This window comes from Acomys russatus, chromosome X, assembly GCF_903995435.1.
Source record: "Acomys russatus chromosome X, mAcoRus1.1, whole genome shotgun sequence".
In the NCBI taxonomy this organism is placed as follows: domain Eukaryota; kingdom Metazoa; phylum Chordata; class Mammalia; order Rodentia; family Muridae; genus Acomys; species Acomys russatus.
In genome coordinates this window covers 24,062,537-24,134,625 of record NC_067169.1, presented here as the reverse complement: position 1 = coordinate 24,134,625, position 72,089 = coordinate 24,062,537, and the positions used below count along the sequence as shown (strand labels likewise).

Genomic DNA, 72,089 nt, shown 5'->3' with positions numbered 1-72,089 from the left:
TTATGAACATTAATTCAAAATTACTCAATAAAATACTTGTAAATTGAATCCAGGAACACATCGAGAATATCATCTACCGTGATCAAATAGACTTCACCCTAGTGCTGCAAGGATGGTTCATCATGAAAATCTATCAAGCTAATCCACCATATAAACAAATCAAAAGAAAAAAAACACATGATCATCTCATTAGATGCTGAAAAAGCTTTTGACAAAACCCAACACCTCATGGTGTTTAAAGTCTTAGAGAGATCAGGGATGCAAGATGCATAACTAAACGCAATAAGTCAATATACATCAAGCCAATAACAAACATCAAATTAAATGGAGAGAAACTTAAATCAATTCTACTAAAATCAGGGAGAAGACAAGGCTGCCCACTCTTTCTGTATCTCTTAAATGCAGTGCTTGATGTCCTAGCTAGAGCAATAAGACAACTAAAGAAGATCAAGGAACTACAAATTGGAAAGGAAAAAGTCAGCGTATCTCTATTTGCAGATGATATGATTCTATACATCAATGGCCCCAAAATTTCTACTGGGGAACTCTTACAGCTTATAAACACCTTCAGCCAAGAGGCTAGATACAAAATTAACTTTAAAAATCCAGTAATCTTCCTGCATACAAGTGACAAAAGGGCTGAGAAAAAATTGGGAAAACAACACTCTTCATAATAGCCAAGAATAATATAAAGTATCTTGTTGTAACGCTAACCAAGCAAGTGAAAGACTTGTATAACAAGAACCTCAAGTCTCTGAAAAAGAAATTGAAGAAGCTATCAGAAGATGGAACAATCTCCCATGCTCATGGATTCATAGGATTAACATAGTAAAAATGGCCATCTTACCAAAAGCAATCCTTAGATTTAATGCAATTCCAATCAAAATTCCAATACAATTATTTGCAGTCCTTCCCCTGCTATCCTTCCTCTGAGTGCCATTGGGGATCCCCATCAAGGGGATATGGTCAAATATGGGACACCAGAGTTCTTGTGAAAGTCAGTCCCCACTCTCCATTTACCTGTGGAGAATGTCCTGCCTCTTGGCTAGATCTGGGTAGGGGTTTGATGCTCACTGCGCTTATTGTCCTTGGTTGGTGCCATAGTTTGAGCAGAACCCCTGGGCCCTGATCCGCCCATCATAGTGTTATTCTTGTAGGTTTCTAGGACCCTCAGGGTCCTTCTATTTCCCCATTCTCCCATTCTTCTCTCACCTAGAGTCCCAATAGGATGTCCTCACCTCTATCCCACCTTCCTGTTAAGTGAAGACTTTCATGGGACATGCCCCTTGGGCTAGTGTCCAGATATAAGTGAGTATATACCATTTGAGTCTTTCTGCTTCTGGGTTAACTCACTCATTATGATCATTTCTAGTTCATTCCATTTGTCCACAAATTTCGGGAATTCCTTGTTTTTAGTAGCTGAGTAGTATTCCATAGTGTAAATATACCACAGTTTCTTTATCCACTCTTCTACTAAGGGACACTTAGGCTGTTTCCATGTTCTGGCTACTATGAATAAGGCTGCTATGAACACGGTTGAGCATATGTCCTTGTTGTGCGGAGGAGCATCTTCTGGGTATATTCCAAGGAGTGGAATAGCTGGGTCTTGAGGAAGCCCTATTCCCATTTTTCTGAGAAAGTGCCAGATAGATTTCCAAAGTGATTATACCAGTTTGCATTCCCACCAGCAATAAAGAAGTGTTTCTCTTTCTCCACATCCTCACCAGCATGTGGTGTCACTTGAATTTTTTATCTTAGCCATTCTGATGTGTGTAAGATGGAATCTCAGAGTCGTTTTGATTTGCATTTCTCTGATGACTCATGGCATTGAGCATTTCTTTAAGTGTTTCTCAGCCATTCGATATTCCTCTGTTGAGAATTCTGTTTAGTTCTTAGCCCCATTTCTCAATTGGGTTATTTGGTTTGGTAGTGTTTAGTTTCTTGAGTTCTTTATATATTTTGGATATTAGACCTTGTCGGATATAGGCTTGGTGAAGATCATTTCCCAGTCTGTAGGCTGTCGTTTTGTTCTGTTAACAGTGTCTCCTGCCTTACAGAAGCTTCTCAGCCTCATGAGGTCCCATTTATTAATTGTTGACCTTAAAGCCTGGGCTGTTGGTGTTCTGTTCAGGAAGTTGTAAAACAGGTTAGCTTTCAACTCACAGAAATTCACCTACCTCTGCCTCCCAAGTGCTTGGATTATAGCAATCTACCACTGATCTACATCCGCAACTGAAAACTGCATTGGTCATTGGACAGTGACTTCAGCTGATGAAGTGTGAGAGTCATGGAAAATGCCCTTTCTCTGAAAAACAGGCACGTACGCGCTGAGAAATAATGTGTCTGTGATGAGATTGTGAGCTAACAAGGCTCAAGATGAAAAGTCAAAGATGAGAATGGAAAAGAAGACAGACAGGTGAGTCCTGAAGATGGATGTTGACATCATTATGGGGCTTTCTTCCAGCAGAAAGCAGCATTAAGGATTGAATTTCTACCTTGTTGTTTAATTCCCTCATCCTTCCCTTAGCTACCTTTGATCCCTATTTTACTTAGAAAGCACCAGAAGTGAGACAAGTTGTCCAAAGTCACCAAGGTGGTAAAGTTGAGAGTCAGGCCCAGCAAGTTCTGATTCTTTTCCAGAGATTTATGACACTGCCTCCACAAGGATCTGTAAGTTGAAAATTTAAAGAAATTCACCTTCTCACTCCACCATCTTAAAGCCTCACAGTCTACTTCTCAGATTCTGATGTGGGTTGCAAATGGTTGAATTTGATGCCTCATTAACTACAACTTTTTTCAAGGGAGTGTCCACATGAGTGTGCATGATTGTGTGTTAGACAGAACAATTGGGAAGTGTGCATATGCATTCTTATAACATATTTCAAAGCCTTGCTCAACCCTTACCTAATATTTCATTTTGCCTGTCACAGTGAAATGAGTTGGGCAGGGGTTTGGGTGGGGGCACTTGAAGTGTGTATGTGTGTTGTGATTAAATGCTGTGGAGTCACTAGACTGTCAAATCAAGTCATAAGGTTTGACTAATACACATGCTTATCTATTTATGATCTTTGTTCATGAAGAATGAATCCAGAAACTTGAGTGCTTCACAGGCACTCAAGTGGCCTTGAGCAGGAAATAGGAAACCCACAGGAACCTTAATTCTTGGCTTGTGGTATGTGGCTAATGTGAGAGCAGAAAGCACCCTTTTCTTCAGCCCTTGGTACACTTTGCAGAAGCATTGTTGAAAGCACAGGCTGAAAAGGAAAACAGTCTATCTCAGGACTGGGAGTTACTGATATACAACATATACATAAATTGCTTCTTAGTTCACAGCCTCAGTACCTACCTGTAATGGACCTAAGCATATGAAATGCCAAAGTGTTTCTATTGTTTTGTTTTTCTTTCCTTGCTCTTCTATTGGGCTCCTATCCAGAGAAAAGAAACTAGTTAACTAAAGGGTCTCACCCTGGATGCACTTCTGTGGTCTATCTCAGGAGCTGGACTTTTTTTCCTTAAATGGGACAGATGAAGCCAGATGTGGTGGCACACATCTTTAATCCCAGCACTCAGAAGGCAAAGGCAGGCAAATCTCTGTAAGTTCTAAACCAGCCTGGACTACACTGCAAGGGGATGATACAGATTGTAGTCTTTCTAGGTCACACAGTCTCTGCTGCAACTGTCCCAATTCTACAATCAATAGAGACCAGCCTGGGCTACATGAAACCCTGTCCAAAAAATTAAAAACCCAAACTTTTATTAAAGACAACCTCTTACTCTTTTCAGGGGATGTAAACTTGGGGTCAGACTTAAGAATTTGTGGCGCAATTCTATGAAAGCCAAAAACAGGGACTGAATAGAAAGAAACAAGAAGATACCATCCCTTAAATTTGCTGGTACCACATGAGAGAAATTGTAAGGGGGTGGGAAGGCTCTCAACTGAATAGGTCTGGAATCCTTTCCACTGAGACTGAGGACCACCCACTGCTCTAACTAGAGAGCTAGCTCTAAGCACAAATACTGCCGCTCCTCACACCTATTCCTCCTGGACTCTCCAGCGGCATCCCTGCAGTCTAGGACTTGGCAGGAGTAAGAATCCAACGTCACATGAGTCTGTGGAAAGTTAGTTCCCAAAGGTTTCACTGGTCCCCTGGAGCACCCCGCCCGCTCCCTGCCTTTGCTGATGGTCTACAGAGCACCCAAAAAGCTGTCCTTGAAATAGCAAAATCCCAGAGGGCACACAAATGTACAACTGCCTGGTCCCCAGTCACCATCCTCGCCTCCACCTGAGCACCCCGGCCCTCCTCACCCCCAAAGAATTACCACATCCCGCCCCCTTGGTTTGGCGGCCTTTTTCAAGCAGCTAAGCGAATTTAGTGGTGGGCATCTTTGCAACGGTTTGGGCCTTTTCAGGCACCTAACCCCACAGGCTACCTGAAGTAAAGAAAGGTAGCACCCCCTGGGGCTTCACCCTGAAGGCTACAAGCCTGGCGTTCTTTATGGCCAAGGTAAGAGACCTTGGGGTCTGCCCAGGTGACCCTGACCCTGAAGACTTGTTATCTGCTTGAGCCACTTGTAGGGATGTGGGTCCTGGACAGGCATAAATGTGGAGATGCGATGCCACTCTGACTCCCAGAAACTCTAATAGTTTAAATGGCTCCTATAAGGAAGGGTATCAACTCAGGACCCCCAAGACCTAGTTCTCAGCACAAGGAGCTTTATTTGCCCCCAAGAGACAAAGGGCAAGAAATAAGAGACAAAAACAGGAGACAGAGCACTTGGGAAAAGGGCACTGGAACAGGGAAAGGGTACAGGTGTATTTGTCCCTGAGAGATAAAGGACTGCTTTTGGATAGAGGAGACAGACATGACACACAGGAAAATGGCAGTTTATAAAAGTATAAGGGGAACCACTGTGTTAGTATGAGGTCTTAACTTTAATTGAGTGTGTTAATTAGGTGAATCAAAGGGGGCTTTTGATTGCTGGACTTCAACACTTTGATATCTGGACCTTGGTAGTCAGCCTCAGGAAGAGGAAGTGGCCAAATAAGGGAATAGACCTTAGTACCTAAACTTTAGGAATGTAATCTAATGGGGTTTTTGTTTGGTTTGGTTTGGTTTGGTTTTTGGCAAGACAGAGGGAATGGAAGAGAAGAGTAAGGCCTACCATAGCCATGCTCAAGCTGGGCAAAGCCCCTTCAGTTCCTTTTCTGAGGTCCCCTTAGTCTCCTGCTCCAGAAAACGGATTGGTCTCTAGAGCAGCGGTTCTTAACCCTTCAATCCTGCAATCCTTTACTGTAGTTCCTCATGTTGTGGTGACACCAAAAACATAAAACTAGTTAGTTGCTACTGCATAACTGTAATTTTTATTACTGTTATGAATCATAATATAAATATCTGATATGCAGAATATCTGATATGAGACCCCTGTGAGAGAGTCATTAGACCATTCAAAGGGGTCACGACCCTCAGGTTGAAAACTGCTGTTCTAGAGTCATTCTTGCTTACTTCATCCAGAGACCTACACCAATGGGGCTGCCTGCAGTGAGGGGAACAACCCAGGAACCAGAGATTGACCCAGCTGTGCCCCCATTTGTATGGTTATCTAGGGTCCCTGTTTGTGCAAGTGTTGACCTGTACTTGTTTTCATTCAAATCTAAAGTTAGCAGCCCAGCTTTTCTATTTGGGGGTAATGGGACTGGTGGACACAAAACAAAAATAAAACAACAAAATTAAAAAAAAAACCAGGAACTGAAGCAGAAGCATAGTAAATTCGAAAGAAGCCTGGCTGTGTAGGGAAACCTTGTTTTATATATGTGTGTGTGTGTGTGTGTGTGTGTGTGTGTGTGTGTGTGTGTGTATAAAACACCTTAGTGGTAGATTGCTTGTCAAGCACATGTGGGACCCTTGTCTTAATTCCCCCAAGATCACAAAAAAAAATAATAATAATAATAAATTTAAAATTAAATAATGAAACATCATGTAGGGGGACCTCAAAGCAAAGATATTATGTATGTCAAAGCAAATGTATCATTACTTTTGCTTTCACTAGTATTACCTAGTATGGCCCCGTTGTCCAAGCTTTGTTAGTGTAACAGTGACTCACACTTATTAATCACTTTCTAAATTCTGGGCATGATTTTAAGTCCTTGACAAATAAAGCTAATTCTTGTCAAGTAGAAATCACTCCATCTCCCATTAATAGGTCAAATCCAAAATATTAAGATCTGATGTGTGAGAGTCATGTTGCCAGGAGGTCATAGAGCTAGGATTCAGAACAGGCATTCTGCCTCCAGGATATTCTCCACTTACACTATTTTTTATTTTACTTATGTGTCTATGTGTGAGTGTGCCCATGTGCATGCCTATACCCAAGAAGACTAAGAAAGACTGTCAGACCCCTGAGGCTAGAGTTACAGGACACTGTGAGCTGCCCAACATTAAGTACTGGGATCCAAACTTGGGTCCTCTGTAAGAGCAGCAAGTGCTATTAACTGATGGGCCATCTCTCTAGCTCTTCGTTTTCATTTGTTTTATTTCATTTAGAAACAGCCTCACTGTGGCCTAAGATAGGCTCAAATTTGCAGTCCTCTTGCTTCTATACCCTCCACCCACCAAGTAAACTTTATACATATTATGATGGTTTGAAGGAGAATGTCCCCATAGGCTCATATGTTTGGATACTTCAACCCCAGTTGGTAGTGCTATTTGTATATTTAGCCTTGCTGGAGGAAGTATGACACTAGTGATGTGATTTGAGGTTTCAAAGCATCATTCTCAATTCACTCTCTGTACTTCCTGCTTAAGGTATGAGCTCTCAGCTGTTCCTGTCACCTTGTCTATCTGCTACCATACTTTCCCTCCATGATGGTAATGAACTCTTATTCTATTGGAACTATAAATCCAAATAAACCCTTCCTTCTATAAGTTACATTGGTCTTGGTGCTTTATCGCAGCAGTAGAAGAATATAATATCTATGTTGTTGGCATACAATATGATATTTTAAAATATGTACATATTGTAGAGTGGCTTATTGGAGCTAGTTAACATATATATATTACCTCACAAACTTACTACTTTGTGTGAAATGATCACTTAAATCTTTTCATCTAGATATATAATCATTCCAAACTCAGATGACTAGATGCCAGCTTAAAAACAATAATCAATAACATCCAGGAGAATATGTCTCCACTATAGCCCAGCTATCCAATTACAGCAGGTCCAGAATATTCCAACACAGCTGAAGCACAAGAAAAAGACCTTAAAACAAACTATATGAAGATGTCCTTAAAGAGAAAATGAAAAAATCCCTTAAAGAAATCCAGGAAAGCCTGGCATGGTGATCTCTCCCTGTAATCCAGCACTTGGAGAAGCAGAGGCAGGTGGATCTCTGTGAGTTTGAGGCTAGCCTGGTCTACAGAGTGAGTCCAGGACAGGCAATGCTACACAGAAAAACCCTGTCTTGAAAAAAATTCCAACACAATTTTTGACAGATGTGGAAAGAGCAATACTCAACTTCATATGGAAAAACAAAAAACCCAGGATAGCTAAAATAATCCTGAATGATAAAAGAACTGCTGATCTCACCATCCCTGATTTCAAATTGTACTATAGAGCTGTAGTAATAAAAACCACATGACATTTGCATAAATATAGACATGTTGATCAATGGAATCTAACTGAAGACCCAGACATAAATTCACATACCTATGGGCACCTGATTTTTTACAAAGAAGCCAAAATTATACAATGAAAAAAAGTCATCTTCAACAAATGGTGCTGGTCAAACTGGGTGTCTGCCTGTAGAAGAATGCAAATAGATCCATATTTACCACCCTGAATAAAACTCAAGTCCAAGTGGATCAAAGACCACTGGATGAAACCAGATACACTGAACCTGATAGAAAAGAAAGTGAGGAATAGCCTTCAACTCATTGGCACAAAAAATGAATTTCTGAACAGAACACCATTAATGCATTACTACAGACACTGACATCAACAACTAATAAATGGGACCAACATGAAACCAAATAGCTTCTGTAAGGCAAAGGATGTCATCATTCAGAAAAAGAAGCAGCATACAGAATGGGAAATTATTTTTACCAACTCCATATCTGATAGAGGACTAATATTCAAAATATATAAAGAACTCAAAAAACTAGACATCAAAAACCAAACAATTAAATTAAAACTGGGGTGCAAATCGAAACAGGGAATTCTCAATGGAAAAATCTCAAATGGCTGAGAAATACATAAACATATGTTCAGGGAAATGCAAATCAAAACTACTTTGAGATTCCATCTTAGATATGTCAGAATGGCTTAGATCAGTGACATAAATGATAGCTTATTCTGGTGAGGATGTAGAGCAAAGAGAACACTCTTCTTTGATGGTGGGAGTGCAAATTTTTAGAGCCACTACAGAAATCAATATGGTGGTTCCTTTAAAAACTAGAAATAAATCTACTTCAAGATGTAAAGGACATATACCAAAAGGAGGGTCCATCCTATTACAAGAACACTTGCTCAACTGTTTTCATTGTGGCTTTATTTATAATAGCCATAAACTGAAAACAGCCTATGTGATCCTCAACAGAAGAGTAGATAAAGAAAATGTGGTACATTTACACAATGGATTATTACTTAGCTGTTAAAAAACAAAAACAAAAAATCATGAAATTTACTGGCAAATGGATGGAACTAGAAAAAAATCATCCTCAGTGAGGTACCTCACAGTCAGACAAATATGGTGTTTGTTTGCTTATAAGTAGATATTAGCTGTTAAATAAATGTAGCCAGGCAAGACTTCCAGTGTCAGGACTGGGTTGCATTTAGTTGAGTTGTTGTCCAAGGGGGTCCCATGAAAATCCTCAAACAACCCAGACTGATACTAAGACAAAGGATTGCTCTCTGCACATTGGCAATCAACAAAGCCCCATTGCTGAAGACAATACCCACACAACTCATTGAACATGGATAGGTCAAGCTGTTACCTACATAGAATCTTCATACACACACATACATACACACACACACACACACACACACACACACACACACACACACATCTTCTAGTGTGTTTGGCATGGAAAAGTACTCTTCATGCTACCAACTCAACCACAAAACTTTGATCTACAATCTGTCCTGCCCACAAAATATGCTAGAGCAATGGTGACATAAAGCTTGTGGAAGTAACCGACCAATGTCCTATTTCACTGAAGGCCCACTCCCTCAAACCAGCTCTCTTCCGAGAGAAGATAAAGTCTTGGTGGTTCCAAGATAGGGAGAATTGAGCAGGCAGATAACCAATCCCTCACACTATTAATGTTACTCTGCAATGCTTGCAGACAGAAGCCTAGCATAACTGTCTTCTGAGAGGCTTCCCCCAACTGCTGACGGAAACAGATGCAGAGACCCACACCCAAACAATAGGCTGAGCTCCTGGCGTCCTGTGAAAGAGTGTGGAATGACTGAGGGAGCTGGTGGGGTCTAACCTGGGCCCATGAGGGCTCACAGATACTAAACCACCAACCAAAAAGTATGTATTGACTGGTCCTAGGCCCCCTGAACATATGTGCAGTTTGGTCATCTTCATGTGAATCCTCCAACAACTGGAGAGGAGGCCTTTCTGACTCTGATTCATCATCTCATTGGATCCCCTTCCCCTAACTGGGATGTCTTGCCTGGCCTCAATGGGACAGGCTGTGCCTAGTTCTGCAGTGTCTTAATGTGCCATTGGGGGGGCCTCCTCTGAGGAGGAGGAGGAGAAGGAGAGGGAAGTTTGGGGGAGGGGCATGTGGGGGAGGGAACTGAGAAGAGAGGAAGGGGACTGCAATCAGGATATAAAGTAAATAAATTTAAGCTTTTGTTTTCATTTCTTTGTTTTTTGTTTGTTTATTAGGGGTTGCACAAGTCATAGCATGCATATGAAGGTCAGAGAAAAACTTGGGTTTGATGCTCTCTTTTCACAAAATGTATCTCTAGACTTGAGCTCAGACCGTCAGCTTCATGGCAAATGCCTTTACCTGCTGAGCTAGGCCCCATGTTAAAGTGTGTGTGTATGTGTGCGTGTGTGTGTGTGTGTGTGTGTGTGTGTGTGTGTTACTATTATTGCCAGCCTCCAATTGTACATTCACAACACTGTTCTCAATATCCAGTTATTAGCCAAAGTTTCAAGGAATTGAATCTATAGTGTTCTAGTGTGAAAAATGAAACACTCATCTCTCACCCCTAGGCTGAGAAGCAGAGGCTGAGGATTATGCCCACTTTGCCTATGCCAACTTCTCTGTGAGTGCTCCAATCAAAGTAGTGTCCTCCTCCCACCTACCAACCCAAAAAGGCCCCTGTGTGCAGTCTCCTCATGCTAAGCTCACCACTATCCTGGAAAGAAGTTGCACCCTTAAGTTATAGCCTAGGTGATGGATGTTCCCCAGGTCTAAAGTGTTATGAGTCTTGGCTGGGGTGTTGGAGCTCTATCATCAGAACCTATGTGAATCACGGCCAGACACTTTAAGTGAAACCCTATTTTAACAGGATCCTTGTGGTATTTCTTTGGGCTGCTATCCAAGGCAAGTCCATGTTTCACTATACTCCATGTTATGACAGAGCAGGTCACCTGTATCCAGTCTGTACCCCATAAATACTGTCTTTGAACTTCATTTCTATATCAGTTAAGAGAATTGGGGTGGGAGTTGAGGACTGAGCTGTGAGGATTTTTTATATGTCCATATTGAAATGGAAAGCTGTTGTAACCATGTTCCATGATTTATACTACAGAAGAAAAAAATCTCAGCATATTTTTGTACTCTTTTTTTAACTTGTGATAAAACAAGTTTATGTATTGTAAAAATTAAGTCTTGGGCACAAAAATCAATCCTCTTGAGAGATTAAATAAAAGTTGGCCAACAGTGAGGGATCCCCCAACAAGGATTGCTGCCCCTCTCATGTCTTGACTTCAACTCCATGAGAGCTTGTGTGTGTGTGTGTGTGTGTGTGTGTGTGTGTGTGTGTGTGTTCTCTTTAACTTACTTGACACTTCTACTTGATCACTCTTTCTCTCTCTAGTCTACTTTTATCAGCACACTTCCAGTTCCACCACTTTACCTCCCCTCTGCTCCTGAGAGAAGAGACCTTTATAACACAGGAAACACCAATGGGGAAAACTGAAACAATTTTGTTATGACACTGAATGTTCCAAAAATGTCAGTGCTTGCAGAAATAAAACAAAAGAAGTTGTTGCACCCCTTTCAGCCTCTTAAATTGGGTGAATGTGTGAAGCAAAGGTGGTTATGCATCCATTTGTCACAAGGGCAGACCAGCAGACCAAGCAGCTTACCTATCTTGAAAAATAAATGTTACCCAAAGCTTTACTTTATTTTTTGTCCACTGTGGACATTCTCTGTTTTGTTACTGACTTTACAACTGTCTTTGTAAAATGAAGTTCCAGCTCCCCATCTCTGATCTCTGCCCTATATGAGATGAATGGTCTTTGTTTCTTTACTTGTTTGTTTTTTGTTTAGTTTGGTTTGGTTTTTATAAGAGTTTTGAACCCACATGGTAAAGTATGTATAAATCATCTCAGTGTCATGACCCTCTTTGTGTCACCACTCACTCAACACCATATATTAACAGCCCTTGGTTTGACTTAGATATGGAAGTAATTTTTGTTTTGTTATTTTTTTTCTCACTCTGTAATTCTGACTGTCATGGAACTCACTATGTAGACCAGGCTGGCTTGAACTCACAAGGATCTACGTGCCTCTGCCTCCTGAGTACTGGGATTAAATGCTTGTGCCACAACATCTGGGTTGAGGGTAATTTTTTTTCTTCTGTTAACTTATTTATTTATTCACTTTACATCCTGATTGCAGCCTCCTCCCTCCTCTCCTCCCAGGCCTACCCTCATACCACCCATGCTCCCCTCTGCTTCTCCTCAGAGAAGCTACCCACCAGACCTGGCACATCAAGTCACAGCAGAACTAAGCACATCCTCTCCACTGAGGCCAGACAAGGCATCCCCTCTAGATTCTTCTATCCTTCCCCTCCACTACTTGTAGGCAGAAAATATTTTGATTGAAGGTTTTCAAGGTGGAATGGTGTCTCCCTCTCTCCACTGGGAGGCCTGCCTAGCTACAGGGTGACCACTTCAAGCTCCATATCTCTTGCTGCTAGGAGTCTCAGCTACAGTCTCCCCCATAGACTCCTAGGAGACCCTCCCTGTTCCAGATCTCCAGTTCATCCCAGGAATGCCCCCTATTGATTTCTGTCCTCTCTCCAAGACCCCTCCCCACTGCTCTCCCCATATATGATCCCCACCCCATCTCCATTCCCCTCTCCACTCCCTCTCCCACTCAGTTCCCTTCATCTATCTATCTATCCATCCACTTCCAGTGTCCATTTTATTTCCACTTCTGAGTGAGATTCAAGCATCCTCCCTTGGGTCCTCTTTGTTACTTAGCTTCTTTGTATCTGTGGAGGGGGTGATATTTTTAATCAATATATAACTTTAGTATTGAAGGAAACCTTGTACATGGGTCATGAGAATTATCTAGAGAAATTAATGATGGCAAACCCAGGCTTCAGAAACCATCAACATACAAAATCTGTACCAAACACTTAACACTACTGCATCTGCTTTCACTTGTTCCCTGTCTTTCTCACTCTAGTACTGAGACAAGAACTCACTCTCTGACCTAAAACTTAGATGAGTTTAAAAAGATTGTACTTCATTGTATTGGCACACACCTTTAATCCCAGAAGGCAGAGGCAAGGGTATCTCTGTGAGTTCCAGGTCAGTCTGGTCTACATAGCAACTTACAGGCCAGCAAAGAATACATAATGAGACTTTGTGTTACGGTTTGGAAAAAAATGGTCCCCATAGGCTTATATATTTGAATGTTTGGTCAACTGTTTCAGAAGGATTAGAGGGTATGGCCTCCTTGAAGGAGGTGTATCAATGAAGGAAAGCTTTGTTTCAAAAGCCCAAGGTCACCATTTTAGTGACCTCTGCCTCTGATTCCTATTTGTGGATTGAGATGTAAGTTCCTAAATACTGCTCTAGCACCATGCTTACCTGCCTATTGTCCTGGACCCCAACAAAATTGCCATGGACTCTAACTCTCGAAACTGTAAACCTCCAATTAAATGCTTCTTCTTTTGCTTCTTCTTCTTCTTCTTCTTCTTCTTCTTCTTCTTCTTCTTCTTCTTCTTCTTTTGACAAAGTTCCTCTGTGTAACATTGGCTATCCTGGAACTTACTATGTAGACCAGGTTGGCTTCAAACTCACAGAGATCTGCCTGGCTGTTCCTCCCCAAGTGCTAGGATTACAAGGATGTGCCCCACTGGCCAGGAGTTTTTTTTAATAACTTATTTATTTTTATTTCATGTGCATTGTATTTTGCCTGCATGTATGTCTGTGTGAGGATGTGCATTACAGATAGTTTTGAGCTCCATGTAAGTGCTGGGAATTAAACCTGGATCCTCTGGAAGGGCAACCAATGCTCTTAGCTCCTGAGCCATCTTTGCAGGAAATGGTTCTTTTTGTAAGTTGTCATGGCTGTGGTGTTTTGTCACAACAATAAAAAATTAATTGACACCTTGTCTCAAAGGGAAAAAAGAGAAGAGAAGAGAAGAAAAAGAAAAGAGGAGAGGAGAGGACAGAGGAGAAATGTGATCTGTGTTGGATTATTGTCTCCAACTATAGACTAACATAGGCATTCTCTGTTTCTTTGATGGAGGGCAGGTTAAGCTGTGGTGGTGGTCAGGTTAGGCGTTATTAGATTTTTCAGTTGATAAAGTATCTGAGATAAATGGGAAGAACAATTTATTTTTGCTAATGGTTTCAAAGGTTTCAGTTGAGGGTCTGCTGGCTCTATTGCTGTGAACCTGTGGTGACGGAAAACATGGTAATAGCAGAATGTAACACAGAACGCTGCTTACCTCATGGAAGCCAGGAAGCAAAGGGGTAATAGATTTAGAAACGACCTGCACCCACCAAAGGCCTATGCTCCCACTTGGCTATTTCCTTCAACTAGATCCTACCCTCCAATAGGTCCACTAAGCTATAGACTCATGAACAGATTCGTGCACTGGAGAGGTTAGTATCCTAATGATCTAATTATCTCTCAATAACACCACCAAATGGGGAATAGGATCTAAAATAGAAGCTTATAGGGGACATTTATTTATTTTATTTTGTTTTGTGTTTTTGAGACAAGGTCTCTTTGTATAGCCCTGGCTATCCTGGAACTCACAGTGTAGACCAGACTGGATCATTGAATGTGTGTGCCACTACAGCTGGCTTTGTAGGGGACATTTTCACATAGACCACACCATGAGTATTAAATATATTTTCTACTTACAATATTTTCAACTTGCAATGGGTTTATCAGGATGTGACCTCTTCAATTATTTGAAGCACATCCGTAAGGATAAACAGGCTTTGAACGAAGGCTGTTTTGATTCTCATACCAGTACCAGTCTTCCTTGCTTCTGTGTGTCTTTTGTTGTTCAAGCCCTCTGTACCCTAAACCAGAAGCTGAGCTTCTATTCTTCAGCTTACCCTAGGCCCATCGACACCCCACAACTCCTTCATATCCCACACCTCCTTCACTACTCAGCTTTCACCCACTTTTGCTGCCCTCTTCCTGCAAGTTTTTCCAACTTTGCCTTCCTTTGCATAAGCCTGGAAAAAAGTGTATGCGTTCAGGCCACAAGTCAAAGTCTGGCATACATTTCTCTAAGGCACCTGAGAAAAAGTGGAAGTGATGGACAGGTAAATAGCAACCACAAGCTTTGAGTGCCCCCTGGTGTGAGTTTGCAGAATCGCAGGATGTTAGTTGATGAAAATTATCCTTTCGGCTTCCAAAATACAGACTATAAGCCAGCTGTGTGCATGGGAGAACAAATTAGCTTTCTGATTTCCCAAAGCAAGTTGACTAAAGAAGAAGCCTGCTGCATGTTCATGTAGAATATGTATTTTGTGTGAAACTGACAGGGACTATAACCAGAGGGAGATTCAGGACAAAGAGAAGAAGCCTTGTGTAGCAGAAGGCATGAAGCAAAGATTTTTATAATTAAACTAATTGTAGAGTGAACAGGAACAAAGATGGAACAATAACTAGGTCAAACTCACACAAGTTATCTTGTATCATTTACCAACTTTTAGATGGAGGCACGATGAGGCCTTGTGCCAGGTCTGAGACTTGGTTATTTGGGTTCTAAGTAGCTCTTCTGGCTTCCTCTGAAGTACCCTCACAGTATTCTCCAAATCATTCTCTGGGTTCTCTGGGGTTCCCAAAATCTCACTGCTTTCCCCTGAGACAGACAGTGTTGTTAATTTTACACATCCCATGCCCTTCCTCCTCCAAATTCCTCATACCATGAGACAGGCCCACACTTTTCCCTGCTCTTGGTCAAGATCCCATACATATCTCTGTTTTCTAAAATTGGTCCTATCCTTATAAACTTTTCTAATTATACTATTTCATGCTGGTTTTTCAATAACATTTAAAAAGGGGAAATTATTTTAAGAAAATACAAGTAATTTTCAGCTCCTCTGTCTCATCTGCTGGCTAATCATACCTTCATGATGTTTCCTAGTATGTCTCAAATTCTTGTATGTCTAGGGGTAAATAAGAGATTATCTCATTTGTAATAAGTTTCCAGGCATTAAAAAAGAAAAGATAATTTGAGCGGGACCCCTGAGCCCAAATCTGCCTATCATAATATTCTACTTGTAAGTTTCTAGAACCCTCTGGATCCTTCTACTTTGCTATTCTCCCATGCTTCTCTCATCTAGAGTCCCAATAGGATGTCCTCACCTCTGTCCCAGTTTCCTGGTAAGTGAAGGCTTTCGTGGGACATGCCCTTGGGCTAGTATGCAGATATAAGTGAGTATATACCCTTTGAATCTTTCTGCTTCTGGGTTAACTCACTCATACTAGCCAAGGACAATACAGGCAGTAAACTTTAAACCCCTCCCCAGATCTAGCCAATGGGCAGAACATTCTCCACAGTTGAGTGGAGAGTGGGGTGTGACTTTCACACGAACTCTGGTGCCTCATATTTGACCATGTCCCCTGGAGGGGGAGACCTGGTGGCACTCAGAGGAAGGATAGCAGGTTACCAAGAAGAGACTTGATACCCTATGAGCATATACATGGGGAGGAAATCCCCCTCAGGAACAGTCATAGGGGAGGGGAATAAGGGGAAAATGGGAGGGAGGGAAGAATGGGAAGATACAAGGGATGAGATAACCATTGAGATGTAACAAGAATAAATTAATTTTAAAAATTAAAAAAAAGAAAAGAGATAATGTCCTTTGAAAATTTTAGGGCCGGAGAGATGGCTCAGAGGTTAAGAACACTGTCTGCTCTTCCAAAGGTCCTGAGTTCAATTCCCAGCAACCACATGGTGGCTCACCACCATCTATAATGAGTTCTGGTGCCTTCTTCTGGCCTAAAGGCCTACATGTAGGCAGAGTACTGTATATATAATAAATACATCTTTAAGCCAGGCGGTGGTGGTGCACACCTTTAATCCCAGCACTTGGGAGGCAGAGGCAGGTGGATCGCTGTGAGTTTGAGGCCAGCCTGGTCTACAAAATGAGTCCAGGACAGCCAAGACTACACAGAGAAACCCTGTATCAAAACAAACAAACAAAAAAAGGCAAAAAAAAATTTTAAGGAGGTGTTTTTTGTAGGCAGTGACCATATTTTGTGACACAAACGCCCTTTTGAGATAGACTCATGAAAGTAAGGTAACATGAAAGGATTAAGATTGATCAGCCTTAGTCATTCCAGAACCAGGGTGGCTAGAGGACGACATTGTATTTCTGTATATTGTTTTTCTTATTTCTTACCTTGTATTATTAAAACAATCATCTAGGGTAACATGTTGTTTAGTATTCAGGTGAAACTTGTGTCTTTAGATTCTTCCTCCTTTCTAGGGTAATTCAAGTTCAGAGTGTGTGAAAAGGTCTTTGTTCATCTAGCAGACACAACCCACATGTATACATGATTGAAATATTTGGATTACTTCCTGGGGGGAAAACCCTTAAGAACTTCCTCTTGTGCATTAAAATATATGTGGAAATATCATGGTAGGTGGAAACAAAATAAAAGGATAATCAAGAAAATTATGAAGCTAGGTATAGTGGCACACACCTTTAATCCCAGTACTTAGGAGACAGAAGCAGTGAGATCTCTGTGAGTTCCAGGTCAGTCTGGTCTACATGGTGAGTTCTAGACCAGCTAGAGCTGTATGATGAGACCCTGTCTCAAAAGCAAATATCTATGTATGATGTATGTATGTATACATTGTATGTATATACATACATATGTGTGTGTGTGAAGCAGAATAGAGTGATCGAGTTACCTCTTACATCTCTTTATTTCATCTCTATGCTTAGCCCAGGGAGCCATTACAGAGCACACCCAGTGCTTGTTTTTTGTTGTTGTTGTTGTTGTTTTGTTTTGTTTTGTTTTAGCATTATCTTCCTTCCCCCCACGCCCCTCGAGACAGGGTTTCTCTCTGTAGCCTTGGCTGGACTGGGCTCACTCTAGACCAAGCTGGCCTCAAACTCACATAGATCTGCCTGCCTCTCCCTCCCTGAGTGCTGGAATTACAGCCATGCACCACCACACCCTGCTTAGTGCTTGTTTTCTTACGTCTGGAAGACATGAACATAATACAGTATTGGATTTACACTCCCAAGGAGTTACCCAACCATTATTAATGGTTGTCATTTGCAGAGATGCCACTCTGATGGTAGCATGCAGGAAAAGTGGTTCTCAGTTTCAGCACTCCACCTTTAGGGTTGAGTAATGAATGATCTGGCAAGATAGCCAGTGCACCCAAGAATGTTGAGCTGTCTGTACTGTAGATGGCAGTCTTACCTCACCCTCTCATTGTACCTGAAACTGGATCCCCACAGTGAGAACTGCCCTTCAATAATCCCATCCTTCTGGTTGGGATGGTTGTTGATAGTTATTGGTAGTTGTTACTGCGTCAGTATGGTAGATTTTGTCATAGGATAAAGAAGACATATTCAGATGCCCTTTATACCTAAATTCAGTTTGACTTTTATAAAGTGTTAGGTCTTCACTAAGAAAAATATTCATCTGTCCCTTCTCACTACAAAAATATGTTACACCTCTCTTCCATTTGGTACCAGCTTACCCCTTGGTTCATGCTCCATGTGAGCTGCTGCTAATTGCTGTCCTTTGACTTTCTTTCTTAGGATACCATAATGTTTAATGGCCTCTCCATGGAGCCCTTGTCCCTGATAGATGTTGTGATGTCCATGGCAGTAGACCTTCTGAAAGAAGCTCTCACAGCAAAACCCCAGTGTAACAGCAGCCACAATAACCCTGGCGGTCAATTTTGTTTCTCTGGAACCACTCCAGTACCACAATATGTGTCAGTCACGGTTCTCTAAAGGAACAAAACTGATAGAATGGAGTGTCTGTGTGCATGTAAATGTGTATGGGGATTTCTTAGGGTGATTTACAGGCTGTGGTCCAGGTAGTCCTGCCGTGGCTACCTCCTGATGAAAAGGCCAAGGATTCAGTAGTTGTTCAGTCTTGAGACTGGATATCTTAGCAGCCTCAATCTGATGATGGAGTCTTAGGAAGTCCTAGAAAGCTGCTGGTCTTCAGTCTTCAGTCTTCAGTCTTCGGTCTTCAGTCTTCAGTCTATTTTGGAATCCCAAAGAAGTGGGTTCTAATACCAGCTAAGGAATGCCTCTACAACAAGATGCATGAAACTGCAGATGAGATCGAGGGCAAGCCCACAGAAAGCCAAAACTTCCTTCTTTCATGTCTTTTATGTGGGCTACGCCTAGAAGGTATGGCCCAGATTTGAAGTGAGTCTTTTCACCTCAAAATGATCTAATCAAGAAAATATATCACAGTTGTACAGCTACTTGGGTTTTTAGTTGGTTCCAGATGTACTCAAGTTGACAACCAAGATTACCCATCACAGTTACCAAGGGACAGGAGATAGGACTCTATGATTAAGAGCACTAACTGTTCTTCCAGAGAACCCAGGTTCATGAAAGCCATTCCTATTCAAACCACCACATTCTTCTCCCTGGCTCTCATAGACTTATAACCATATCATAATGCAAAATGCAACATCTAAACATTAAAAGTCACTGGGCATGGTGACACACACCTTTAATCCCAGCACTTGAGAGGCAAAGTCAGGTGGATCTCTGACTTCAAAGCCAGCCTGCCCTACAAAGCAAGTCCAGGATATGCAGAGTTATACAGAGAAATTCTGTCTCATAAAAACAAACAAATAGCAAAAGTCTAAAGTTCAAAGTCTCTTCTGGGGTTCAAGGCAATCTCTTAACTGTAACCCCTGTAAAATCAAAAATCCAAAATCAGATTACATACTTCTAATATAAAATGGCACAGAATATACCTTACTGTAGAGGAATTTTAATTCAGAATATGGCTGCTCTGGCAAAAGATCATACCCAAAGACCTTCTAGGTCTGTGTGATCCAGCTGGAATACAAACATACCTTTAATCCACAAAGCAGAAGCAAGCAGATCTGAGTTCAAAGCCAGCCTGGTATAGAGCAAGTTTCAGGAAAAGAAACACTTAGGTAGGTCCAGGCATGGTGGTACATGCCTTTAATCTCAAACAATGAAAGCAAAGTTAGTGTGTAAAAGGAAGCACCTATGTTTTAAAGCAATGTGTAATTGACTGGCAGAAAAAGTCACAAATCAGAGAAAGATTTGACAGAATAGGGTACACCCAACTCTCACAAGAACAGAGAAAAAAGGGGCAATGCAGAGAGAGAGAGAGAGAGGAGGGAGTTTTACCAGGACAGTAATGAGAGACAGGTTGCAGAAAAAGAACACAGATGAAGAAGGTATGAGCCAGAGAATGAGAAGGAGCCAGAAGATTAGAGAAGATTGCTGGAGTTAGTTTGAGGGCAAGCAGAGCAATTCAGAGGCCGAGAGAGAAGCCAGATTGAATAAGTTACCTGGGAACTTGAGCCAGAACAGCTGAGTTGAACCAGCCATCCCAGAGGTCAGTAGGAACAAAAAAGGGTGAGCTTATTAAGAAGTAAGTTTCAGAAGCAGAAAACATTCTAGGCCTATGTTAGATTGTCTGGAAGCTAGAAGCTTCCAGGACTAGGCCTAGGTTAGCAAGAGGCACTAATCCTCTGAGATAACAATTGGAACAGATGAATAAAAGTTCCTTTTACACTTTACAATTCAAATAAAGAGGAAAGGGAGCATAGTAAGGAAATACTGGGCCAAAGCAAGACTGAAACCCAGCTTCTACATCTACATCTTCATGTCTGACGTCAAAGTGCTCTTCAGATCTCCAATTCCTTTCAGCTTCAGTGTGACTTCAACACACTTCCTTCTTGTAGGCTGGTTCCACTGCCTGTTAGCAGCTCTTTTCTGCAGGTGTCCCTTGGCTCTGACATCTCCAACAACTGGGGGTCTCCAACACAATCCAACTTTCACTTTCACAGCTTCACACAGAGACCATTCTGGACCTCAATGCAGGGACACCCCAACACATGCCTGGCTTCCACAGCTTTTTTAGCCACTGTACTGGTTTGAATAGGAATAGCCCCTATAGGTGCATAGATATGCATACTTGGTCACCAGAGAATGGCACAACTTGAAGACAAGAAATGAGGATCAATTCTGAAGATGAATTATGACCAAGGTAGAATGCAACTAATCTTTTATAATTTCTCTCCTTATCATTTATCTCACAGAACACTAAAGCAAATAGTTTTTTAATAATATTTTTATCATTTCTTAAATAACAAGGCTTTGTGTATATCAAGGTTTCCATCACTGAGTCAGATGACCTTTGTCTGCACTGTGTCATAACTTGGTGCTGACTTTTATTTTTTAATGAACAGTAAAAGAACAGACCAGAAGGTCAAGTCTCTTCTCTTGATTTTTCTGTGAGCACAGGAAGACCTAGGACATTAACCATATCTGTGAGGCTGTGAATGGGTTGGTAATGTGTAAGTCTCAGTCCACGATTGAGTGAGGTGTTGCTCACTTGATTCTACCTGCAGAATCTAGTGCTTTGCTATTGTGTTAAGTGATGTGTGTGGCCTCTGGAACCTAACACTTAGCAGAGTAAGTTGTATAGAATCTCCAGTGCTACTTCGATGACAGCAATTTTCCCTGAATAGGTGAATATCAAATTCCCTGCCCCTAAGAATGCATTAAGTTTGGAATTAAGTCCTGAATGGATCCAGATAAACCCCATCTTTGTGCCCCAAATAAAAATCTGTTCGCTTTACACAAGATCTTTTGTCATGAGTTTGCCTCCTATTAGGGTGTGGCTTACATTTGACAAGATCCACATGTGAAAGGTGGTTGCAGCTTGATTCATTAGACAGTCTCTGGGTGTCCAGGATCAGGCTGAATGTTTGGCTGCACTCCCAGATAAGTCTAAGCCAAATCAGAACTATTATGTTGAATTCAATGGCTGAAAGGCCTGAACCAAAAAAGTTCAATATGCACAGGAGAAAGCCTAAGGAAGATCATACACTTCCTTGGCCTCCCAGATAGCTGAGGACAGGAACTTTGTGCTGGCCACAAGGAATCTATGCAGGAGAATGCAGCCCTCACCTATTAAGCCCATCTACACAAAAACAACCCGTCCACAAGTGTTTCTGGAGCAGCCAGCATTTGCATACCATCATTTACTCTGGTGCCACACAGCAGGTGCTTCATCTTTATGATCAAGGAGTGGCTCATGTGTAATGCTGTTGCCCAACCTTGTTTACCGTAGCAGCCCTTGTGCTGTCTCTAGTTTTTGGGGGGTTTTTTTGTTGTTGTTGTTGTTGTTTTGTTTTGTTTTGTTTTGTTTTACAGTGCTTATGATTCCCAAAAGAAGTCATGGTGTCATTTCTCTCTTATCCTAGCTTGTTCCCATAATGGAACAGAATCAGTGGCAAAGGGCCCTCTTTGCCCCTCTTGGTTATCCAGAGTATGTGAGGTTTTCACCTATGACTCAAGCTCCCAGAGAGGCCAAATCCTAAATAGACATGTGTCTGTCACTTAAGGACAGAGGTAGGTTCTGAGAAATGTGTCATTTATGGATTGTATGTTCACATGAATACCCATGTGTATGCACAGAACTATTATGTCTATGCTGCCACCTAGACAAATGTTAGAAAAAAAACTGATGGATCAATTCCTTGACAGACACAAATAACCCAAATAGTAGATATGAGTGACTGCTTGGTTACGTGATGAGGTAAATGCACATAATCCAAGTGGTTGAATGATATATGATTGATTGATTGGTGTAGTAGACAATATTTGTGAGATAGACATATTTGCATAAACACACATTGTCTAGTCTACTGCATACCCTTGACAAAAGTACAAATGTAGCTCTTGATTCATGACATATATTATAACAGGATAGGTGATCATGATGGAGAGGATGTATGGATGGGCTGATAGACAAACAGACTGACCAATAGTATAGCTATTGCTCTGGGGTCCACAATAAACGAAACAAGATTACATTTAACACAGGAAGAAACTATGCAATAAAAAGATGCAATAAGTAGGAAATGTATGAATTTTACAAGGAGATGCATTCTAAAATTATGATAAACAGTATGGTAGATACATAATTCAACAACTCAGTAGTCAGGCAGTGTAATATTATGTACTGTGCACTTTTATGGCTGGTAGTTCAGTTTTCAGCATCATCACACACATGAAGAAAGCATTGCATTATAATATCTTGTGAAAAGCAAGTTCATCTACACAAAAAGGTGATATAATCTTAGAGATTATCATCATATATAAGGTTACCATTGACCAAAATCTATGAGCTCTTTAGCTGGTGATTTAAGACTAAATTTTGCAACTCCTAGTGGTACACACCTGTAATTTCAGCTCGCAGGAGGCTGAGGCAGAAAGATCCTGACTTAGGGTACAGAATAAAAACCTGTCTCAGAAAGCCAAGAGAAGAAAAGAGAAAAGGGAAGCTATATGGGGGAGGAAGAGGAAAAAGAAATAATTAAATGAAAAATTTAGGAAGAACATGTCCTGATTCCCAACAGGTGTCTAAAGTCCAGCTGTTTTATTTTTTCTCTACTTTTTACCCCCTGCCAAGTTAGCAGAGCTTGTTCCAACATAGAGCTTAGATAAATCTTTGAACACCCACATTCAAAAGCTTTAGGAAGTCCCTGGGAAGAACCCCGAAGAACATAGGTGAGACCTTAGCAGAGCATGCAGCAAAAATCTTACCAGTAACCTAATGTGTATGTGACCCAGTTTTAGTGGCCTCAAAAGAATGCTGATTACTTAGATAGCTTAATATGAGTTTCTTGACGGTAGAGGAGAAGCTTTATTGGGACCACATGGCTTAGGATTTATACAGGAATTTCTGGGTCAATGGACCTTTCTGCTGCAGTGATTGTAAAACTGCAACCAGATTTTTTCCTCCTCCCTGGATGTTCCGACTACCTTTATTTTGATAATCTACACTTCAACCTACTCAGGGAAGAGCTCTCCTGTTCTTTGGGGTGAGTTGTTTGTTTGTTTGTTTGTTTCAGAGTCTTACTATGTAGCTCTGGCTGGCCTGGAACAGGCTATGTAGACCAAGCTGGCCTCCAGCTTATATGAGATCAACCTTCCTCTGTTTCCTGAGTGCTGAGACTAAAGACAAGCACCATCATGCCAGGCTTTCTTTCTCTGTACATTCTTTAAATTGTTGCTTGTTTGTTTAGACAGGCTGGCCTGGAACCTGTGATCCTTCTGCCTCAGTGTCTCAGGTGGCAGGGTTATAGGTCTGTGTCTCTATATCTAATTCTTTCGGATGTTGGATTTTATTTTGGTTTTTCAGTGGTTTTGTTTATTTGTTGCTATTGTTTTGAGACAGGGTCTCACTGCATAGTCCTGGCTAGCCTCAGACACACAGAGATCCACCTGCTTCTGCCTCCTGAGTGCTGAGATTAAAGGAATGCTCTTCAATACCCGGCTGGTTCTTTGGTTTGGTTTTTTGTTTGTATGTTTGTTTGTTTTTTGTTGTTGCTTGGTTGGTTGGTTGGTTAGTTGGTTGGTTTGGGAGTTTGGATTTGGTTTTGGGTTTGGGTTTTGAGTTTGGCTTTGGTTTTTTCACTTCTTGATTAACTTCATCTTGATACTATTCTTCAAGCTAGTCAAGAATGTCTTTCATAGGGTCTCAAGAGATGGCTCAACATCTGAGCACTAGCTGCTCTTCCAGAGGACTCAGGTTCAATTCCCAGCACCCACATAGCATCTAACAATCATCTATAATTCCAATCCTAGGAAATCCAACACATTTTTCTTTTCTTTTTCAACACTGTTTTCTACCGTTTGTGGGTAAAGCACCCACGCACATAGTACACAGATGTACATGTACACAAAACAGCCATATACATAAACTAAAAATAAGTTGTTAAAAAAAAAGACTGTCCTTCATGTCACAATGTGTACCCATAGATCCCAACCCTTGAGTAATGACGGATACCTGAAAGTCAATCATGGCATGTATCAAGAAGGCATAATAATTTATGTCCGTGAGAAAGACTCCAGATTTGGGCTGGAAAGATGGTTAAGAGCACTTGCTGGTTTGGGGAAGGACCTGTGTTTAGACAACTCTGTAAATTCAGTTCCAGGGGTTCTGATGTCCTCCTCCTCCTCCTCCTCCTCCTCCTCCTCCTCCTCCTCCTCCTCCTCCTCTACTTCCTCTTCTTCTTCATTTTTGTTTTGTTTTGTTTTTGTTTTTCAAGACAGGGTTTCTCTGTATAGCCTTGGCTGTGCTGGACTCACTTTATAGACCAGGCTAGCCTTGAACTCATGAAGATCCACTTGCCTCTGCCTCCGGATTGCTGGGATTAAAGATGTGTGTCCAGCCTAATGTCCTCTTCTAACCTTGATAGGCTCTGCACATATGTGCTACACAGACATAAATGCAGGCAAAATACTTGTACACTTAAAATGAAATTTTTTAATTTTTTAAAAAAGACTTTTTTCCCAGTTGCAGTCCTTACTGTGTAACTTGTCTTAGCCATAATAAGACAAGTAAGGCATAGTTTGTGGCTTATTTGGAGAATGATATGAACAATACAGGGAACAAGCGAGGCACACAAGATGATGAGATTTATTGACTGGACCTGCAAGACTATGAAGTTAATGCCCAACAGAATAGAGTCTGTGGCTAGAAATATAATTATCCTTAAGCAAATGTCTTTAGAGATATCATATAGGAAATAGCTAAATGCATACAGTCTACTATAGCCACACAGTGGTAGATGATGAGGAAAGTAATGATATTTTCCTCTGAAATGAGAAGAAAGGGTAAACGAGTTAAAGACTATTTATGAGATAAATAAATTGACAATAAATGGGATAGTAAATAGAATCCCTAAAAAAAACCCTCAATATTTTCATCCAGCTACAAATTGCAATTCCACTTGCAGCTATGCCTGAGATAGCAGAGTTCTTCAGAGATCAAGCTAAACTCCTGGCTTTACATCTGAGTTCTGTGCCTCCACATCCCTCTCACCTTCATCACACTATTCCCCTCCCTCTCGTTAACATCGTCATAGCCATCATCATCTTCTTCACATTCTTTACAGTGATCATTGCCTCCCCCATGCTTCCCAGGATATTCTAACATCTTCCAGACTTAAAACAATAGCGAGGCATTGGTTGGATGTTTCCTCAATGTCTGTTCCATCTTTATCCCTGAATATCTTGTAGGCAGGGTAAATTTTGGATTGAAGTTCTTGTAGATTGATGGAATGTCCAAGCAATGCCTGGCTCAACCTGAGACTCGCCCCACATTTGAGAGCCCACCCCTGACACCATTAACAATACTTGCAGACAGGAGCCTTGCATAGCTGTCCCCTAAGAAGCTCCACAGAGCAGTGGATCAAAACAGATGCTGAGACTCACAGCTAAACATTGGGCAATGTACAGGGAGTCTTGTGGAAAAGTGGGAGGAAGGATAGAAGGACCTGGAGGTTAACAGGAGCTCCACAAGAAGACCAACAGAGCCAACTAATCAGGGCCCAGAGGAGCTTGTGGAGTCTGAAGCACCAACCAAGAACCATGCATGGACTGGATATAGGTACTCTACACAGATGTAGCCGTTGGGCAACTCAGGCTTCATGTTGGTCCCCTAGTAAGGGGAGCAGGGGCTGTCTCTAACATGGACTCTTGTCTTTTTTTTTATCACTTCCCACTGGCTGGGCTGCCTTGCGGGGCTATAGGGGAAGAGGATGTGCTCATTCCTGATGCAACTTGATGATCTGGGATGGGTTGGTTGGGTGGGCAGCTCCCCTTCTCTGAGAAACATGGGAAGGGGAAGAGAGTGAGAGGGTGGGACTGAGAGGAGATGAGGGAAGGAATTATGATCAGGATGTAAAGTGAATAAATACTTTTTTTTAATCGAGAAATGATAACTATGTCACCATATAGCAACCTCTGCAAGAAAAAATGGCTCAAACTTCCATGGTATGGGTTTGGAGAGATGGTTCAACAGTTAAAAACATTTGTTGCCTTTACAGAGAAACTGAATTCAGTTCCCAGTACCCAATAATCTGTAACTTCAGTTGCAGGGGATCTGACATCCCCTTTCTGACCTCTGTGGGCACCAGGCACAAGACATACAGGCAGGCAAAACACTCATACACTCAAGATAATTCTTTTTGTTTAAGTATGTGTCACTGTATCATTTATTTGTCTACTCCCTCAGTGATCTGGAATCAACTCATCAGATGTGCATGCTTTTGCCTGTAAGGCCTAATTCTGTTTGCCTGGAAAGTAGCTGCACAGTGTCCTTTCAACACATCCCTGTCTCAGCCCACACAGGCAAAGCTCCAGCCCATGAGGGTCAGGTTAGTAATTAGAAGGCTTGAGTGGCTAGTCAGAGAAATAAGGGTTCTAGTGAGCTTCAGAATCTGATTCACAAACACCTGACAAAGGAAAAATAAGGATGGGAACAACTCTGGGGAGATCTCTGTAGAACAGGTTAGAAGTGAACCAGACAGAACCAGCTGAAATCAAGTGGCAGGGCTGGCCACATGAAGATAACAGACAGCAATCACACTCTCACACTCGACACCCCTAGAAACACAACCATTGTTGCCTCTCAAAGCAGTCTTGTCTACTGCCAACATCCTCTGCAGACGTGCCTCTACAGCCCATCGCTTGAGCACCAACTTGCACTTCAAGAATGTGGAGACTCCTGGGATTGGTTCTGTTTACATGCATCTAGCAGCAGTGGAGGCTGGAACACCAAATGGTTACCTCTGACCTTTTAGAATGATGTAGGAGGGAATACACATATAGGAGATGCTCCTGGTGTTGCGGGCAGGGGTGGGGCTCAGACGGAATTCTATTGAGATTAAAAAATACAGTTGCCTCCTAGGAAATCTCTCTTTGGCATCTCCTCCAGAACACTGAGCAAGGTGAGTGTGGTCTCTCAAGGAAGATGGACCAGCATTACCCAAAAACCACTAGGCAGCAGCTACCAGCACCAGGGTCACACTGTTTGTGCAACTTTGTGACCCCCAAAAGTATAAATGCAAGTTTCACTACCTTTGGAAAATGCAAAAGAGTCCTATTGTAGCTGAATGCAGTAGCACACACATGTAATCCTAGTACTCCCAGAGGCAGAGGCAGGGAGAGCTCTGTGAGTTCAAGGCCAGCCTGGTCTACAAAGCAAGTCCAGGACAACCAAGGCTACACAGAGAAATCATGTCTCAAAAAAACAAAAAAAAAATTAATTAATTAATTAATTAATCCTCCAGCAGACAGCATGGGGGATGCCACAAGGTAGAACTGTCTGTGATGTGCTAAGGAAGTATTTGTTGCTTTTCTATAAACATACCAGGATGGCTTTTAACCCATGCATGCTGCAACATTTCTGCAAAGAACAAAAGGGAAACCATGTGTATCTGTGTGTGTGCATGTTGTATGCATACAGATAGACAGATGGTTAGATTTTTTTTTCCAGATAGAGACATGGTTAGATTTTTTTCCTCTTGTTTTTGTTTTGTTTTGATTTTGGGATGAGGGCTTAGTAGCCCAGGGCTGGCCTTAAATTCCTCAGGTAGCTCAGGCAGTCTGTGAACTCAAGGCAACACTCCTGTCTCAATTTCTCTAGTGTTAGTGTTTCATGCATGAATCACTGTGCCCGGCTACCTGTATCTTCTTAACTGAGGGAAAGGCAAGTGAGCACACAGCAATGATCATAGATCCAAGGAGTTCTTAGACTATGACACAGCACAGGAGAGACAGTTCTACTAAAGAAATGATGCACCCCCACCCTAGTGAGACTAGATAAAGACTTGCTTCATACCTCCCAGGGTTCCACTCCCAGTCTGTCCTGTTGGACTTGTCTGTTTTCTGCACCATCCAAACCTTCCAGAAGACCACTGGCTAGAGGCTATTTGGACAGAATCCAAGTCAAAATGGAGTTAGTCACAATTACTTTATTTAACTATTTTCCCAAGGACTTGGATCTAGCACTTAGCATTACAGCTGGCCTCCGAAAAAGTCCAAATGGTAATTAAGAGTCAAGAGGTGACATTGAATGTTCTAAAAGGAATTTTCCATTTCCAAGATCTGGTGTGTTGTTTCTCCTAGCATAAAGCATATCTTCAGTGAGCTCCACCATGGTGACCACAGTGGGATTTGGAGGATGCTACATCGCGGCAACACTGGTAGGAAGGAAAGCAAGGACACAATCCAAAATGATGAGATACTTAGCCTTAAAAAATAGGGCTATCTGACCCCTATCCCAACCCTTCAGAGGTCCCCCTGGACTTAGGAAACGGAGTCAACTTCCTTTATGTTGCAGGAACCAGTTGCAGTATGGATTTCAACAGTGCTGGCATCAGAACCTGGGGAGGAAAAGAGTAGATTATGTTGGGGCTGAGGTTCTAGAAGGCTTTCTATTGTTTTCCTGGCACAGGGTCACATGTAGACCAGCCTGGCCTCAAACTTAATATATCATCAAGAATGACCCTGAGCTTCCAATCCTCCTGCTTCCCCTTCCAAAGTGCTAGAATAATAGATATGTACCACCATGTTTGTTTTATATAGTACTGGGGACTGAACCCAGGGCCTCTTGCTAGCTAGCCACACACTGTACTAACTGTGCAACATTGCCAGCCCCTAGAAGGCTTTCCTTCACCTTCACAAAATGTTGCTAGTATTCAACAACAAAGTGAGATTTTTGTCTTTGTTTTTCTAGGAAGGAAGGAAGGAAGGAAGGAAGGAAGGAAGAAAAGAAGGAAGGAAGGAAGGAAGGAAGGAAGGAAGGAAGGAAAGCTCTTAGTCAAATCTTAGCGTCTAAGGCCTCCTATTATGCCTTTAATCTCAGCATGAGGGAGGCAGAGGCAGGCAAATTTCTGTGAGGTTGAGGTCAGCCTGGTATACATAGCACGTTCTAGAACAGCCAGGACTACATAAAAAAACCCTGTTTCAAAAAATAATTGGCATCAATATTACCTGTGTGTAGGTATAAAAAGAGAGGGAAAGGAGAAAAAAAACTCTACATCACCCACTACTACATTTAATCCATTCATTCAGAGGGGGAAAATGAAATGAACCCTACAGAATCATTTCAGGCCTCTGACACATGACTCCAGAGGAAATGTGACAGTTTAATTAACATGGCCCTGGAGCCCTGGATGTGTCCTGTGGGATGCACAAAATAGAGTCCACCCATGGGAAGTTGTGACATACAGAATGGGTCCTCCTGACTAGTTACCTGTACTCAGCTCTTGGAAGCCCCCAAAACAAAGAATCTAGCCAGGCAGTGGTGGCACATGCCTTTATAGTCCCAGCATTCAGGAGGCAGAGGAAGGCAGATCGCTGTGAGTTCGAGGCCAGCTTGGTCTACAGAGTGAGTTCCAGGACAGCCAAGGCTACACAGAGAAACCCTATCTCAAAAAATAAAAAAAATAAGAAAATAAGAAAAGAAAGAAAGAAAGAACTATGCTCTGTAAAACTCCCTCTCCTCCTCACACACAGTGCCACCAACTTTTACCTTGCCTCTCCTGTCCTTCAGCACATGGGAGCACCCAAAACAATCTCTCCATCTTTCAAGGACTGTAATTTAAACACATATAAAGATCCAACACACAGTAGCACTTGCTTGACAATGCTTTGCCAAGCCTTGTTCTCATCCTTGTTCTGATCATAAAACTGAGGCCCTGGATATAATGACTGAGTGGCAAACGATAGTTCTCATATGATGACATAGTGCACAAGTCCAAATAATGTCTAACTTATTTTGTGTTCCTTTCATGAGAAGCTGACCTTTCTCTCTGGCCTTCATGACTGGAACCTGTGAGAGCGTGAGAGAGCTAGCTATGCTTTGCTTCTAAGAACCATTGATAAGCTTTCTTCAGAATAATTAACTTTGTAACTTATCACATTGTCTATTTAGTTTCCAGCTAGGAAGCTCAAAAAACAAAGGAGTCACACGCTTTAAGCAGTCTCATGTGCCTCACTTCACCTGGCTTTCCTTGGATCTCATCATTGTTCTCCAGTCCTGTTCTATTTTCTTACAAATCAATTTTCCCTTTGTTATAGAATATGGCATGACTTCCAGACAGCAGTCACAACACAGTAAAAAGGGTGGGAAAGTAAGCTCAATAAGCAAGATAAAAATAAAACATTCTCATCAAGGGTCACCCTGCAGGTCTACTTAATCACTTGACTAGCACTCCTTCCTTCCGGGTAGCAAAATCCTTTGGAACAAACAACAGACTTATTCTTTTGCTCCCAAAATACTCAGGAGCACTGGCTCTGAGCCAGGATAGAAACTGGATATGGAGAATTCACAGACGGAAATCATGGAGCAGAAGGGCCTTTCCCAGTATGCACGGGCAAACAGCCTCTAGGCCCCACCAATGCACCTTGCTTACTTCTGCAGCCTCTGCTGTCACCCCTATCATCCCTCAGGCATATTGAGCAACTTATCTCTCCCCTCCTTCTAAAGGCACGGTCTTGCCAAAGGCCATCCCACAGCTCTTGTTCTACCTGCAAAGATTCTCTTAATTTTCCTGTGACCCACTGGGTGGTAGTGGCACATGCCTTTGATCCCAGCACTCGGAAGGTTGAAGCAGGCGGAACTCTGTGAGTTCGAGGCCAGCCCAGTCTACAAAGCGAGTCCAGGACAGCCAGGGCTGTACAAAGAAACTTTGTCTTGAAAAACCAGAAAAGAAAAAAATGAAACAAAAATTTCTCTCATGACCCTCTCTCTTGTGTATTATTTCAATCTCAATTCAGGATGTTATGTCATCCATTGAGAAACTTCTCGATTTCCCTATCAATAACCAGTACCCTACCTCTCTGTAATTAGTGGTTCCTATTCTTAACAAATTAGGCATTGAACTCAGACCCTTAAACATGTTTAGCAAGCTGTTTGCATTGGAGTTATATCCCTTGCACCCAAAACAGTCTGGCTCACAGTATTTCTCACCACTTGGATATCATACTACATAATTACTGTGGACTTTCTGTAGTTATTTTCTTTCTTCCGCTAGAATGGCATACACAGTAAGCATACTGAGTGGATATAGTGGAGGCCGATGCCTCAATAGCAGTGAGATAAGCCCTTTGAAGCTGGAGCAGCATTAAGAATGATGACCTAAGGAGGACAGAAAGAACAACCGTTTGAGCAGAGGCAAGCACTATACTTCCAGCATTGCTCTAATACACATGGGCCACCCGCTGTGGCCTGTTGGAGAACCAGCAGACAGAACTTCCCCAGGGGTAGATGCAGATGAATCTGAGATGATAGTGGAGTGGTCCAGACCAAGCAAATGCGATCCCCTCAGGGAATCTAGGGAAGGGAACAAAGGAATGATGTTTGGCCCTAGATCCCACAGCCAGGCTCTGATTTGAGTGTGGGTGCCATTGTGAGTAATGGAAGACAACCATCTGGCTAGAATGGCCAGGCACCATCTGGGAAGGCTTTTAAGAGCTTCCAGAATAGCACTGCTGCAGGAGAGGTTAGCTGAAGGGACTTGAGAACATTTGATTCTCACAGGGTCACCCTGTTTATGAACTCCTCTTGGGTGCGTGAGAACTCATGTGGGATTTTTGTGGTTTTGTTCAAAAAGACCCAGCTGGGTATTATAAGGTGGCTTGTGATCAAGGTCTTTGCTGAGGATACTCCCACATGACCTCACACTTGAGGACAAACTCAGAGTCCCATGGCTTTGTAAAATGTCTGGTCTTTCACTCTCTACTCCCAGTTCTCCGTAGAGAACAATGACGTATAAGGACTTTCTCAAAGCCAAAGCTGCACCAGGGGTGGTGGATCAGGCCTGTAATCCCAGCACTCGGGGAGGCAGAGGGAGGTGGATCACTGTGAGTTCGAGGCCAGTATAGTCTACACAGTGAGTCCAGGACAGCCAGGGCTACACAGAGAAAGCCTGTCTCAAAAAACAAAAACAAAAAAGCCAAAGTTGCACAAATAAAGACACCTAAGCTTAGCTTTAGCTGTCCTAAATCAGACAAGAATTTGAGCTGTGGAGTCTAGAAAGCCTGAGTGTCCTGGAGCCATGGATCTCCATGAAGAGAAGGTATTGACAAAGCAAGACTCAGGAGACAGAGCCACATGGTGGTGATACACACCTTTAATCCCAGCACTCAGGAGGCAGAGGCAGGCAGATCTCTGTGAGTTCAAATCCAGCCTGGTCTACAGAGTGAGTCCAGGACAGCCAAGGCTACACAGAGAAACCCTGTCTCGAAAAAAGAAAAAGAAAGAAAAAAAAAGACTCGGGAGACACTTCAGCATGGCTGCTAAGCTATTGACTAGTTCCCTATTCATGCAAAGACTGTTGACCTCCAGCAACCATGACCTCATGACATCAAGCAACCCCCAAGAATTATGTTCTTCGTCATCACAGGCCAGAACCAAGCAATGGTGAAAATAGTTCTTTTTATGATGTAATAATATTTTATTAGATGGGTATACACCCTTTTTCAGAAACCTTGAAAGCTGGACCAAATTAATATCTCTATCTCTATCTCTATCTCTATCTCTCTCTCTCTCTCTCTCTCTCTCTCTCTCTCTCTCTCTCTCTCTCTCTCTCTCTCTCTCTCTGTGTGTGTGTGTGTGTGTGTGTGTGTGTGTGTGTGTGTCTGACTTTTCAAGACAGGGTTTCTCTGTGTAATTGACCTGGCTATCCTAGAACTCTCTTTGTAGATCAGGCTGGCCTCAAATTCTCAGAGATCCATCTGTGCTTGCCCCCACCCCCATCCCCGAGTACTAGGGATAAAGGTGTGCATCACCACACTCAAATAAACCTTTCCTCTTAAAAGTTTCTTTCCTTGGGGCTGGAGAGATGGCTTAAGAGCACTGACTGCTCTTCCAGAGGTCCTGAGTTCAATTCCCAGAAACCACATGGTGGCTCACAACCATCTATAATGAGATCTGGTGCCCTCCTCTGGCACACAGGTGTACATGCAGGCTGCACATTATCTGCATAATAAATAAATAAATACATCTTTTTTAAAAAATTTCTTTCCTCAACTGGGTGTGGTGGTACACATCTGTAATCCCAGCACTCGGGATCCATGTATGCCAATTCCTGCATAGAGTCAACATACAATATGGTGGTGACTTTATCTTAGGAGCCGTTTTAAAGGTTTCTTTATTGTATGCGTATGAGTGTTTTGCCTGCCTATACGTACAGGTCTGTGACCACAGAGACCAAAAGTGGACATCAGATCACCTGAAAGTGGAGTTACAGGTAACTGTGAACTGCCATGTGGCTACAGGGAACCAGAGACCTCTGCAAGAGCAGCCAATGCTCCTAACCTCTGAGCCGCATCTCCAGCCCTCTTAGGAATCATTTTAATTTCGCTATTTTCAGGATAAGGAAATGTAAACTTAAGACCTTCACCAGACCTCCATTTCATACTTTCACAGGAAATGTTTTCAGTTAATTTTTCCAACTTACTCTGTGCTTGAAGAATGCGTCCAAAAACAAACAAACAAACAAAAATCAAACAAACAAAAAAAAACCCAACCAAATAAAAACCCTCTAAACCGACACATAATAAAATAAATAAATAAGAAGGGCCTGATTAATGCTGTTTGAGGCGGGGGAAGTAGGGTGCAGGGACCAGATGTAATAGGGTTCCTCATTATTGTACGATTTTATTATAGTGTCAAAAGTGGCTCTCAGCTCTTTTGAGCTGCCAGGATAGGAATTCAAACACACACAACTAATTCTAAATGCAACATCTTGTCTTTTGCTGCAGGTTCTATCAGTAACTTGGCATGCTGACACCAGTCTGAACTTGTATGTCCCTGTCCTGCATGAACTACTGGAGCTATATCAGAAGCCTAAAGGCTGGGGTGTGGTTGGTATTGTGGCAATAGCCGGGCTTGAATGAGACCCTGGGTTCCATTCCAGCACAGCTAGAAAAAGAGTAAGAAAGTCCCTAACCACACAGTTTCTCTGTCTTTTAGGTTCAACCAAAAGGGTTTCTCTGTTTCTTCTAGAGCTCCCCACCACAACCATACAATACCACGTCAGGGCATCAGTCATGGATTTATCTACATGTTTTCTGAGGCAGACTTGTCCCAAGAAAGAACCTTCTTCCACATATTTAAACAGCAGGAAAGGAAAAGAAGGTAGAACTCCTCTAGCAAATTCCACACATCTTTTCTCAAAATGTCTCTCCTTCTAGCTTGGTATAAACTAAAGTAATTTGATGGGATTGTGTGTTCCCTTTGGCTGTGAGTGTGTGCAGAGTGTGTGTGTGTGTGTGTGTGTGTGTGTGTGTGTGTGTGTGTGTGTGTGTGTACATGGATGCATATGCATCCCAGATAACATGTGCAAAAATGAAGGATTTTTTAAAGCTTTTGCAAATGACACATTTTTTTCTGACCCAGGGGACACTCCCCACAGAAGATATTTGCTGATGTGTAAAGTTTTGATTGTCACACTATAGTGAGCTGGGATCAGAGAGGCTGATAAACACTAGAGTGCACAGCCCAGCCTGCAGAGTGTAGATGCTGCTAGCCAAGGATAAGGTTTGTTGTTTAGATTTATTTTTGTTTATGAGTATGTATGAGTACATGTGTTCAGGTGTCCACCCAGACCAGAAGAGGGCATCAAATCCCCTGGAGCTGGAGTTACAGGTGATTGTGGGTCACCAAAATGGATACCAGGAACTAAGCCCCTGAGTGTTTTTAAACCTTTCTCCTTAGACTGCCAGAAAATTATAGCAACCAATTAGGTGGACATGGTATATTCCTGTAGTACTACCATTCAAGCACCTGGAGCAGGAGGACTGAATGTTAGAGGCTAGCTCTTGTTTCATAGTGAGACTTTATCTTAAAAATAAATGAGGAACTGGAGAACAGACTTAGCAGTTAAGAGCACTGGCTGTTCTTCTAGAAGAGTTGTGTTCAATTCCCAGCACCCATATGGCAGCTTACAACCACCTATAACTCAAATTCCAGAAAGATCTGACCCCACCTTTTGGCTTTCATGGGCACCATGTATGAATGTGGTGTACAGACACACGTGGAGGCAAAACAACCATACACATAAAATGAAATCGATTTCTAAAGAGGAGGATATAAATAAAAAATGAAAAGATGTGGAAGAGAAAATACTGTATAGTAACACGTAGAGGTTCCTATTTGCAATTCCCTTCTTAATGAAAGACTTCCAGTGAGCTCTGGGACTCTGCAGTTCACCTCCCTTGCAACAGGACATTACCTTCAGACAAAATGCTCAGCACTTCATCAGAAGTGTGCCCTGCGACACAGACCACCTTCCTGGGGTTTTCATGGGGCTCACAGGAGCCCACAGGGGACTGGTATGTGCCCTCGGTAGCCGAGGCAGTCATTGCTTCCCACTGAATCACCATCTTTGGAGGGTGGACATCCAGGTTGCATCCTGTCCAGCCATAGAAGGCCAAAGACAAAAGAAGTCCTTGGGCTGGATTCAGTATTCCCTAGGAAGGAGGGCAAAAGGACACATGGAGGTCAAAGGAACATAGAAAAAGTGACAATCTTCGGTCACCATAATGATAACTTCCATCCTGGTGTGCCAGTGTTCCTTTAAAACATCCATACACATAAAATTAAATAAATAAATCTAATTTTAAAAATAAATAAGAGTAACAGTTTGGTACTGTTTAGCTTCAAATGCTTCCTACTCTAGGCCACAGTGACTTAACAGAGATTGCCTTATTTTTATTCATTCATTCACTCACTCATTTTGCAAAGCTGAAGATCAAACACAGAACCTCTTAAATGCTAGGCTCTGCAACCAGGCCACATCCCAGCTCTAAAGCCTGTTTGATTAATACAATGAGTTAATCTAGCTTTGCAGAGCAGCAGAGTGATAGAAGTAGTCCAAAAACCTTGCACATTTACACATTGTACTTTGAATGGTTTTTTCTTTCTTTTTCCTTTTTTTTTCAAGACAGGATTACTCTGTGTAATAGTCCTGATTATCCTAGACTCACTTTGTAGAACAGGCTGGCCTAGAACTCACAGAGATCCACCTGCCTCTGCCTCCCGAGTGCTGGGATTACAGGTATATGCTACCATGCCCAGATGATTTTTTAATATTGATTTTTATTTTTTTACAACAAGAAAAAAATTCAGTCTGGATTGGCCTACCATAATAAACCATGTGGTCCTGGCTGCATTCTGGATGCGTTTCAGAGAGCCTCCATGGATATCTGGTTGCATTTCAAGGTAGAACAAAAGACTTTCATTGATGATATTGGACAACCAACTAATGGAAAGGAAATGGTTCACAGGTGAGGAAAGCACTCAATGATATCCACAGTGACTTTCACTATGGCCTATATGTACCAGTTCTTGGTGGCAACATGATCACTTCTGGGGGAAGAAACTGAGTTGACACCAAGACTTTAATTCAAACACAATTCCTTCTTTTAGTCTAACACACCTCAGCCCACCTAGTAGAAACAATCTACATCACATCAAGGTGTAAAAGTTTAGCCTTGTGTCAAACCAGAAATCATTCTCCATAAAAGAGGCAACTTTAAAACTTCTTCCTTCCTTCCTCCCTTCCTTTCTTCTTTCTTTCTTTTCTCCTTCTTTTTGAGAAGTAATCTAAAACGTTGTTGTTGTTGTTTGTTGTTGTTGTTGTTTGTTGTTGTTGTTTGTTGTTGTTGTTGTTTGTTGTTGTTGTTGTTTGGAGTTTTGAGACAGAGTTTCTCCGTGTAAGAGCCTTGGCTGTCTTGGACTCACTTTGTAGACCAGGCTGGCTTCGAACTCACAGAGATCTGCCTGCCTCTGCCTCCCAAGTGCTGAACCAAAAATGCTATTTGGGTATTTTATTGGAATTTGTGTGTGCTCAGAGATAGATAGGGCTAGGGGCAGAGTAGGGGGTGGGGAGTAGTCAGAGGACTTCTTTAGGAGTCAGTTCTCTCTTGCCACCTTCTGGGAGGTAGGAATATAACTCATGTAGTCAGGCCTGAGCATAAGCACTTTTACTTGCTGAGCTATCTTACTAGTCCTGTGGTGGTTTGGATGAGAAGAGCTTCTGTAGACTTATAAGTTTGAATACTTGATCCCCAATTGGTAGAATTATTTGGGAAAGACAAGGAAGTATAGACTTGGAGGAGGAATGTCACTGGCAGTGAGCTCTGAAGTCTCAAAAGCCCAGGCCATCCTCAGTGAGCTTCTTTGCTTCCCTTTTGTGGATTGGGAATTGAACTCTGAGCTGCAGTTCCAGTGTCATGCCAACGTGCCTGTGGCCGTGCTTCCTGCTATGGTTGGGATGAACTTCTATTCTTCTAGAACTGTAAGCCCGCAAATAAACCCTTCCTTCAATAAATTGCCTTTGCCATAGTGTTTTATCAGAGTAGTATAAAAATAACTAATACAAGTACTTATGTGGAATTTTTAAATGTCGGTCTTGGTGGGTCCCTGGAATGTGAAGTAACAAGGTGACTGTATGACCAGCTGTAGATAATTTAGGAGGGCATTTAAAGAAATGTCCTCATTTCAAGTGAATTAATACCACAAAGATTTGCCATGTTCTGGATGGTACTGGCTCATCACTGTTTTGATAGCAACCTTTTTGTTTGGTTGGTTGCTTTGGTTTTCTTTTCTTTCTTTCTTTCTTTTATTTATTTATTTATTTATTTATTTATTTATTTATTTATTTATTTATTTATTTATTTTTGGTTTTTCTAGACAGGGTCTCTCTTGGATGTCCTGAACTCGCTTTGGAGACCAGGCTAGCCTCGAACTCACAGTGATCCACCTGCCTCTGCCTCCCGAGTGCTGGGATTAAAGGCATGCGCCACCACTACCCAACTGACAGCAATCTTTTTACACAAGTTTTTGGTTTTGAGGGGTGGGTTGTTTTGGTATTTGGTTTTTTGAGATAGGATTCCTCTGTGTAACAGCTCTGGCTGTCCTGGACTCACTTTGTAGACCAGGCTGGCCTCAAACACACAGAGATCTGCCTTCCTCTACCTCTTGAGTGCTGGGATTAAAGGCATGTGCCAGCATGGCAGCTTTACACAAGTTTTTTTTTATGTGTTTTCAAAGTATCTACCACAATAATTGGTGCAAGACACCAATGGTGGTCACAGAAGAAGATAGTGGCTCTGATTTTTCTCTTCCATCTAGTGAGCTGAGCTGTTACACTGAAGACCCAGGAAATCTGGAAACAAGACTAAGACGGATGGGTACAATTATATACTTGTGGCCAGTCAAAAGCACGTACTGCTCTTGCAGAGGAGTACCTGCCAGGTGCTTCACAAATGTTGGTACCTCCTGGGCACAGTGGCACATGTTTTAATCCCAGCACTCCAGAAGCAGACATATGTCTGAATTCCATGCCAGCCTGAGCAACATAGGGAGACCCTGGCCCCTTCTTAGAAAACAACAACAACAAAAATGGTAATTCCAGGGAGATCTTGGCATCCATCCTCTTCTGGTCTTCATGGACACCAAGCAGACACATAGTGCATATACTTGTACATAGCCAAACTATTTATATACATAAAAAGAAAACCATAAATGCTCCTTTATTTGACTATCCCAGCAGTAGGACGAAATACCAGGTGCATATGGCTTAAATATTTGAAAACTGAGCATGTAGCTGGCCATGATGGTACATGCCTGCAATCCCAGCTCCTGGAAAGGCAGAGGCAGGGGAATCACTGAAAATTCAAGGCCACCTGGGTCTACATTATATATTCTGAGTCAGCCAGGGATATATAGTGAGACACAATCTCAAAACAGTAACAAAATAGAAAAAGAGAAGACTGAATCTCTTTTTAAAAAGAAAAAGAAAGCAAAAACTTTGAACACTTCTTATTCTCAGGGTTTGATTAATAATTGTCATAAAAGATTTTATAAGCCAGGCATGGTGGCGCACGCCTTTAATCCCACTACTCGAGAGACAGAGGCAGGCGGATTGCTGTGAGTTCAAGGCCAGCCTGGTCTACAAAGTGAGTCTAGGACAACCAAGGCTACACAGAGAAACTCTGGCTTGAAAAAAACAAAAAACAAACAAAAAAAGATTTTATAAAAAAAATATGAGTTCTGAACTTGCTAAACTATGCTTTCTTCATTTCGTTAGGGGATACTCTGCGTTATCTCAAAGATTTCCCTTCAGATTCTTTGCATTGCAACTCTCAAGTCACATTTGGAAAGGTAAAATGGGAAGTTGGCATATTCCTCTCACTAACACTACCAACAACAATAATACTAGACAAAAGATTACCACGAAATTAACACCAGCATTATTTTGAAAAACCGGGTCTTGATCACGGCTCCCATCAGTCTCTCATTCTCTGTGTAAACACCTTTTCTTCCTTTCAGTAAAGAGGCCACTGGAAGAATGTAGAGGAATGTCAGACAACATACATGGTTCACCTTAGCTCCATAACAGAAAAAAAAAAGCAGGAGATATGAACCCTTTCATACAGCCAGAAGAGCATGAAGCAAAGCCCATTACTGACAGCCATTACAGTGTTGCACTTGGAGTCATCATACACACATGTACCTGTATACATATATACACACAAACATTTCTATTTGAAATAACTTTTGATGTGTGTGATAATGGGAATGAAACCTAGGGCCTCATGTATGCTAGGCAAGTGTTCTACCACTGAGCTCTAGTTTACCTTGACTTACTGAGCTCAGAGAATTGCAGCATACTTGTAGGTTCTCCTAGCTTTTCCCCTAGTGTTAATAACATCATGCTGAGATATTAACACTGGTAATTTATTAACTGAATTCTTCATTTTTTAGTATTTTATTCAAATACTATATTTTAAGGGTTTATTTTATCCATTCTAAAATAATATACACTTATTAATTCTTCTAGAGAAGAATTAATGACCCATGGTACCTCCACACAGATAAAACCACTGGAACATTATAATGTTTGGCTAAGGTCTTTCCATTGCTTTGATAAAAAACTACGTGTATGTAATTTTTAAAACAAAATTCTATATTTAAATGCAAATAAGAAAAAATTCATCCAAAGACAATAAATTCCTATTACTAATAATAGACTTTTTGTTGTTGTTGTTGTTTTGTTGTTCAAGACAGGGTTTCTCTGTGTAGCCTTGACTATCCTAGACTCACTTTGTAGACCAGGCTGGCCTTGAACTCACAGTGATCCACCTGTCTCTGCCTCCCGAACACTTTAATTTTAAAAAAAAAATCTATAACCAAAGGCTGGAGAGATGCCTCAATGGTTAAAAGCACTTGCCGCTCTTGCAGAAAACTGGAGTTTGGTTCCCAGCAACCACATGGCAGCTCTCAATCACCTGGAACTTCAGTTTCAGGGAATCTGATGCCCTCTTTTGACCTCTACATGCATGTAATGCACATAAACTTAGGTACAAACACACACATGCATACACATAAAAATAGTAAATAAATATTTTTCAGTTCAACCCATTGTTGGCACTCCAGCATAAAAGTATAATATTTAATGTTCTATATTTAAAAAACACATAGGAAAAGATGTACCTAAAGTGTCAATAGTTTGTCACTAGTGACAACCCCTTTAAACACTCTCTGTGTAACAGCCTTGGCTCTCCTAGACTTGCTTTGTAGACCAGGCTGACGTAAAACTCACAGAGATCCACCTGCCTCTGCCTTCTGAGTGCTGGGATTAAAGGCGTGCGCCACTGAGCCTGTCCATGACTGCTAAATCTTAAATGACTTTCCTGTGAAGGCCAATGTGGAAATGCCTTAATTCACATTCTGCCCCAGAGACACACAGAAACGTGAGAAAGGTAGGCACTCACTCCACCTCACAGTCACTTGAGGAGGTGGTAGGGCTGGGACACTGGTCTCTAGTCCTAGCTGTAAAAGCTATGTCCTTCTGCTGACTCACTACCTCCCTCTAATCTCATTTCTTTCACTGCAATGGATTCATTTCCTGTGTTTCAATTCCTGTTTCCTGCACATCTGAGAAAATACATAGCCCAAATGAGTGCATAGGAATGACCAGACATTGAGGCCCTGCCTCATCCCTTTCCTGCTCTGTCTACTTCTATACTGCCTCTATAGTTTTACAAAGTCACCTTTAGGCCCTCCATGCAAAGGACAGAGTCTGGAGAAGCCCAGCACAGAAGTGAAGCCTCAACCAAATTCATGGTCTTTTTTTTTTTTAACTCATGGTTTTTAGCTAAGCAAATGTCAGCAAAGAACAGTGTCGTAAATAGGTAAATAGGCTTTCACATTTTCACTTATTAAACATAGTCAGTTTGTCCAACTGTATTCTGCTCAAGTCTTTGAAGAAACATGAAAAAGGTCAATTGTCATGTGTAATTCCAGATGGAACAGCTGTATTTTTATGTGTACCCAAAGCATGCAGATGTACTCTGTGTCCATATATCAAGAGTAATTCTCCCAGGATTTACCTGCAGTCACTGTCTTGTGAAACAGGATCGGGTTGGCCACAAGGACAAGCAGTAGTGGCAAGTATATGGTGACATAATGAGGGATGGCATGGTCCAGGCCCCTCTCACACCTTAAAAGTGGAATATAAAAAAAAAATCTCCTTTAAAGAAATGCTTTGGCTGAGATGAGCCACTTACCTGAAAGAGCTAAGAGGCTAGAGCAGGGAGGGAAAGGCGTCAGTCTGCTCCTGCCTGTGTCCAGAGAAAATCTGACTCATGGCTCCTATCTGAAAACAAATAATATATTACAGGATGATGAAAGAGATGGGTTATATTTCTGTCTCATAAATAAGGGAAGTGATAGAGCATTCCAGTAGGGAGAACCTGTTAAAGGCCCACTGGGAAAACAGAAAGATGTAAAAAGACATTCTGGAGTGGTAGGTTCTCTGCACTGGGTCTCTACATTGTTAAAAGCACACAATTCAAGTGGAGGTGGAGACAAAAGAACCCATTTAAGTACTAGGCATTGAGTACTTGTTACATGGCCTTGCCCAGTAACATGATAAGATGTACTCCCTAACCTTGAGCAAGACAGAATCTCAGAATATAGAAGTCAGGGAGACAGAAGCAGGCAAATCTCTGAGTTCCAGGCCAACTTGGACTACAGATCGAGTTCCAGGATAGCCAGAGCTGTATAATAGAGAGACCCTGCCTCAAAATGAGATTTTAAATTAAATATGTTCTCATTATCAAGGGTAACAAAACCCTCAACAGTTCTTTTCAGGGCAACTAATGAGGATTTCTACAAATTAATCACAGAATTTGTTGGTCACCTTAGAATGTAGTGGAAGACCATGCATTCATGTTATAAAGGTAGGAATTAGAGCTGAGAAATGGCTCAGGGATGGAGAGCACTTGTTGCTCGTACAGAAGACATGGGTTCAGCTCCCAGCACCCACATATTACAATCATCAGAGGATCCTGTTCCTTCTTCAGACTTCCTCAGGCACCAGGCACACACATAGTACACATACATACATGAGGCAAACCACTCATACACATAAAATATTTTTAAACTAAAAAAAGAAGGTAAGGACTAACAGCTCCAAGAAGAGACTTGATACCCTATGAGGATATACAGGGGGAGGTAATCCCCGTCAGGAACAGTCATAGGGGAGGGGAATAAGGGGAAAATGGGAGGGAGGGAAGAATGGGAGGATACAAGGGATGGGATAAACATTGAGATGTAACAAGAATAAATTAATTTTTAAAAAAATTTTTAAAAAGAACTAACAGCTATGACACACATGATGTGGGAGAAAAAAATGACTGAGAAGAAGTGAGAAATAAAGGCAAAGTAGGATACCAGATAGATAGCTCAGGCACAGAGAGGTCAACAAGCCCCGATGGTGCCTATTTCTAGTACAAAAGTTCTTCTTCATCTTTGAAGGATAAATGTAGTCTGGAAAAAGTCTAGGCCAGTAAGGGAAACAAGAGAAGGGAAAGAAGTGATTCTGATAGAAAGGCAGAAAGAAAATGGCACATGAAAGTGAATGGGTACCTAAAGAACATCCATGGTTCCAGAACATGGGTAGCACAGGACTAAGAGAGAATAGTGTATCAAGACCTAGTCCAGGGGGCTGGAGAGATGGCTCAGCGGTTAAGAGCACTGGGTGCTCTTCCAGTAGGTCCTGAGTTCAATTCCCAGCAACCACATGGTGGCTCACAGCCATCTATATTGGAGTAGGATGCCCTCTTCTGGCATGCATGTGTACATGCAGATAGAGCACTCATACACATAAAAAAAATTTAAAGATTTTTTTTGTTATTATGTATACAGTACTCTGCCTGCATGTATATCTGCAAGTCAGAAGAGGACATCAGATCACGTTATAGATGGCTGTGAGGCACCATGTGGTTGCTGGGAATTGAGCTTAGGCCCTCTGGAGGAGCAGTCAGTGCCCTTAACCTCTGAGCCATCCCTCTAGCCCCATAAAAAAAAAAAAAAAAACTTTTTAATTAAGTCTAAATCTGAACCATCTGCCCAAGGCATTTGAGTATCCAGGGACTCCTTGCAGGCTCTGAATCAATGGAACTCTCAGGCTCACAATTTTTTTTCTGGGAGTTTCCAGATCCCACAGGGGAGCACATGAGAAGGAAAAGACTTTTCAGTTGAGTGTATTCTACTATAATAGATATAACGCTGTTGTCTGTCCTTTATAAGTTCTCCAGAAATTAGACTGTACAGTGGACCCGCACATTACTCCCAGAGAATACTCGTAGTGGCCAAGTTTAAATGAGAAATGTCCCCGGCAGGCTTAGTATTTGAACACTTGTTCCCCAGTTAGTAATGTTGTTTGGGAGTTGGTGTGTCCCTCCTGGAGGAAGTATGTCGCAGGGTGAACTTTGAGAGTTTATCAACCTTCCCCTACTTCCAGTTCACTCTCTGTTTTATGTTTGTGGTTAAAGATATGGTTTCTTGGCTTCCAGATCTTCCAACCACAGCTGCTCCTTGTTGTCATTTGTCCCAGGCATGATGGACTCTTGTCCCACTGGAAGAGCAAGCCCAACTAAACTCTCTCCTCTTTAAGTTACCTTTAGTCATGGTGTTTTATCATAGCAACAGAAAAGTAATTAATAAAAAAAGGCAATACCAAAATGAAGACAGACATTCAGCTAAGAAACTGAAAGTGGCCAGAAAAGTTCTACACTATGGATCAGCAAACTTATCCTGATGGTTCATATATTTCAACTTCATGGTCTCTGTTGCAACTTCTGAACCATGTCTCTGTAAAGCAAAGGCAGCCACAGACAGCACATGAACAAGTAGAGCTGTGAGCCAATGTAACTTTATTCATAAACATAACCAAAGGGCAAGATTTGTCAGGACGACTCTGCTGTGCTGAGCGCTGGTTTACACATTCCTAAAATCACAGAGACACTGTCTACCTCTGTCTGTTTTCCACATAAATTGAGAGTGTTCATCCTTAGACCTTGAGGTTTTATAAATATCTTTATTTGTGGGAAGAGGATGATCCCAAGGCCTCAAGCATGTTAGCAAAATTCTCTACCACTGAGTTACATCCCCTAAGCCCCACTCATCTTTTTCCAGATGGATTTATCTATACAGCTTTTCATTCCCTATTAGGGGCGCATAATAGACCAGAGATCTGGGCACTATGCTGCTGGGTACTGGGGCTTACCTGGACACAGAAGGGTAGTAAAGCATGACTGCTCCCTCCACACAAAGCAGGACAGCCAGGCCCCAGGCCATGATGTGGTACAGCAGGATGGTGCTAGAAGAAAACACAAGAGGAGTGGCCATAGCTCAGAGGGACACAGGGCTGCCCAGTGGGAATGGCCAGGTTAAGTTCTGTATTGCCTAGATCTTCCTGTGCTGTTGGTGAGGGGGTTGTTGAGATTAGATTCTTGTTTTTTCAATTAAGGTGAAATTCACATCACATAAAGTTTGTTATTCAACCATCACAACTATCTAGTTCCAGAACATTTTGAGCACCATAAAAAAAAAGACCTTGTTCCCATAAGCATTTACTACCATTCCTTCTGGCCCTGAGAACCACTAAAATGCTTTGTTCTATGGAATTGTCTGTTCTGGATATTCACACAGATGATAATATGTGGAATGGCTTTTGTGTATTTTTTTTTCACTCAGCATGTTTCTCATGGCTAAGTAGTACACCATTATATGGGCAGACCGCATTCTGCTCCTTCATACACTCACCAATGGAAAATTAGACTGTTTCTATCTTTTGGCTACTATAAGTAGTACTGCTGTGAATATGTGTGTGTGTGTGTGTGTGTGTGTGTGTGTGTGTGTGTGTGTGTACTTAAGTTCTTTTTTCAATTTGTGTGTATGCACACATGTGCATGTGGGGTGTGTGTGTGTGTGTGTGTGTGTGTGTGTGTGTGTGTGTGTGTGTGAAATTGCTAGGTTAAATGGTATTTTCATGTTTAGCCAGCATACACCTCATAAATAACAGTCAGTTGGTCTATGACCCCAGCCCCTTCATATTTAATTTTTGGGTTTTTTTTTTCTTTCAAGACAGGGTTTCTCTTTGTAGCCTTGGCTGTCCTGGACTCCAGTGGTAGACAGGTTGGCCTTGAACTCATGACTATCTGCCTATCTCTGCCTCCCTGAGTGCTGGGATTATAGGTGTGTGCCACCGTGCCTGGCTCACATTTAATTTTTGAAAGAACCAAATTCCCTTTGTCAACAGTGAACATTGCTTTTGCTTTTTTTTCTTTGGTGTGTGTGTGTGAGTGTGTGTGTGTGTGTGTGTGTGTGTGTGTGTGTGTGTCTGTGTGTGTCTGTCTGTGTGTGTGTGTGTTTTAAAACTGAGGGTCTGGAGAGATGGTGCAGTGGTTAAGAGTACTGACTGCTCTTCTGGAGGACCCGGGTTCAATTCCCAGCACCCACATGGCAGTTTACAATTGTCTATAACTCCTGTTCCAGGAGATCTGACACCCTCACACAGACATACATGCAGTCAAAACACCAATGTACATAGCATAAAAATAAATAAATTATGTTTTATAAAACTTGAGGGTTCACTACGCTGGCTGGAATAGCACTGAACTCCTGAGCTCAAGTAATTGTCCTACTTTAGCCTACCAAGTGGCTGCAACTACAGATACACACCATTATGTAACTCTGGCTTTGATGACAACCACCCTAATGGGGGTAGCTACTACTTCTGAGATTCATTTGTAATAAAACCGTAAGAGAAACAATGCCATATGTAGAGCCCTCAGGCAGCACTGTCCAGTTCTCATCTGTTATGATTTGAATGTCACCAGGAACTTCTAATGTAAAAGTGATGGTGAAAAGTTAAGAGATGAAGCCTTAAGAAAAGGTTAAGCCTTCTGAAAAGTGATGGGTTTCAGTGCAAGATTAGTAATTTTGATCCTGTGGCAATACATTGTGCTAACAGTGCATGGGACAGTGAAATAAATCACTTACTTCATGGACAGGAACAAGTGAGAAAGAAGGAAGGGCCTTGATCCCCATGGAGGGCAGGCTTCAGATGACCTGAAGACTTCTCACTAAGCCACCCCCTGGAGGTTCTACCACTTCCCAATTATACACTACAGGAACAAAGCCCTTAACACATGGGCCTTGGAGAGACAAGATCCAAAGTACAGCACAATTGTCATGCCTGTTTCTCTTGACCCTTCATATCCACCCAGAACATATATGCTACACACTATAACATGTTTATAGGGGTAAGAGGAAAACTTGAGGTAGGTGTTTCTCTCTTTTCCAGGAATCAAACTCAGGTCATTAGGGCTCATGACAAGTGACTTGACCCACTGAGCCATCTTGCCATTTAAGCCATCTTCTGGCATGCAAGGTATATTTCTTTTTTTTTCTAAATACTTATTTTTATTCATTTTATTTCATGTATTTGTGTGAGTACCTGCATGTATGTATATGCACTAAACTCATGCCTGGTGCCCAGGAAGGTGGCTGTAAGCTACATGGAATTGTACTAGTATGAATCTTAACTTTCAGTGGTCAAATGTTTATGGAGCAAAAGTTGTAGGAACAGAAAATCTAAGAACAAAACAAGTCTCTTTTCTGAATAGAAGGCTATATTCTCAAGAGGATGGCATCATACAAGTAATGACTAACCCCTAAACACTCAACTAGACAAACAGGAACAGAGGCTGAGAAACCCAGTTCAGAACTGTGATCATCCAAAGCGGATCAAGTTTATAAGTTAAGTGGCCTAACAATGTGGTAGGCAGGGCATGGTCCCAGTGATATCCATGTCCTGATATCTAGAATCTGGAAAGGCCACAGATGTGATTGAGTAGGGACTTTTTGAGATGATCTCAACTTAGATTATCAGGGTAACTCAATGTAATCATAGGAATCCATAAAAATACAGGAACTTTGGGCTGGGGTACATATAACAGTACCCCTGTCTCAGTAAATAAATAAACCATGCCTGTAATCCCAGCACTCAGGAGGCAGAGACAGGAAGATATAGGTGAGTTTGAGGCCAGCCTAGTCTACAAAACAAGTTTCAGGATAGCCAGGGCTACACAGAGAAACCCGGTCTTGAGAAACCTAAATAAAATAAAATAAGTGTAGGACTAGAGAGTTGGCTCAGCACTAAGAGCACTGGGTGCTCTTACAGAGTACTCAGGTGTGATATCCAGCACCCACATGGTGCCTTCAAACCATGTGTAACTCCAGTTCCAGGGAATCCAACACCTGTTCTGGCCTCTGCGAGCACATGATGCACAGACATACATGCAAGCAAAAACACCCACACATAAAATAAAGAAAGAAAAAAAACACCAAAATTTCAAAACATAATAAGGTAAGTGTTGAAGTTTAAAACACTAAAATCTAGAAAAGGAAAAAAAAAGGCTTTTTTTTAAAAAGGGGAGGTGGGAAGCTACAGAAATGCTTCAGTTAAGAGCACATACTTCAGTTCCCAGTAGTTTCAGAACTGTCTGTAACTCCAGCTCTAGGGGATCTAGGTGGTGCCCTCTTCTGACTTCTTCAGGTACCTGTAGTCACATGCATAAGCCCACACACAGATAACATATATATATACATAATTAAAAATAAATAATAATTCTGGGAGTGATGGCACACACCTTTAATCCCAGCTCTTGGGAGGCAGAAGCAGATGGATCTCTGAATTCAAGGCCAGCCTGGTCTACAAAGCGAGTTCAGGACAGCCAGGGCTACAGAGAGAAACTCTGTCTAGTAAAAACATAAATAAGTAAATAAATAATAAGCTGGGCATGGTGTTGTACATCTGTAATCCCAGCAATCAGAAGGCAGAGGCAGGCAGATCTCTGTGAGTTGAAGTCCAGCTTGGTCTACGAAGTGAGTCCAGGACAGCCAACGCCACCCAATGAAGCCCTGTCTTGAAAAAAACCAAATAATAACCAGGTGGTGGTGACACACACTTTTAGTCCCAGCACTAGGGAGGCAGAGACAAGCAGATCTCTGTGAGTTTGAGGACAGCCTCATCAACAAAGCAAGTCCAGGACAGCCAAGGAAACCCTGTCTCAAACAAGCAAACAAAACAAACAAACAAAAAAAAAAAAAAACAAATAATAAATAAATAAATATAGTGGACATCTTGGGTGGAAATCAGACAAAGGGTGAAATCTGAAGGTTCAAACCAAGAATCTTTGTCTCAGGACCTGGTGGAGATTAGACATCACAATTTCTCCAGGCAAACCAGAGAGCTTTCTTCTTCCCTCCTCTGCACTCCACATTCCAGACATAGCTCACATTCCTGCCATATCCTTCCTTTATCCTTATGACTGGGCACATCCACCCAGTCCTACCCTTGCCACACAATCCCCCAGATTTGAGGACATGGTCTTCCACGTGTGCTGTAACTCTGGAGATTTAGGCCAACACAAAGCCAGCTAGCTGATGCCATGGAGGAGTGGTCAGCATTCAAATAGATGCTTCTTTGTGATTGAGCATGTCAGGCTCCATCAGTCACACACACACACACTACCTGTCATTCAAGATTCAGCAGGACCCCTAGCAAAGCACATTCATGTCCATTTGATGTTGGGGTCCATGCAAGAGGAACAGCAAAACAGCTCTAGAACTCATGGAATGCAGCCCACTGGTTAGCAAACCCACGATGTGTGTGTCTCAGCGAGGCATAACCCAAGAACTACACGTCCTGAGGACTTCAAGCGAGAACTATGCGTCCTAAGGACTTCATGCGAGAATTATGTGTCCTGAAGACTTCATGCTGTTATGGAGCACAGCTCTGCTTGTTATCTTTGCGGTCCTTATAATCCCCTTAATATGCAAATTGTGTGAGCTCCCAGCCCCTCACTGGGCAGTGTCATTGGCATACTCAATAACAATGCTTGATCTCTTTCAAGCACTGCTGCTGGAGCAGATTAATGGTTCAACCACCATCTCTGAAAACAACCTGCAGATGTAGATTGCTAACAATGATCGTCACCCTTAGGAAAGATTTGGAAAAATAGAGTGTTGAACAAGGTTAGGTAAAGATGTTTTTGCTAGTGGCTCTGACATAGGAAGTCTTAGGGGAAAATTAGATTGTTTAGCAAAGTAAGGTGAAGATGTTTTTGCTAGTGGCCCTGATGCAGGAAATCTTAGGGGACAATTGGAGTTAAGAGAAAGCACACTCTTATTATTAGCAAAGCTAGGGACTTTTTGAGGTTGGCAAAACAAGAACAATGACCCATAGCAGTGTTGGCTGACGTGACTCTTTCAAGGTGGGCTGGTGACTGAGATGGCAATTGATTTCCTTATTCTATTTTTCTGCCCTCGGCTTCCTGATATGATTTAATAAAACCTATTAATGAGTAGATGAGCATCTTTAGGGCTTAAGGTAGAAACGACTGATTATTTTTATATAGGAGTTTAGATTTGTGATTCTTTTTTCAAAGATTTATTTATTATGTATACAATGTTCAGCCTGCATGTGTGCCTGCACACCAGAAGAGGGTATCAGATCACATTATAGATGGTTGTGAGCCAGCATGTGGTTACTAGGAATTGAACTCAGGACCTCTGGAAGAGCAGCCAGTGCTCTTAACCTCTGAGCCATCTCTCCAGCCCAGATTTGTGATTCTTTCAAGATCTTTATAAGATTAATTCTTAAGATAATTGATTCCTTCTTTGTAGCCACAAACTGCAGCCTGCCAGTAAAGAAAAGCTGGCTGAGAAATTCCCTTGCTTGCTTATACTCTGGTAATAGGTAACAAGTTGCTTATGTACAAGTGTTTGTGCATTCTTAGAAATAACTTGTTATTCATGTTTGTTCCTCACTCATAATACATAAAACATTTGATCACGTGAAGGTACTGGGGAACATGATTTTCTAATGTATATCCATTGTAATCATTTATCTATAAAGAGACAGAATGTAAACACAGTGGGATTTTTGTACTCCTTGAAAGATTTTGTTGGGGTATATAAACTGTGAGAAGGATAAGAAAATGGAAAAGGAAAAGGATAAGAAAACGGAAAAGAATATGGATGAAAATAAGATAGTAATGAAAAGAAGAAAAAGAAGCAGCTTGTTGAAACCTATTTGCTGGAGTCTGTGTTACTTCATTGTCTAGTATAAGAGAGAGAGGTGGGGGAGAGATTCTTTTCTCTCCTTCTTTCTCTTTCTTTTTTAGATGCTTGCCACCCATCCGTGGAAATCCCCACTAGGAGCCCTCAGCCCTAGCCCCAGCTTGCCACCATCAGTGGAAGCTATTGCTGGTAACTATCAGTTCTGGCCTGGAAGGTTGCCCTCAGAGAAAGCCTACAGGGTCACCAGGCAGCCAGCCATACGATTCACGCCCCACCTCAGTTTTCCCCAGTTGATATCGAAGCTGGACTTCGATAATTGGGGATTCTGACTTTGAAGATCAGCTATATGAACAGAAAGCATGCTCATAGAACACAGCAGGAAACCAGGACCTACACTAAACAGGAAAAGAAACAGCCTGGCACACAAAGCTTTGAGAGAAGAACCATTTTGTACCAATTGTCTTGGAGAGCACAAGGAAGTGATCCTAGCATGTTTTGCCTCCCACATTGTAGCTAGTTCCTGGAGTGGCCCTTGCCTGGCCTCCCAGGGGCAGGAAGCTGGAAGGGAGCACATCAGCAATGTGAGTCTTGCTAGAGGTCTAGGCTGTATGGAGACTCAGCTACCTCAGAAAAGCTCTCTATAGGGGAATGTATTGTTGATGACAGCAGGCTCTGCTCATCCTCATCTTCAGCCATACTGGATGCATTTCCAGAGTGGTGAGTGAGCAGTCCAGGATGTAAGACCAATCAATCAAGTATAAGGACATCCACACTTTCATTTCTTTTTGCAACACATTCCTACTATTCAGCCTGAGTTGACCTCCAACTACAGATCCTTCTGCCTCAGTGTCTGTGGTGCTCGAGATTATTCAAATGTGCCCCATGGAAAACCACACTCTCATTTTCTTACAATTAGCAGTACCGTCCACCCAAGGACTTTTCCAGAATCTCAAGTCCATCTAATATTGTTTGAAGTCCGTATATTCCACACCAGGAGGGAGCCACAGCGAACAGCTGAAATTTAAGCTTTACATCTAGCTTACTGACCTTTCTTGGGATTGGATTTAAAGGAGAAAATACTCCTATGCCTGCCCAAAAAAGCAGGTAAGTGCTGGCAAAATCTCAAAGGACATGGGAAGTCTAGCCAGCCATGTTTGCCACGTTGGGCCCCTGCCCTGGAGTTCAGCAGGATACATCTCCCCACCAGCCTCAGTCTCTCAGTGGCCATCTTCAGAAGCAGCTACACCCACTACCCTGGACACCACCAGCAGCCCCTTCAAAGGGAAAGCCAGAGGCTATGGAAGTCACACTCCCAGGCCTGGCTCATTTTCAGCCAGAAAGGCCACTCCCATACTTTGCCCAAGGCTCCAAGATGTAGGACTTGTACTAAGCACCAGAGTGAGATTCAGTCACTGTGAAAAACAGGGACCACCATTATCTTTGCTGTGTGCCTGGTTTCTCTGTAAGAGGGAGCCCACTCCATTCCTCACAGGCACGTATCTTAACTCTGAAAACATCCCCTTGAAGAGTTTCCTGGACTTTGTATCCCATGCATTAACTTTCTACATGCTAGGGCATCCTCAGAAGCTGAACTCTGACCAGAACATTCTAGATATTGACATCACAGAAATGTTTACATTTACCTCAAAATTAATGTCAAAGGCCTTGAGTAGCAGGGGACAGAATGAGAGCCCAGATAATAAACAAAGCATAAAATTCATGTGGGATGACATGGAATGAGGGGGCCCTCACATAGTATTCACTTCTAAATCTCACAAATATTCAATTTACCCCCCACTTTTTTATTTGTTTATTTTAGTTTAACCACTGAAATTGAACCCAGGGGCTTGAATACGTATGTTCTTAACTTGAAACTCCCAACAGCCCCTAACTACTTAATTTCCCAAGTTACTTAACTTACAAGGTTGTAAGAATCTTGATGTTTTGAATTTGCCAGTGGTTATGTTACAAAAATGAGCTGTCAGCTGAGAATAGTACAAATCCCTGTAATCTAAATGCTCAGGAGGCAGAAGCAGGAGAATCCTAGGCTCAATGCCAGCCTGGATTGCGTAGTGAGAGCATGTGTCCAAATAAATGTTATTATAAAAATGAGCAGGCATAGATACTTCTGCATGGAAATCCAACTGGCAGGTTGATGTATGGTGTGAGCCATACTGCAAAGAACCTTTGAATGACCAATAGCACCCAAATTTTACTCACAGAATCAGGAAAGACATCGTTGTTTATGTCTGCAGTCAATAAATACCTCAATCCTGCTGATCTCCTGATCACCAAGTACACGTCAACAGCATAGCAGAAGAGCCACCAGAGGCAGGCACTGTACAACAGCTGGATCCACATCTATAATCAAGAGGAACTCAGCATTAAAGATTCTAGCAGCATGCATGAAGTGTTCTACTCATGCCTGAAACGAGGGCCATCTTCAGGTTTGCCTGGCAGCATAGGTAAACTATCCCATGTGGACACATCCTCTGGGAACTCAGGATGGCTGGGACCCAGAAATATATGTGTATGTTCAGTCCTCTGTCTATGTAGTTGGGTTTGACATGGGAACTCCGTCTCTGTTGTACTTGGAGACAAGCCAGGTAGAGATCCTTGATGCCTAGTGTACAATGGTAGAAGCACTCTTGCGGTTCAAGGTAGAAGCTCCATTTCTGAGAAGGGAAAACTGTGGGCTTGACAGACTCAGAAAGTGCTTCTGCAGAAGGGGATGACAGAGTGGATTCCAGGTTGCAGCAAAAAAAAAAAAAAATCAATGTGCCATACTAAAGTTGGTTGCGATGTGGGCATCATTGGATTGCAGTTATGAAACCACAGAGAGTGTGAATGAGAGTAAGCTGGGAATTCTGTAAAGGAACTGAGACTTGACATGGTATCATTCCTGTGAGGGGCAGTGCAGTGCAAGAGGCATAGCATGCTTCTCTGTGTGAAATATATATACTTATTGAATGCTTTATTTATCCAAAAATTTCATATGAAATATTTAATGTATATTTAAATATATTTCATTTGGGAAAGCACATCCAATCTCCATGTCTTTTCTGTAGCTGGCTTTGATTGGGACTGTGTACACATTATGGAGAGGGTATATGTTTGTGTGTGTAAAGGGAAGGCTGAGGCACTGGAGGGGTCATTCTCAGACTTCTATGTCCATTCTGCACCCCAGATAGATTTGGCATCACATTGACTCTTGATGTCTCAGGTGCAGGGCAAGACCTGAAAATTGCATTCCACACAGCTTCCAGTGTCTACTCTGCTGACTTCAAAGACCATAGTGTAGCAGGAGCAGAGGGAGGAGGCTGAACGAAGGAAGATGACTTACCGCACTCCCCACACAGAAAGCAGCAGGCCAAATGTCTGTTCCATTCACATTGGAGATGTTTTCAATGAAATCTGGGTAGGCTACCCACACTGTGGATCTGATAACGATTCCTGTGTGAGAATTAGATAGTAAAATCCTATTTGATTCTAATTCCAATATCAACCAATCTGGTTGCCACCTCCTGTTGCCAGATGGGACTTCCACTGGAGGGAGGTGGACACCAACTCACCCATAAAACCTTCCACACAAAGATGGGGGCGTGGTAGTACATGCCTGTAATCCCAGCACTCGGGAGGCAGAGGCAAACAGATCGCTGTGAGTTCAAGTCCAGCCTGGTCTACAAATCGAGTCCAGGACAGCCAAGGCTACACAGAGAAACCCTGTCTCACAAAAACAAAAACAAAAACAAAAACAAAAAACTTCCACCCAAAATTTGCCCTGCCTACAGGAAATTTAGGGATGAAAATGAAGTGGAGACTGAGGGAATGTCCTACCAATAACTGGTCCAACTTGAGCCCCCACCCCATGGGAGAGAGCTAACCTTTGACACTATTAATGATCCTCTGCTATGCTTACAAACAGGAGCCTAGCATAACTGTCTTCTGAGAGGCTTCATCCAGCAGCTGATGGAAACGGATGCAGAGACCCACAGCCAGACAAGAATCAGGGGTTGAGGAGTTTTGTGGAAGAGTGGGAGGAAGAATAGAAGGAGCTGGAGGGGTCAAGGACACCACAAAAAGACCTACAGAGTAAACTAACCTGGGCCCATGGGTGCTCACAGAGACTGAACCACCAACCAAAGAGCATGCATGGGCCAGACCAAGACCCCCTACACATATGTAGCAATGTGCAGCTTGTTCATCATACTCCCCTAACAGTGGGAGTAGGGGCTGTCTCTGACTCTGTTGCCTGCTTTTGGATCCCTTCCTCCTAGCTGGGCTGCATAGCCTGGCCTCAGTGGGAGAGGATGTGCTTACTCCTGCTGTGGCTTGAGGTAACAAGGTGGGTTGGTACCCCTTAGGGACTCCACTTCTCTGAGAAGGAGAGTGGGGGAGTGGGGGAGGGGGCATGAGGGAAGGACTGGGAGGAGAGGGCTGGGATCAGGCTGTAAAGTGATTTCTAAGCGGTTTTCAAGACAGGGTCTCTCTGTGTAGCCTTGGCTGTCCTGGACTCGGTTTGTAGGCCAGGCTGGGCCTTGAACTCACAATGATCCACCTGCCTCTGCCTCCCGAGTGCTGGGATTAAAGACATAGGCCATCACGCCTGGCTAAGTGATTAAAATTTAAAAAATTAAAACAATAAAACAAGGAAGCCTTTGTAAGTACACATCAGGGAGAGAGAGAGAAGGAAAGAAAGATGAAAGACTGAGATCATTGTTATTGTCAGAGTTGTCCCAAGCACTTCAGTGTCTAGTCAAACTACAAGCAGGAACAACATCGTCCCTCATTTGTTTGGTGAGTCGGCATTACAGCACCACTAGCACATCTGTATTATTCACCTGTATCTTTTAATATCCATGTTAATTATTATTTTTCATCATATAAGGAGCTGGGAAGATGCATATGTACTATGTAATACTCCATAACATATATAACTCCATATGCATGCACTGAGGAGTAATGCACTACTGAAGGATTAGTGTGGTTCCTAAGTGTGTGTGTGTGTGTGTGTGTGTGTGTGTGTGTGTGTGTGTGTGTGCGTTGTTTTTTGAGACAGTGTTTCTCTGTGTAGCTTTGGCTGTCATGAAACTCACTCTGTAGACCAGGCTGGCCTCAGACTCAGAGATTTGCCTGCCGCCTCTGCTTCTGAGTGCTGGAATTAAAGGTGTGCACCACGGCCGCCCAGCTGGCTCCTAAACTCTTAAGTTATATCTTCTAATCATCAAGGCACTGCTAATAAAAATAATAATTTTTCTGAAAAGTACTTTATAATTGTCAGCAGTGTAACTCTCCTTGGAGCTTACTAATGGTTATGGGAGGAGCCCAGCATAGTGGCACAGGCCCGTGATCAATGCACTCCAGAGGCACTAGCAGCATTAGTGGTCACATAATGAGCTCATCTTCAAAGAACCAAAACTGGGCCAGGGGGCCTGTGAGATAAGCACTTGTGTTTCATATCTTTCAAAAGAAGGGTCGGTCCCTCAGCCCTCTCCTAACTTCTGTTTCATGGCTACAAGCTCACTGACATGATTTTTTGAAGGACAGTATTCTTTTTGCTACTCCTCAAGATATTTAGGTACATCTTTATTTCAAAATATTCAAGTTACAGGACCGAATTGCTATTGCTAGCTATCTTAAGAACGTCCTTAAGGATAAAGAAAACACCAGTAGGAGTGACTTAGCCTTGCACTAAAAACAATTTATCCCTTGCAGAAAGGAATTAGTTTTTGCTGTGTTAGTCTCCAAATGTGAGGAGGTGACTTGGGATTTACAGAGCATTCATCTGAACTCAAACTCTTCATTGTCTCCAGTCACAGTTTTGTGACTCTTGTGAATGGAATTAATCAGATCTGGGCCTTAGCACACTCAACCACCTGTATCCAGGGACCTTTTCAAGGTGATACACCCAGGAAAATGAACACTGGACACGCAGCCCTTACCTCAAGGACAAATAGCAATGGTTGAAAACTGCAGTTCCCACATGGACAGCACCGTCAGGAAATGACAAAGCATAGACACAATTTGGGAGAATGCTGTCTCCCATTTAGGAGACAAGTGAGTGCATTCTGATGACATGGAGAACTTGGTTTTCATTATTGTAAAGTGAAAGATGCATTGGTGTTAAACTGCACAAAATATTTAGGTTTGGGGGCTTTTTGCTCGAATCTAACAAACAGAAATACATCAAGTCTGGAATTTGCTTCCAATTAGCCCGGTCAGAAGAGAGAAAAATGGAAGGGCCTGCAAAGATGAGGGAGGGGCATGCGGAGAGTCAGGATACTTCTTTATAATTATAGACTACCTTCATGCATATTGGACAATTTCCACACTAAGCAGATAAAATGAAAGTCTAGTTCAGAGTTCAGCAAGGTGCATTATGCTCTAGTTGAAAGAAGATATTGGCAAATGCATTCTGTTAAGGGTCAGGTAGTTAACTACGATTGTTTTGTGGACCGTGGTGTCTATTTCCAACCCCCTACTCCGCCCTAGCAAAGAGGGTCTCAGAACAGAAGGAAACACTGGGCAGTGCCGTATCCCCATAAAACTTCATGTAAATTCATGCAGCACTCACGTGCTATCAATCTTCTCTGGGGCTGGGGCTGAAAACATTTTAAAGCATTGTGTCATTCTTAACAAAAGTGTTACAGAACACACACCAGATAGTACTTTAATTACCTGAGGTGCTGGAGACAAAGCTGTTTGGTAGAGCTTTTACCCAGCATGCACAGGGCCCTGGTTATTTCAACATCTCAAAAGACAGGACTTTCAGATTAAAAACAAAGAAACACATAGGAAAGAAAATGCACACAGATGGTATTGACTGTTACTCCTCATTGATTTAACAAAAACCCACTCTAGTTTTGTTTTTGTTTATTTCTGTGTACTTTTGTTTAAAGTTCCACTGACCTTAATATTACCAATCGCACTGCAGAATTCCCTAGCACTATCCAGTCACCAGGTAAATAGCTCCAGCCCTGCTCTGGACCCAAGGGCCAGTCTCACACCTCAAATTACTTAGCTGTTCCCAAACCGGGATTCCCCTCTGAGGCCACGCATCTTGGCCAGAATAGGTCCCAACCAGTGAATTCTGTACCATCCTCAAGAGAGGGCAGATCCCACTGTGTGGAAGCCTGCACATTCTACCCTGTGAACAGCATATCCTATCCCCCGTAAGAGGTGGCTGTGACCCCTTACCCAGGCAGCCAAGAAAGTCACAGGCGGTAGCAGCGCGGAGGATGTGGACCGAGGCCGGTGGAGATGTCGCAGGCGCCCTGTGACCAATAGATCGTCGCCCTGGCAGGAGCTGCAGGAGGCCAAGCACCAGGCGGAGAGCGCCACTGCCCAGGCACAGCGCGTGGAACACCCGCGGTTGGAAGCTCATCACCAGCTGTGTGGCTGCGTCCCGAGTAGGACAGCAGAAGATTCCCAGGCGTGGGGAGGCCATTGGTCTTGTTTAGGGATCGGTCTCTGGTTTGTGGAAGCCACAGCTTTCCCTGGTCAGATGCTGGGCTGGCGAGGGAGATTGAGCATCATGTGTCTCTCCCCTACCCCAGCCCTTAGGCTGCAAAGGCGCCTGGCTCTAGGCAGGGGGAGGGGTTTGCGCCCTCCTCAAAGGCCACGAGGTCTCACGAGGCTAATGCTGGATCTTCAGAGGGAGGAGGGGTGGGGGAGGAGCACCAGAAGTGGGCAGGGGTCAGCATTTTTCCCATCCACCAAGCCTTCTGTGTACCTTACTTCCTCAGGACTTACAGCCCTTAACCTGCCATTTTCTCTAAACCAGTCTCTTAGGAGAGCTATGCTTCTGTGACATCTTCATGTGATGCCTGGAAAGCAACATATTCATGTACATCCACTAAGCCTCACCCTTCTGAATACAACCCTCCTAAACACAAAGTCTTCATCCTACTTTCTCCTTGGTCCTGTCTCATGGAATCAAAGCCACAGAAACCTCCATTTTAAATTAAAAACATCCTTAATTCTAGCACTTTGGAGACAGAGGCAGACCATCTCTGTGAGTTCAATTCCATTATGATCTATATAGTGAGTTTCCTAGCAGCCAAAGCTACACTGTGAGATCTTGTCTCAACAAGTAAACAAACACCAAATAAACCAACCACACACACACACACACACACACACACACACACACACACACACACACACACACACAATAAAACTAAATGAATAACCAGCATCAACTTCACTCCTTTGCCTTTATGTTTTTGTGCCAGGTATGACTATGTAGACCAGGCTGACCTTGAACCCACACGGATTCACCTACCTCTGCCTCCAGAGCAGTGGTATTAAAAGGGTGTGCTACCACCCCAGGCCAACCGAAACCTATGTTCATAAATGGTGAAACAGAACAAAAATGATTGCCAGACAGGTGGGAATTTTCCAAGTTAAAGCTTCATGCTTTAGAGTTTTACTTTAGACAAGTTTAGTGGTATATATGCCTTTAATCCCAGCACTCAGGATGCAGGGACAGGCAGATCTCTGTGAGTTTGAAGCCAGCTTGGTCTACATAGTGAGTTCCTCAATTGATAGGGCTACAGAGAGATCTTGTCCCAAAATTAAAAAAAAAAAAAGTGTTATTCCAGGACTCCTCCTTAAATCCCACCCTGTACCTGCCAGGCCAGTGCCCTCCTATAAGCCCCACTCCTCTCAAGCCTTGTCCCTCTTAAGAGCTCTCAATTTCTGACACTCCTAAGTGTCACAAGGTATACTGACAGTGGTGTTTACTTGCTCTCTCCACACACCCTTTCCACAAGCTTCACAAGACAAGGCACATGCCTTGGATCACACGTGTGTTCTCCAGCAATGACAGGGAATCCGGCAACTTTCGTACTTGAACCATATGCAGAGAGGTTTTAGGTGGAAATAGCATTGAGCAGAAAATAGCCACAGGCCCCAGAACAGGGTTTTGAACTCCTCACATTATGCCAGAAAGACTTCATGTTTCTGTTTATGTAATGCATACATAGGGGAATGGCAATAATTGTACTAAAACGAATTACTGACATGTTACAATGAAATTGGCTTTCATGTATATGGGTGTTTTGCCTGCATGTATGTTTGTGCACTATGGGCGTGCCTCACACTCATGAAGGCCAGAAGAGGGCATCCATAAGATGGATGTTACAGATGGTTGTGACCTGACATGGATGCTGGGAACTGAATCTGGGTACTCTGGAAAAGTAACATGTGCTCTTAGCTGCTGAGCCATCTCTCCAACAACCATATTAGGATTTGTAAAATACCTATATTTCAAAAATATTCTCAATTTTATTAATAACTAAATTCATATTTAATTGATGCCTATACTGTATAAATGGTCAAATATAAATTATAACCTTAATTAAATATTATTCTTATTTCCAAATTTAATTCTTTGTGATATATGCAGTGTAAAAGTATCTTTTATTCACCTACTGTAATTGCTGTCTTGGAGATTTACTGCCTCCATCTGTTAACCTAGGCCTACTCATGGAAGCTTCTATCCTCTGTACAATATAATCTAGGCCAATAATATTTCTAGCCTCTGAGACTTACTGCTGAATAAGTTCACCCTTTCTATCTCTTTCTGGACTTTGGCTGGCTGGTTCAATTTAGCTGTTCTGGCTCAAACTCCTCTCCAAGCAGACTGATGCAAACTGGCTTCTCTCTGCTTCTGACTGAAATGCTCTGCTTGGCCTCAAACTAACTCTGGCAATCTATTCTAAAATTCTGGCTCCTTCTCACTCTCCGGCTCATTCTATCTTCACTTGTGTCTAACTTGTTCTCTCTTCCATCTGTCTCTGTAAAAAAAACAAAAAACAAAACAAAACAAAAAACCTGCCTCTGAATTCCATGAACTGAAGTACCACAAACTCAACTCCACTGCACTGCCCTCAACTCACTGACTCCACTGAACTAATTGATCAGAACTGACTAGAACACAGAGATTTGCCTGCCTCTGCCTCCTGAGTGCTGGGATTAAAGGTGTCTACCACCAAATCTGGACCTAAGCTTTTCTTTACCTGAAACTTGCTCTATACCAGGATGGCCTTGAACTCAGAGAGCTGCTTGCCTCTGTCTTCTGGGATTAAAGGCATGTCTGTATTCCAGCCAGATCACACAGACCTAAACGGTCTTTGGATGTGATCTCTTGCTAGAGCAGCCATCTTCTGAATTAAAATTCCCTACAATGCAGCATATATATGGCACCAGTTTCCCTTGGGAGCAAGGAAACAGTTACAGGATGGAATGAGTAGAGACAGAATATCTTAGGCCACCTTATATACATGAGGAAGGTTCACAGAGTCTCTTGAACAGACAGGGAAGGCCATAGCTCCTTTTAGGCTGAGCCAAAAGGTCTGAGGCCCCCTGGGTCAAAGAGGACTTCAAAGCAGTCCAGAACTGTTGGGGTCCATGCAAGAGGAACAGCAAAACAGCTCTAGAATTCATTGAATGTGGCCTACCATTTAGCAAAGCCAGGATGTGTGTGTCTCAGTGAGGCATAACCCTGAGAACTGTGTGTCCTGAAGACTTCATGCTGTTATGGAGCACAGCTCTGCTTGTTATCTTTGCGGTCCTTATAATCCCCTTAATATGCAAATTGTGTGAGCTCCCAGCCCCTCACTGGGCAGTGTCATTGGCATACTCAATAACAATGCTTGATCTCTTTCAAGCACTGCTGCTGGAGCAGATTAATGGTTCAACCACCATCTCTGAAAACAACCTGCAGATGTAGATTGCTAACAATGATCGTCACCCTTAGAAAGGATTTGGAAAAATAGAGTGTTGAACAAGGTTAGGTAAAGATGTTTTTGCTAGTGGCTCTGACATAGGAAGTCTTAGGGGAAAATTAGATTGTTTAGCAAAGTAAGGTGAAGATGTTTTTGCTAGTGGCCCTGATGCAGGAAATCTTAGGGGACAATTGGAGTTAAGAGAAAGCACACTCTTATTATTAGCAAAGCTAGGGACTTTTTGAGGTTGGCAAAACAAGAACAATGGTCCATAGCAGCGTTGGCTGGCGTGACTCTTTCAAGATGGGCTGGTGACTGAGATGGCAATTGATTTCCTTATTCTATTTTTCTGCCCTCGGCTTCCTGATATGATTTAATAAAACCTATTAATGAGTAGATGAGCATCTTTAGGGCTTAAGGTAGAAACGACTGATTATTTCTATATAAAAGTTTAGATTTGTGATTCTTTTTTTAAAGATTTATTTATTATGTATACAATGTTCAGCCTGCATGTGTGCCTGCACACCAGAAGAGGGCATCAGATTACATTATAGATGGTTGTGAGCCACCATGTGGTTACTGGGAAATGAACTCAGGACCTCTGGAAGAGCAGCCAGTGCTCTTAACCTCTGAGCCATCTCTCCAGCCCAGATTTGTGATTCTTTCAAGATCTTTATAAGATTAATTCTTAAGATAATTGATTCCTTCTTTGTAGCCACAAACTGCAGCCTGCCAGTAAAGAAAAGCTGGCTGAGAAATTCCCTTGCTTGATTATACTCTGTTAATAGGTAACAAGTTGCTTATGTACAAGTGTTTGTGCGTTCTTAGAAATAACTTGTTATTCATATTTGTTCCTCACTCATAATACATAAAACATTTGATCACGTGAAGGTACTGGGGAACATGATTTTCTAATGTATATCCATTGCAATCATTTATCTATAAAGAGACAGAATGTAAACACAGTGGGATTTTTGTACTCCTTGAAAGATTTTGTTGGGGTATATAAACTGTGAGAAGGATAAGAAAATGGAACAGGAAAGGATAAGAAAACGGAAAAGAATATGGATGAAAATAAGACGATAATAATGAAAAGAAGAAAAAGAAGCAGCTTGTTGAAACCTATTTGCTGGAGTCTGTGTTACTTCATTATCTAGTATAAGAGAGAGAGGTGGGGGAGAGATTCTTTTCTCTCCTTCTTTCTCTTTCTTTTTTAGATGCTTGCCACCCATCCGTGGAAATCCCCACTAGGAGCCCTCAGCCCTAGCCCCAGCTTGCCACCATCAGTGGAAGCTATTGCTGGTAACTATCAGTTCTGGTCTGGAAGGTTGCCCTCAAAGAAAGCCTACAGGGTCACCAGGCAGCCAGCCACAGGATTCACGCCCCACCTCAGTTTTCCCCAGTTGATGTTGAAGCTGGACTTCAATACAGAAACAGCCTGGCTGACCAAAAGGTTGGAGAGAAGTCCTCAGCTATGTCTCTTTCTTGGACTTCTGTTCAGATGCTCATGTCTAGGAATAAAAAGCAGGGCCACTCTATTTCTAGTAACTAGCTGAAAGCAGATGGCATGGAATCTAGATTCTACTTGTTCCTTTTGCAGTCTGGGAAAGCAATCCATTTTGTTTCTCTTTTCTTCTGGTTCACTAGCTTAGCTCCCTGAGCACCTTCTCTCTGACTTATCTTCCAATTGGGTGATTGAATAGGCTATCTAGACACTGAGAGCCAAAGATTTGGCCTCTCATGAGCCTCTGGGACCCAAGCAGCTCCCTGGCATTCCTTGTGCTGGCTCACTAGTTGTCCTCCTTCACCAGATCTGTCCTCAGTTTCATCCTCTGGGGCAGCCTCAGGGGCTGGTGTCTCCAAAGTGGCCATTCCCTTAGGGCTCTGATGCTGGGAATAATGACTTCCAGTCTGAGGACTGCGCACACTGTTGGAGGGGAAACTCCCAAAACTTGGTTGGTGGGCTGGGCTTGGAGCACCAGCAAAGCCATATGAAACACTTAGAAACCTTTGTCCTAGGATCCCATATGGGCCAGATCCATGTCTGCAGATATAAGGCACAGTGGCAGCCATAGGCACCACATGTTCTTTGTATAACTTTGGACAGTCAGGAGCTTCCCTTCTTAGGTTGCTCACAGGCTAGGTCCATGCCTGCTGACATAAGGTCATTTATTGGGGTGACAGCAGCTAAAGGTACCCCATGCAGCATGGATAACAAGGGGCATACAGGAGGACCTGGTGACCTCATGATCTATACCTACAAAGTCCCCAAGTGTTGATATGAGGTCACTAGGAATGACAAGAAATACTCGTCCTTTGTCCTTCCCATTGCCTTTCCAGACACTGAGCTCTGGGCAAAAATCAACCTCTTTTCATATACCTGATACTGACATAACAGGCACCAAATAGAAGAGTTTCTACAGATAGCTGTAAACAGAAGGATGGCAACTCTCATCATTATAGGCTCAGATGCTCTTTAAAGAAAAGATAACGATTTTTCAGTAAAGATGATTGGCACATGTTGTATTATACCACTTTTCACATTCTTTTAGACACACCCCAGAGTAGATAGTTGCCTAACCTAGCTTGGAACTTTTTGTTGTTGTTGTTTTGTTTTTCAAGACAAGGTTTTTCTGTGTAGCCTTGGCTGTGCTAGACTCGCTTTGTAGACCAGGCTGGCCTCAAACTCTCAGAGATCCACCTGCCTCTGCCTCCAGAGTGCTGGGATTACAGGAGTACACCACTGTGCCTGGCTTAGTCTGGAACTCTTTAACAACACTCCTGGCTTATCCTCCAGAGGACAGAGATTACTCATCAGTTAATTAATATCATATAATCATATTACCAATTTTTGCAGTTCAGCTTTTAATTAAATGGCAATGCCATGTAGGCTTTGTTTTAACATTGGAATAGCTGGAAACATTAAAGAAGCATTAAAGAAGTCCCCTTACCCACTGGGGATATATTCCAATACCCTAGTACCTGCATGCAACCATAGACACTAACTGGAATATCAAGAATGTTTTCCTATACATGAATACCTATGATAAAGTGTAGCTTATAAAGAAGGCACAAGAAGAGATTGACATCTAAAAATAAAATGCAATTATTACAATGTTAATAATGGAAGGTATATAAATGTGGTCTCTTGAAACGTTGTATATATGTACTTGGTTTTCATGGTAGCTGAGACAATGGAAATCCTTACATAAGAGTAGACTACTATTTTAGAGTGTTGCTTTGCACATGAATAGCCCTTCACAATCTTTCTTTCTTCATTTCCTTATTTATTTTTAGTTTTTCAAGACAGAGTTTCTCTGTGTAGCCTTGGCTGTCCAGGATTCACTCTGTAGACCAGGCTGGCCTCGAACTCACAGAGATTTGCCTGCCTCTGCCTCCCGAGTGCTGGGACTACAGGCATGCGCCACCATACCCAGCTAGCCCTTCACAATCTGACCTTGACATTCCTGGGGAACTTTTGTACTCCTTAAAAGATTTTTGTTTTCCACTCCTGAACTTCTTTAGTTTTCCATGAAGGACATTTTTGTCAGGGTGCAATATTTATTCCTCAAAAAAACTCACTCACACTTCGGCTGATCTCCAAGGTATTTGGGGCCAGCCTGGGCTACATAAGCTCTTCCCTCAAGAAACCAAAAACACCCAGTACTCGGGAGGCAGAGGCAGGAGGAAGGCGGATCACTGTGAGTTCAAGGCCAGACTGGTCTACAAGTGAGTCCAGGACAGCCAAGACTAACACAAAGAGACCCCGTCTCAAAAAAAAAAAATTAATAAAAGAAAATCGGTCCCAGCATTGGGAAGCAGAGGCAGGCAGATCTCTGTGAGTTCAAGGCCAGCCTGGTTTACAAAGTGGGTCCAAGCATAGCCAGTGCTGTTACACGGAAAAACCCTGTCTCCAAAAACCAAAAACAACAACAACAAAATCAGGTCATGGATGAAACAAAAGCTCTATTTTGTGTCTCTATGTAGTCCTGGTTGTCCTGGATCTCGTTATGGAGACCAGACTGACATTGAACTCACAGAGATCTGCCTCCTTCTGCTGCATGAATTCTGCTCAGCTTATCCTCTTACTTTTGTTTGTTTCTTTGTTTTCAAAACAGGGTTTCTCTCTGTAGCCTTGGCTGTCCTGGACTCGCTTTGTAGACCAGGCTGGGCTCGAATTCTGAGACAGAGTGTCACTATTAGCTCAAGCTGGCCTGGAGCTCAGTACATAGTCCAGAATGACCTCGAACTCTGTATCCTTCTGTTTCCATACCTGGAGTACTAGGATTATAAGAATGTGCCACCTTGCACATCTTCCATTTACTTTCTCCTAGTTGCAAGACAGTTAGCCTGCCAGTCTGAATTGTCTAAAAATGTCATAAAACTCATAGAATATACTTTTGAATTTATGTTGCCTAGGCTGTCATAAACTCCAGGGATCAAACTGATCCTCCTGTTTCACCTTCCTCATCATTTGGGATTTCAGGAGCTTGGCAACCTATCTAACTCATATTTATGAATATTAAAGAATATGTTACTATGGAGGCTGAGACAGGAGGTTCATGATTTCTAGGACATCCAGAGTTGCACAGCAAGCTCCAGGGAGGCCTGGGTTACAGAAGGAGACCCTATGTCCTCAACAGAGCATACCCTAAATGATACAGAATCAGAGGAGTCTCTTAAGGGTCACCTAGTGTATCATGAATGTTTAGGAGTAAATATCCCCACCCAAAGAAATCTGTCCAGTGAGACTAATGAGTGCTGGCACCAGGAGAGGCTTCTGTTCCCTTGAAAATCATGTCTTTCAGAAGAGGCCTGGGTGCTCTGATCATGGCATATTATATTAACCCTCTGGGTCTCAGTGTTTTCATGTATACACTGAAACATTTATTCCCATGTTTACTAAGAGGACTTTTGTACCATGTGTCTGCCACACATCAGGCACTCTGTAGTGACAGTGTCTACTTCACTTAGGTAGTTGGTTACTTTGATACTTAGAGTTTCTACTTCAGCACACAGCTGGGCCTAATATACAAACTCTGAACGAGAAACGTGAAGTAACCTGGTGCCAGTCATGGGCAGGCTACATGGGCCCTCTTCAGTTCACTGCATAGCTCTCTACAGAGACCTGTAAATATTGCAACTAACATGATTCTGTGTGATATCATTTCAAGATCTGATTGGGTAGATGAGAGAGTATTTAGAATTTTCTGATAGGCCTACAGCTACAGCAATTGCAGTGTTTGCAATGATAGCTTGTAGAACGCTGGAGTAAGGCGACAATGGTCAAAAAGAGTAACTTCATGTTGTGAAAGTCTTCCTTTAACCACCCTCTTACATTTGGATTTTGACAGTTCTTCTGCCGCTTTGAATTCATAGGGATCCTGTGGGTTAAGGAGAAAATAAGTACTGACTTTTATCTGGTTTTGGTATTGAGGCTTTATGTTTTCTACCGTTGATTTACATCTCCAGCCCCCTTGCCTTTTCAGATTTATTAATTTTTATATTATGTGTAGGAGTGCTTTCCTGCATGCACATATGTGTACTATGTGCATGCCAGGTGTCTAAGGAGACCAGGAATGAGTATTGGCTTCCCTGGAACTGGAGTTAGAAATGATTGTAAGGCACCATGTGGGAAATGAATCCTGGTCCTTTGGAAGAGCAACAAGTACTCTTAACCACTAAGTCATCTTTCTGGCCCGTGTCTTTGAAAAAATACTATATTACATTTTTGTTGTGGCTAATGTAACTATATTTACCAATTTACCACTAATTTGAAGGACTTGTGTAAAAAATGTGGCATTCTATCCTCAAAAACATTTTGAGTACAAGTCTCTTTTGTTAGAAGAAAAACCTAAAATAAGTTGAGCTTCATTTCATGAGGAGTAGCCTATTTTAAAAACATTAACATGTTTATGATGAAAAATAAATGAGTTTATTACATGTGAAGTACAATAATGGCGCCATTCACAAACAGCCTATATCATGAGCCCCCTCCCTTCCCTGCACATTGCTCTACAAACAGAGACATATAAATATTGCCACAAACCCGATCCTGAGATCTGATTGGGCAGAAGGGCATATTTAGCATGATGCTTTATTGCTTGTAGACCTGCAGCAAAATTGATTCCAATGCTCACATTAATAGCTTGTAGAAACCCAGAGTAATGTGCCATTTTTGTTTTCAGTGTTAGTGACGGACCCCAATATAATGCACTTTCTAGGAAAAGAAAGACTCTACCACTAAACTGCATTCCAGCTCCATTATCACGTTTTCATGTAGATTAACTATGATTAAAGCCTGAAAACTCTGTTTTAGTTTACCATTTATTTATTTATTTATTTGGTTTTTTGGTTGTTTTTTGTTTTGTTTTGTTTTTTTGTTTTTGTTTTTGTTTTTTTGAGACAAGGTTTTTCTGTGTAGCCTTGGCTGTCCTGGACCTGCTCTGTAGACCGGGCTAGCCTCAAACTCACAGAGATCTGCCTGCCTCTGCCTCCCAAGTGCTGGGATTAATGGTGTGTGCCACCACCCCCAGCTCTTTTATTCATTTCTATGGAAAAAGCAAATTATGCAGAATTACCTTGGTTGGATTTTACCTCTTCTCTCTCAAAGAAAATAAATGACAGATTATGTAAATGAAACAGACATCTGTAGTTCTTGCATCTATGGATGTCGAGGCTCCGACATCACCACTAGCACATCACCACTAGCAGATCAGCAATTATACACTGTTATTAAAAAAATACTATATGAAAACTTTTTGTGGCTAATGTAGCCATATTCATCAATTTACCACTAATTTGAAGGGCTTCTGTAAAAAAAAAAAATGTGGCATTCTATCCTCTAAAATATTTTGATTATAAATTTCCTTTGTTAGAAGAAAAATCTAAAATAAATTGAGCTTCATTTCATAAGGATTAACTATTTTGAAAAAATTAACATTTTATTAACATATATTAATTAGACAAAATAATTTCTTCAGTAAAGAAGCTGAATACTCAACTCAAGGAGTAAGAAACCGGAGACAGAATATAACTCTGCCTTTCCTTTCTTTCTTTCTTTCTAAATATAATTTATTTTTTTTCAAGACAGGGTCTCTCTGTGTAGCCTTGGGTGTCCTGGACTTGCTTTGTAGACCAGGCTGGCCTGGAACTCACAGTGATCCACCTGCCTCTGCCTTACGAATGCTGGGGTTACAGGTGTGTGTCATTACGCCCAGCTGTAACTTAGCTTTTGCAACAGGGACCAAATATATTGACAAATACATTCTAGCTTTAGGAATCCCAGTCAAATTGTGTGTCCTCAGGGGGAAAAATGTCACTACCAGGAGTGTACAAGTCTGGTACAACTATAGCAATGACTTCCTGTCAAAAGTTTTTTATTATTTTTTTTATTATTTATTTATTATTTATTTATTTTTTCTCTTCCAGAGCACTGGCCAGAGGACCTAGAGGACCTGGGTTCAAATTCCAGCACGGCAGATCCCATCTGTTTGTAACTCCAGTCTCAGGGTTATCTGATGCATTCTTCTGGCCTCCAGAGGCACCAGGGATATATAGACACACTATTTCTGGAGCATAGTCATACATGCAAGCAAAACATTCATACAGAGAAAATAAATTTTAAGAATTTTATTTATTATTTGCATTTGCCGTATGTGTGAGTGTGTGTGTGTGGGGGGGGGAGAGACAGAGACTTTGTGGAGGTGGTTCTTTTATTTTTTTTATTTTTTAGAGATTTACTTATTATATATACAGTGCTCTTGCCTGCATGTACACTTGCAGGCCAGAAGACGGCAAGAGGGCATCAGATCACATTATAGATGGCTGTGAGCCACAATGTGGTTACTGGGAATCGAACTGAGGACCTCTGGAAGAACAGTCAGTGCTCTTAACCGCTGAGCCATCTCTCCAGCTCCGTGGAGGTTGTTCTTATCTTCCACCTTTACATGGGTTCCAGGGATTGAATTCAGGTTGTCAGGCTTGAGTGGCAAGCCTGAGCTAACTTACTTGCTGGGCTAACTCACTGACCTTGTCACCCTGTCACAAGGTTTTGATATTTTCACAAGATGCTTGAGAAACAGGAATCTAGGTGTGATGAGAGCAAGGGCAGATTCAACTTGTTCAACTTGGATATCCCCCAAGAACATGAATGGACTTAGGAAGGCAAATGAGCATCCTCTTCTAGCAGCCACATGACTCAACTCAGATGATAGCCTCATGCACAGTCACAGGCTACACAGCAGGGAGCAATGTCTAGTGTGAAGACTAGAAAACGGACCCCAGAAAATTGCACCTAAGCTTAAGAAATTTATGGAGTGAGGCATGGTGGCTCACATCTTTAATCCCAGCACTAGGGAGGCAGAGGCAGGCGGATCACTGTGAGTTCGAGGCCAGTCTGGTCTACAAAGCAAGTCCAGGATAGCCAAGGCTACACAAAGAAACCCTGTCTAGAAGGAAAAAAGAAAATATTTTTTTAAAAGGTATTATCCTTCAAAGTGGCCGATGGGCAACCTGATGATAAGAATACAATGAACATAAAATGTTAAGGAAACTGGGTGTGGTGGGGCCCCCTTGTCATCCCAGTGCTCCAGAGGCAAAGGCATATGGATCCAAAGTTGGATGCTAGCTTGGACTACACAGTAAGTTCCAAGGTCAGCATGAATCACAGAATAAGATCCTTTGTCAAAAGAAGATAGAGATGGAGGAGAAGGAGGAGGAGGATTATTATGAAGATTCTGATGCTGCACACAGTAATGATAGATTTATACAACATTGAAATCACTGCAGGGTGGTGTGAATGAAAATGGCCCCCATTAGGTGCATGTATTTGAATATTTGGTCTTGGAGGTACGGATTTGTTAGAGGAAATGTGTCCCAGGGGACAGGCTTTGTAGCTTAGGTTTCTGGTGTGCTCTCCCTATGTGTCTTGTGCTTGTGGATCCAGATGTGGGCTCTCAGCTGGTCCTTCAATCAGCCCTTAGAGGCTTTACTTCTTTAAAACTGTAAGCCAAATTAAATGTTTTCTTTCATAAATTGCCTTGGCCATGGCATTTTTATCCCAACAGCAGAAAAGGAACCAATGTACACGGGTGGTGCTGATGCACACCTTTAATCCCAGTCCTTGGGTGGCAGGGGCAGGCAGATTTTTGATTCTGAGGTCAACCTGGTCTACAGAGCGAGTTCAGACAGGCAAGGTTACACAGAGAATCATTCTTTTCTTTTTAACAAAAAATATAATTATTTAATTATATTATATGTGCATTGGTATGATGTCAAAATCCCTGGAACTGAAACTACAGACAGTTGTGAGTTGCTAATGTGGATGCTGGGAATTGAACCTGGGTCCTTTGGAAGAGGAGACAGTGCTCTTAAACACTGAGCCATCTCTCCAGCCAGAGAATCTCTTTCTCAAAGGAAAAGAAAAAAGAAAGAGGAGGAGGAGGGTGAGGAGAGGAAGAGGAGAAGGGAGGAAGGGAGAAGGAGGAGGGGGGAAGAGAAGGAGGAGAAAAGTAACCAAGACACTCTGTTTCTGTTGTGTGGTGTATCTCCTCTGCTTGAAACAACTCTAATCAGAGTTGAGCTTCTCTAGCCAAGCTTATGGTGGCAGAGCCTAAAGAACACTTATTTGAGTGCTAAAAGTACTAGTATGGAACTGCTTTGGGGAAACAGGTATAGCCTCCAGCTATACAAACATCAATGAATTCAACAAAACAAAGCAAAAAACCCAACCCACCTTTTCCCCCTTTGTAAGAAATGTAAACTCCTATCACTGTATACATTTCCAAGGTGGACTAGCTTCATGGAAATGGAAAAACCAGCAAAGTGTTAATAGGCATGGTAGCTCACATCTGTTACCCCAGCACTTGGGGAGATGCAGGCCAGAGAATTAGGAAGGAATTCAGTCATCAGTGGCTGCACAGATTTCGAGGACTGATATTTTCTAAAAGTAATAAATTAGTTAAAAGTATAAAAAGTAGCAAACTTTCATTAACTTCAAACAACTAGTTCCTCTTTTAGGGATATAAACATGGAACACATTTCAAGAACTTCTGACAAGGGGATGGAGAGATAGCTCAGCTGGGTTTGGTTCCCAGCACCCACATGGTGACTCACAAGGATCTGGAACTCCAGTTCCAGAGGATCAGATGTCTGCCCTTTTTTGGCTTATCTGACACACACATGGTGCGCAGACACACAAAGGCAACTCCCTTCTCTTGCTCACCCCTCAAACTTGAGGTACAATTTTATGAATGTGAGGGTAGGGATTGAATGGAAGAAAGGCTTCCTAAACTGTGATAAAAAGAAGTGCCAACAGGATGGCATTTATTATGCCTGCTGATGTCACAGAAGGCATTTGCTAGAGAGTGGAAAGGCCCTTAATGGATCAGGT

At 42.2% G+C, this 72,089-nt stretch overlaps 1 protein-coding gene across 1 annotated transcript; it reads right to left on the bottom strand.

Annotated features, from left to right (window-relative positions):
- Window positions 1-28,819: 28,819 nt before the first annotated feature.
- Gpr143 (G protein-coupled receptor 143) lies at window positions 28,820-58,427 on the bottom strand. The gene is made up of 9 exons (XM_051142128.1): window positions 58,164-58,427; window positions 54,310-54,419; window positions 53,233-53,327; window positions 45,103-45,195; window positions 41,921-42,030; window positions 39,760-39,868; window positions 36,666-36,783; window positions 35,755-35,992; window positions 28,820-28,896 (listed from the first exon to the last, which is right to left on the bottom strand). The coding sequence occupies exons 1-9, from the start codon at window positions 58,411-58,413 to the stop codon at window positions 28,820-28,822; spliced, it is 1,200 nt and encodes a 399-aa protein (XP_050998085.1). The 5' UTR covers window positions 58,414-58,427.
- Window positions 58,428-72,089: the final 13,662 nt, after the last annotated feature.

Excerpts from the sequence above, each read along its gene's own strand:
- Gpr143 (XM_051142128.1), bottom strand. The coding sequence starts at position 58,413 with ATGGCCTCCCCACGCCTGGGAATCTTCTGCTGTCCTACTCGGGACGCA. Across the intron at positions 53,328-54,309 it reads CTTTCTGTGTGGGGAGTGCG|ATGTGGATCCAGCTGTTGTA; the intron begins GTAAGTCATCTT and ends TCTTGATTATAG. Across the intron at positions 28,897-35,754 it reads GCTGAGCATTTTGTCTGAAG|GTTCTGATGCCAGCACTGTT; the intron begins GTAATGTCCTGT and ends TTTCCTCCCCAG.